The sequence below is a fragment of the Anolis sagrei genome, chromosome 12 (genome assembly GCF_037176765.1).
Source record: "Anolis sagrei isolate rAnoSag1 chromosome 12, rAnoSag1.mat, whole genome shotgun sequence".
Taxonomy (NCBI): domain Eukaryota; kingdom Metazoa; phylum Chordata; class Lepidosauria; order Squamata; family Dactyloidae; genus Anolis; species Anolis sagrei.
In genome coordinates this window covers 12,942,515-12,997,050 of record NC_090032.1, presented here as the reverse complement: position 1 = coordinate 12,997,050, position 54,536 = coordinate 12,942,515, and the positions used below count along the sequence as shown (strand labels likewise).

The window sequence follows — 54,536 nt, the reverse complement described above, 5'->3', positions numbered from 1 at the left end:
TGTTGCGCTTTCTGGAAAGCTGCGTTTACGTGCGCCGTTGTTGTCTTTTGGCGGGCAGCTAAGACGCTTAGGGCAGTTGTTACAAGAGATCTGATTGGTTGAAGCGAACCAATCGGAATGAAGGACTCATTGAACGGCTGTGGTTCAAAATGAGCCATGGCCCCCAGGCTTCTCATTGAAACAGAATAGACAATTAAGCTTTTTTTTTTTTTTAAACTATATCTAAATCGGGAAAGTATATAATATTTAAACAAGAAGACAAAAATATAGACATCTTAATACAGCTTATAAATAAATTCGCCCACATCTATGCCAGGCATCCTCAGAGGTTGTGAGGTCTGTTGGAAACTAGGCAAGTGGAGTTTATATATCTGTGGAATAATGTCCAGGGTGGGAGAAAGAATGTTGCAATTGGCCAGCTTGATTAGCATTTGAAGGCCTAGCAGTTTTCAAAGTCTGGCTTCTTACTGCCTGGGGGAATCCTTTGTTGGGAGGTGATTAGCTGGCCCTGATTGTTTCTTGTCTGGAGCTCCCCTGTCTAGCCTCGTTCATCAGGTGCCCTCTTTCTCTTGCGGCTTGTTTTTGGTCTTGCAGCTCTTCTGATGTCTCTGGGGGAGTATCCATTGGCCTATAAAGGCCAATTTACACCCAAACATCCAATTCACCATGGAAAAAGAAATGAAGGAAAACTGCCATGTCTAGATGTCCTAGTCATCTTCCAACACTAGGATTATATAATTCCGAGGCTGGATGGCTATCTGTCAAGAGGGCTTTGAATGTGCTTTTTCTTGCATGGAACAGAGTTCACTTCACTTCACTTCACTTTATTTCTTAGTCGCTCTCCACCAAGGTGCTCCGAGCGACTTACAGTCTAAAATAGCATTTACACAATATGAAAACATTCAACATAAAAACATTCAACAGTGACTATTTGGCATATTAGATCTGATTACTTAAATGCACAACCGAACAGTCAAGTCTTGAGCGCCTTTACTAAAGGTCGCAACTCCGACATTGCTCTCATGTATGGAGGCAATGAGTTCCACAGAATTGGAGCATAGGTCGAAAAAGCTCTACGCCTTCCAGGTGTCCCTCCCTAGGGCCCGGTATGTAGAGGAGATTTTCCTGGGTGGATCGAGGTGACCACTGATGGGGAAAAGGAATGAGGCGGTCCCTGAGATATAAAGGTCCTTGGCCATTTTGAGCTCTAAATGTCAGGATCAGAATCTTGTAATAGATCCGATGTTCTATTGGTAGCCAATGCAGTTGTTGCAGAATAAGTGTAATATGGGATCTCATAGATGATCCCGCTAGCAGCCTGGCCACTGCATTTTGGACCATCCGAGTTGAACTGGATGGTTTCTTCCAACACTAGGATTCTATGATTCCGAGGCTGGATGGCCATCTGTGAGGAAGGCTTCAAATGCGCTTTTTCTGCATGAAACAGGGTTGAACTGGATGGCCCTTGTGAAGTCGATAGGAACTTTAGAAGGGTCTACCCCAGGAGGAGAGACCCTGCGGCCCCACCATTGGTGAGCAAAGAGAAGCCTAATGTTAAGCAATTGATTTTCCCTAAGTTCCCAAAAAGAATCTCACCAAAGTTGAAGAAAGTGCCACTGAGGTTTATTAGTGATTCAGCTCTTTCTTTTTTTTTGTCGTGTCAGGAGCAACCGCTCCTGTTGTGAGAGAATTGGCCGTCTGCAAGGACGTTGCCCAGGGGACCCCTGGATGATTTTTTGATGTTTTATCATCCTTGTGGGAGGCTTCTCTCATGTCCCCGCATGAGGAGCTGGAGCTAATAGAGGGAGCTCATCCGCCTCTCCCCGGATTCGAACTTGTGACCTGTCGGTCTTCAGTCCTGCAGGCACAGGGGTTTAACCCACTGCACCACCGGGGGCTCCATTTTAGCGATTCAGCTGAAAAGGATGCAAAGCAGCAATCATTCGCCAAGCTAAGCATGAAGTTACACAAATAAATGCCATTTTTATAGAAAATACAGAGTTGTGTGGTTCAAATCTCCCGCTCCCCCCTCTCGCCCAGCTCGAAGGGGTTTGGCTGATGCGCAAACAGCTGGGAGGAGGCTTGGCCATCCCCCATGCGTCAGGGCCAATCACAGGGCTTCCGTGGTGCGCCAGAGCCAATCAGGAGGCTCCTGCCGCCTCTGCGCTCCAGCGAATCAGAAGAGAGGGGGTCGGGACGAAGGAATATACTGCATTCTTGAATGGATTATGGCTTTAATGTCCAGGAGGCTTAACGAGTCCAGAATCGGCCTGCCAGAAAAGCCAAACTTATTGTCTTGAGATTGGTCTGAGATAAGCATTGATTACTTAATCCGAGTTTTCATCTTGCGATCAGACATTCACCAGTCACAAAGGGGGTGACTGGTGAATGTCTTCAGTGGAAAGGTTTGAAAGAAAAACTGGTTGGGGGAAAAAGGGCTTTCCGAAGGTCATCCCCCCCCCCCCCCCCATTGTTATATGATTAAAAAGTCTGCCAAGCGAACTTCGTCTTGATGGCCCGACTCCGAAGTCAGGAAAGATAATTCTTTGTATTTTCCATGCAAGTAAGGTTCTAAGATAAGGGTCTTCACAATCACTAATTGCTGTTTCCAGAGGCAGGGCAGCTTCCTTATACATTTTCCTCAAGGATAGGGGCAAGGTCAGATTCATGAAGGGAAATATAGAAATACAGGAGAAAATATAAAAATATAGAAATCATAATACAGAGATTAAATCCAACTATCCTCCCCCAGTGTCCATAGTTCATATTATTCATAGGAAGCTCCATAAAGGGAAATATATCAATGAGGGGGAAAGAGAGTCCCTTGTTTGTGAGATGGGGGACCATCAGGAGCCCAGGTGTGTCTCAGATGGAAACGTCAAATACTTTTGTGGCATGATTTTCAGTAATAGATTGGTTACCTTCTGCTATAAACATATGAAAATAGGGCATAAAGCCTTGATTAAATGATACACACCAAACTGACTAAGGCTTAACCCTTATTATCCAGTCTGGTGTCCTTGCCCTTAGCAAAACTATAAGTTACTATCTCTAATGGGGGCGGGGTCATGTTCAACTTCACTTGGGGTCTCTTCCAACACTAGGATTCTGATTCCGAGGCCGGATGGCCATCTGTCAGGAGGGCTTTGAATGTGCTTTTTCTGCATAGGGTTGAACTGGATGGCCCTTGGGGTCTCTTCCAACACTAGGATTCTATGATTCCAAGGCTGGATGGCCATCTGTCAGGAAGGCTTTGAATGTGCTTTTCCTGCATGATACAGGGTTGAACTGGGTGGTCCTTGGGGTCTCTTCCAACACTAGTATTCTATGATTCCGAGGCTGCGTGGCCATCTGTCAGGAGGGCTTTGAATGTGTCCTACTGTCTGACAAATAGGGGTTGAACTGGATGGAAATCCAAATGTAGGATTCTATAATATAATATTCAAGTTTGTGTGTGTAAAAGTCACCATATATATAAGGTGACTTTTGGGACACCCAATACATGCTTTACTATTGTGCTTAAACAAGTGAAGCCATGTGCAGTTAACCAGTTTCCCATCGGGCGGAGCTCTTGGTCCATAGATAAACCTCACTAAGTCAGCAAACTCACTTTCCCTCTATGCTGGGTAAAATGGAAGGGAGTCACAAAACAACTCTTGGTTTTCTTTGCCATAGAAAACGATATGAAATGCATGGGTTTGCTACGAGCCCTTGAAGCCATGCGCATGTGCCTTCATGCCACACAGACCAGCTCATACAAAAGGAAAGGTCTATGGGTTGCCTGCCGGAAACTGGAATCTATGGTCCAGCCCCTTGTTTCCAGGACAGCCTGCCTTCCTTCCCTAAATGCAGCTGAGCTCCAGAGCAGCCTCCTGAAGAAGGTAAGAGCCTCCCCCTGAATGATCTTATACACAATGCACATAAACTTAAATGCCGTTTGGCCTTAAGTTTCTGCTGACACAATGTTTGCTTTTCACAAAGGAGAAAGGCAAATTTTATTTATTTATCGTGTCAGCAGCAACCAGACATTTGTATTACATTTTTAACAAAACAAACAAACAGACAAAACACAAAGTTTGCAAGCTTGGTAGTTGATTAAATGTCCTTTGACCAGTATCTGGCCACTTGGAGTACCTCTGGTGTTGCCGCAAGAAGGTCCTCCATTGTGCATGTGGCAGGGCTCAGGGTGCATTGCAGCAGGTGGTCAGTGGTTTGCTCTTCTCCAGTCTCGCATGTCATGGATTTCACTTTGTAGCCCCATTTCTTAAGGTTGGCTCTGCATCTCGTGGTGCCAGAGCGCAGTCTGTTCAGCGCCTTCCAAGTCGCCCAGTTTTCTGTGTGCCCAGGGGGGAGTCTCTCATTTGGTATCAGCCATTGGTTGAGGTTCTGGATTTGAGCCTGCCACTTTTGGACTCTCGCTTCCTGAGGTGTTCCAGCGAGTGTCTCTGTAGATCTTAAAAAACTATTTCTTGATTTAAGTCGTTGACATGCTGGCTGATACCCAAACAAGGGATGAATTGGAGATATCACTGCCTTGGATGTCAGGTGGTGAAATACCGGCTAAACAGTGTAATTTCTCCAGTGGTGTAGGGCGCAGACACCCCATGTCTCATTAAGAGCCACATCCACTGTTTTAGTGTGGTGAGATGTGTTCCACACTGGGCATGCATACTCAGCAACAGAGTAGCATAGCACAAGGGCTGATGTCTTCACTGGTTCAGGGCTGGTTGTGATCCCCAGGTTGTGCCAGTCAGCTTTCATATGATACTGTTTCTAGCACCCACTTTTTGCTTGATGTTCAGGCAGTGCTTCTTGTAGGTAAGAGCACGGTCCAGAGTGACTCCCAGGTATTTGGGTGCGCTGCAATGCTCCAGTGGGATTCCTTCCCAGGTGATGCTCAGAGCTCGGGATGCTTGTCTGTTCTTAAGGTGAAAGGCACATGTCTGTGTTTTAGATGGGTTGGGGATCAGCTGGTTTTCCCTGTAATGGGCAGTAAGAGCGCCTAGAGCTTCGGAGAGCTTCTGTTCAACCATCTCAAAGCTCCCTGCTTGAGCGGTGATGACACGATCATCAGCATAGATGAAACTCTCTGTCCCTTCTGGCATTTGTGTAGATGTTGAACATGGATGGATGGATCCATGTTCAAGAAAGGTAATTGTAAAGGTAAGACAGCATTAACATTTAATTCCCCATAGCCACTAAATTGTTCCCACTTTGGGATGGATTTAAATTACTGTATCTTAATTACCGTATATACTTGAGCATAAACCGACCCAAATATAAGCCGAGGTATCTGATTGTGCAACAAAAAACTGGGAAAACTTATTGACCTGAGTATAAGCCAAGGGTGGGAAATGCAGCAGCTACGGACGGGTAACTTTCAAAATAAAAATAGATACCAATAAAATTACACTAATTGAGGAAACAGTAGGTTAAATGTTTTTCACTGTTTACATAAAACTGTAATTTAAAATAATCCTGACCAACTTTGATTAAAAATTATTCTAACCTGTTTCAGCGAAAATGTGCTACGTATCCTTCCAATAATATAGAGTAAAATAATAAATGTAATAATAACAATAATGAAGTAATATAATACATGTAATAATAATAATAACAGAGTAAAATAATGTAAATGTAATAATAATAGAGAAAAATTAATGTAATAAAATAATAATAGAGTGAAATAATGTAAATGTAATAATACTGATAATAAAGTAAAATAATAAATGTAATAATAATAATAACAGAGTAAAATAATGTAAATGTAATAATACCAATAATAGAGTAAAATAATAAATGTAATAATAATAGAGAAAAAATAATGTAATAAAATAATAATAGAGTGAAATAATGTAAATGTAATAATACTGATAATAAAGTAAAATAATAAATGTAATAAAATAATACTAATAACAGAGTAAAATAATAAATAACTTTGACTCGAGTATAAGCCAAGGGGAGATTTTTCAACCTAAAAAAGGGGCTGAAAAACTAGGCTTATACTCGAGTATATACAGTATTTGGACCTTGCATTTTGCAATTGGGGAGCTTTCCCCAGGTTGCAATCATATACTCGAGTATATACAGTATTCTTATTTTTTTCTCATAGCAAACCATACTTTCTGTTGCATTCCCTCCTAGTGGAAAGGTTTAATACTTGCAGTGGACTTGCTCCAGGATAAGTACATCCGCACTGAGGATTGCACAGCTTTGGATCTACACTGCCATATCATGCAGTTTGAAGTATCATATGGTCAACGAAGACTCATATCATGCAGTTTTAACTATTATGTAGCCAACAAAGACTCATATGCAGTTTGACTATTATATGGTCAGTATAGACTCATAGAATGCAGTTGGAATTATTATATAGTCAACAAGACTCATATAATGTAGCTTGGTCAATGAAGACATATATAATACAGTTAGAACTATTATATGGTCCAGAAGACTCATAGAATCAGTTTGAACTGATGTACAGTCAACAAAGACTCATATCATGCGGTTAGAATTATTATATGGTGAACAAAGACTCATATAATGCAGCTTGAACTGTTATATGGTCAACAAAGACTCATATTATACAGTGTGAATTATTATATGGTCAGCGAAGACCCATAGAATGTTGTTTGAACTATTATGGTATATGCTCAGTGTAACCCATGGAATGCAGTTTGAACTGTTATATGTTCAGTGTGGACTGACAGAATGCAGCTTGAACTATAATATGGTCAGTGTAGAGTAGATCCATCGAATGCAGTTTGAAATATTATATAGTAATTGTAGAAGATCCATAGAATGCAGTTTGAGCTGTTGTATGGTCAGGGTAGACCCATATAATTATAACTTTTCATGTGGAGAGGCAGGAATGAAATAACATAATAATAATTATTATAATTATTATTGCCAATAGTATTAGAGCCGTGAGGATAACCAGGTAATACATAAAATAATAATAAGAATTGGAGTTAATATTAGAGCCATGGGGGAAGCCAGGAATCAAATAACATTATTAATATCAGTGTTAGCTTCATTATTATTATTATTGCCAATAATATTAGAGCTGTGTGGATAAGCAGGTAATACCTAAAATGATAATATTTAGAGTCAATATTAGAGCCAAGGCAGGGAGCCAGGAAGCCAATAATATAACTACTAGAATCATAGTATCAAAGAGTTGGAAGAGACCTCATGGACCATCCAGTCCAACCCCCTGCCAAGAAGCAGGAACATTCAAATCACCCCATCCAGCCTCTATTTAAAAGCTTCCAAAGAAGAAGCCTCCAAAGAAGAGAGTTCCACTGCTGAACAGCTCTCACAGTCAGGAAGTTCTTCCTCATGTTCAGATGGAATCTCCTCTCTTGAAGTTTGAAGCCATTCTTCCATTGCGTCCTAGTCTCCAGGGAAGCAGAAAACAAGCTTGCTCCCTCCTCCCTGTGGCTTCCTCTCACATATTTATACATGGCTATCATATCTCCTCTCAGCCTTCTCTTCTTCAGGTTAAACATGCCCAGCTCCTTAAACTGCTCCTCATAGGGCTTGTTCTCCAGACCCTTGATCATTTTAGTCGCTCTCCTCTGGACACATTCCAGCTTGTCAATATCTCTATTGAATTGTGGTGCCCAGAATTTAACACAATATTCCAGGTGTGGTCTAACCAAAGCGGAATAGAGGGGTTTTATTATTTATTTAATTCATTTATATACCGCTTTTCTCGGCCCTTAGGTGACTCAAAGCAGTTAACAACAGCAAAAATTCAATGCTAAACATCATAAAAACAATTAAGGGACAATTAAAACAGTAGCATAATAAGCAATTAAGCATCAATATAGCATTACTTCCCTAGATCTAGACACTATGTTTCTATTGATGCAGACCAAAATCCCATTGGCTTTTTTTGCCACCACATCACATTGTTGGCTCATGTTTAACTTGTTGTCCACGAGGACCCCAAGATCTCTTTCACACGTACTGCTCTCAAGCCAGGCATTGTCCCCCATTCTGTATCTTTGCATTTCGTTTTTCCTGCCTAAGTGGAGTATCTTGCATTTGTCACTGTTGAACTTCATTTTATTAATTTTGGCCCATCTCTCTAATCTGTCAAGATCGTTTTGAATCCTGCTCCTGTCCTCTGGACTATTGGCTATCCCTCCCAATTTGGTGTTGTCTGCAAACTTGATGATCATGCCTTCTAGCCCTTCATCTAAGTCATTGATAAAGATGTTGAACAGGACCGGGCCCAGGACGGAACCCTGCTGATGGCACTCCGCTCGTCACTTCTTTCCAGGATGAAGAGGAAGCATTGGTGAGCACCCTCTGGGTTCGTCCATTTAACCAGTTACAGATCCACCTCACCGTAATTTTGCCTAGCCCACATTGGACTAGTTTCCTTGCCAGAAGGTCATGGGGGACCTTGTCGAAGGCTTTACTGAAATCCAGGTACGCTCCATCCACTACATTCCCCGCATCTATCCAGCTTGTAACTCTATCGAAAAAAGAGATCAGATGAGTCGGGCATGACTTGTTTTTGATAAATCCATGTTGACTATTAGCGATGACTGCATTTGTTTCTAAGTGTTTGCAGACCACTTCCTTAATAATCTTTTCCAGAATCTTGCCTGGTATCGACATGAGGCTGACCGGACGGTTATTGTTTGGGTCATCCTTTTTTCCCTTCTTGAAGATTGGGACCACATTGGCCCTCCTCCAATCTGCTGGAACTTCTCCCGTTCTCCAAGAACTCTCAAAGATGATTGCCAATGGTTCTGAAATGACTTCCGCTAGTTCCTTCAGTACTCTTGGGTGTAGTTGATCTGGCCCTCGGGACTTGAACTCATTTAGAGCGGCCAGGTATTCCTGGACAACTTGTTTCCCAATTGGATGTCCTCGAATCCCTCATCCACTCCATCTTGTTGAGGTTGAAGATGACTTTCTTTTTGTGAGAAGACTGAGGCAAAGAAGGCATTAAGTAGTTTGGCCTTTTCCCTACCCCCTGTCAGCATTGCCCCATCTTCTCCTCGAAGAGGCTCTGCCAATAATGTTAGAGTTGTCAGTATAAGCAGGATATACATAAAATAAGCACAATCAAAGCAGTCTAAGAATGACTGGATGGTGTTTTTGGCATCATGCACAGTGTAATAATAATAATAATCATCATCATCATCATCGAGTTAATATTAGAGCCGTGGGGGGAGGCAGGAATGAAATAACATATTTCACACACACTGTTATAGTAGAGCCTGTAAGTAATGTTGTAAGCAGTAGTATGAGTGCCAGAAGGGGGAAAAGGGGTACTCGGGAGCAGGAGTCAGATGAGGAACAACAAGGCACCTACCGATGAAGACTCATTCGAAGGGTTCTTGGGGGATGAAGTGTCAATAAGTGAGGGAGAGGAAGGAGATGCAATGGATGGGAATAGGGGAACAAAGAGGGTTACTTGGGAGCAGGAATCGGATGAGGAGCGACAGAAGAAGAGGATCTGGGATATACTTACCGCTCCCACAGATAAAGAATCATTTGTGGGTTTCTCTGGGAGTGATGGGTCAGGGAGTGATGAAGATGGGAATGAGACATTGGACTGGACTAAGGTAAAAGAGGTACAAACTGTATGTGCGGAGCCGATGTCTAGTGATACATTTGTAGGACTGGCAATCAGGGAATACATTTGAGTCTTGGGGGGATCTAAGTATTGACAGAAGATGGAGAAGTTGGAGAGATGGGAGTAGGGATTCACTTGTGGAATCAAGAACAACTGTAAGGTATAACGATGGGGCGAAGGTCTGCTCATCTTCTGATGATGATGTGTAAGATAAAAGTAGGCTCTGGAATGGGGAATCTTTGCAGAAGGTAAGGTGTTGTTTTACGTTCGTGCAATGGGTACTTGTCGCTACCTGTTTCATGTCGGCATTGGGTCCTGGATCTACAGGTTTCCACTTCTGTTCGTGTGTGCTTCGACTCGGCTTGGATTCTCGTGAGTGCGGATTCCCCCCTTCCTTGACTTCGGACCAGTTTGACTACGACGCTGCCTACGTGGACTTTGGAACTATGCTACTTTGGATTCGGCTTTCTACGACCTCGGACTTCGTTTGACCATACTTTCCTCTTTGTGGCTCATTTGTTTGTTAACTATTTACTTGCTGTGCTATTTTGTATGACTTTCAGAGTGCTTTGTTTTAATCCGGTTCTTTTCTCCAGATAATCTGGATTATTGCTTTTGTTACCGTTTTGAACCAGGACTAGTTTTCTCTTTTGAGTTTTGGCCAGAGGCACTGAGTTGAGTGTCTCTGAGTCCTTTTCCTTTGATTAATAAACTCTATTTTGGAACCAACCCTGAGTCTGGCCCTTTAAGGCGTCTGTGTCCCGACACACACACATATATAGCATACATGTATGTGTGTGTCTATATATATGTGTGTGTGTGTGTATTCTCTTCCAACTTCCAAACAAAGTCTTATTTGGTTTATTTACTTCCCTTCCAGGCTTCCCCAGAAGCATACATGGAGGTGCAGCTACAACAGGCCCGAGCGTTCAAGGAGGAAGGCAACCGCTATTACAAAGAAGGGCGTTTCCGAGATGCTGTGAGCCGCTACCACTGGGCTTTGCTGCAGGTGAAAGGGCTGGATCCCAGTATCCCTTCTCCTTTGCAGGCCTTTGGCGCAGAGAGAGCATCCATGACTTCTGCACAGGAGATCCTCCTCTTTAGCATCCAAAGTGACTGCTATAACAATTTGGCTGGTATGTTTGTGGGGAGCATTGCCACGATTTAATTTGCGCTTGGGTTCAGACCACAAGCTTATTTCGTACATCATAATAGTCCTACAATGGCTAAGTGTATTGTCGAAGGCTTTCATGGCCGGAATCACTGGGTTGTTGTGTGTTTTCTGAGCTGTATGGCCATGTTCCAGATGCATTATCTCCTTACCGCCTTGGGGAATCCTTTGTTGGGAGGTAATTAGCTAGCCCTGATGGTTTCTTGTCTGGAATTCCCTTGTTTTTGAGTGTTGTTCTTTATTTACTGTTAGGATTTTAGAGGTTTTTTTTTTTAATATGGGTAGCCATTGAAATTCACAAGCATGTGGACAATTTCAACAGAAAGGAAAAAACCATGAAAATGAACAAAACCTGGCTTTTGATCTACCCACTCCATTTCTGAGTCTGTTCAGGGACTTCTAAGTTGTCCATTCTTGGTTTGCCCCTGGAGGCAGACCTTTGTTCAGGGCCATCCAGTTGGGATTTCCTGGTTTACCTGCCCAGAGGAATACCCTTGCTATTGCTGGAGGAATGTTAAGAGGAATTGTTCTTCTCATGAAGCTGTTCCTTGATTTGAGTCTACTGGGAGGAGGCTGGTAGCCATGCAGTGGGTGGCTTTCACAGTGTTCAATTAAAATTCATGCGCCAACTGCGACCTTACCTCGTGAAGTCTGACTTGACCATGGTGGTCCATGCCTTAGTTACCTCTAGACTGGATTACTGTAATGCACTCTATGTGGGGCTACCCTTGAAGATGGCCCGGAAATTACAACTTGTCCAACATTCGGCAGCCAGATTAATAACTGGGGCGACTTATAGGGAGTGGTCAAACCCCCCCCCCCCCCCCCGTTTAAGGAGCTCCACTGGCCGCCGTTTATTTTCTGGTCCCAATTCAAGGTGCAGGTCATCACCTACAAAGTCCTAAACGGTTTGGGACCCACCTACCTTCGTGACCGTATCTCCCGCCATGAACCATCTTGGGCCCTCCGATCCTCTGGGGAGGCCCCTGTTCTCGCCACTGCCAGTGTCACAAGCTCGCCTGGTAAGTACAAGGTAGAGAGCCTTTTCCAACTCTGGAACTCACTGCCTGGAGAAATTAGGAAAGCCCCTTCTCTAGAAGTTTTTAAGAAGAACCTTAAAACCTGGCTCTTCCACTGTGCCTTTGATGAGTAGGTATACAATTTCACATGACTATTTAGCTTAAAGTTCTGTCATTGGAGTAGACGTCTCCCCCCCCCCCCTTGTGGGAAAGCTTGACTCCAGAACCCCTGCCATAATGAGTACTACTCTGCATATTATCTGCTTCTCTCTTTTATTTTGTCTGAGTTTTTAATGAGTTTTAATTAGTATGTTTTTTAATCATTGTCTCTGTGCCTGTGTCTATTGTAATTCTTATATTGTTATGTATTCATATGTTTTATGTAATTATTATGTTGTTTATTGTTTGCGGTTTCAGTTGTGTTTTGGTTTTCTTTATTGTAATTGTTGTTCGGGCCTGGCCCCATGTAAGCCGCTCCGAGTCCCCATTGGGGAGATGGTGGCGGGGTACAAATAAAGTTTATTATTTATTATTATTATTATTTCTCCCACAGTTAGCAGCAACTTCCCATCACATATTTGGGGGGGGGGGGAGGGGGTAATGCCAGCTAGCTTATAGAGTTTATCAACAGGTGAAGGTTTGAGACATCCTGTGATTATTCTACATGTTTTGTGTGGGCAGACTTGTGCCAAACAAGGCAGGCATACTCGGCAGTTTAGTAAAACAAGGCCAGGGCTGATGTTCTTATTAATTTTGGGTCTGCAGCCCATGCGCTGCCAGTAATTTTCCACAGGATGTTATTATTTGCAGCTACTTTGTGCTTGATGTTCATACAGTGTTTCCTAAATGTTAGTGTTTGATCTAAGGTGACATCGAGATTTTTAGGGTGGGAACAGTGTTCGAGCTCTTGGCCTTCCCAGGTAACTTTCAATTTCCTGTTGGCTTCACGGTTGCGTAGGTGGAAAGCACACACTTGTGTCTTAGCAGGGTTAGGCTTTAGGTTATCTTTCTAGTTGCTGAAGAGATCCTTCAGAGCATTAGTAAGTTTTCAACTGTTTCAAAGTCCTTTGCTTGTGTTGTTGTTATCGAAGAAGAATTTAGGTGTCTTTACCAGGAGGCAGAGAGCTATCAGAATAATCTAAAGAGTTCGTTGCCCTGGTGAGACAGTAGAAGCACCCAATATTTTCCCTGATTTTTCCCAATAAAAGGTCTCACCAAGTTAAAGAAAAGCCACTGAGTTGTTTATTGTGATCCAGTTGGAAAGGATACAAAGCCGCGATATTTCGTCAGGCAAGCATCCAGAGAACAAAAAATAAAGCCTTTATATACATAAAACAGAGCTGTCTGATTGGTTGGCGCTCTACAGCTGGGAGGAGGCTTGGCCGCCCCCTGAGCGCTTAACCAATAGGTGAGCTCACGCCACTTCGGCCTCTTGGCCAATCAGGAGAGAAGGAGGCGGGATGAGAGGGAAACAATGAGAACTGGAGTAGATTATGGAAATATGTGGTGTCCATGTGGTCAGCAAGTCCTCAGGGGGCCTTCTAGCCAGCCAGCCTATTGTCTTTGATGGGTGGCAATAAACGTTGATGTCTGGCGAGGTGGTCAGGATCTGGTTTTTTCTTGAGAAAATGGAGACAATGGGGTAATCCTGGCTGTAGTTTTGGTGGATGGAAGATAACTGAGAGAACAGATCAGGACAAATTGTGGCTTTCTTAAGGCCTTTTTGGCCTGTTGAGATATGATCATCACTGCCAAGTGGGCACCATCCGCTGGGGGGACCGACTCCGAGCCCCAGGGTGGCTTCCCATTGTATAGTTCATGCAAATAAGTCTTTTGATAAGATTTTTTTCAACAGAGGATTTCCTTCTTTCCAGGGTCACAGAGAGTGGCTTCTTACATTTTTATACATTTTTTAATAAAAGGGAATAAGGCAGAAGGGTCAAGTAAGGCTCAGGTATACAGGGAGAAATATAGAAATCATAGTGTAGAAAATATACCCACTTATCCCTCCCACCAAAGTCCCGTAGAGAAATTGATAAGTGCCTCGATCATGGCTCAGTATGTGTCCATGGTTCATAATATTTATAGGAAGGTCCATAGAAGAAAATGTGTCCATAATGGGAGAGTCCTCCATGTGGGGCAAAAGAGTCCTTCAGAAGGGAAAAAAGTCCCATAGAAGTTCAAGAGAGCTCATAAGTGCAAAGGGAGGTGGTTTCTCAATAATAAATGTGTTACCTTCTGCTATAAATATATTAAAATAGGGCATAAAAACCTTGATTAAATGATACTATCTAACATGGGAAGGGTCCTTGTTGCTGCTGTTAGTGTCTTGGCAAATTGACCAAGGCTTAACCCTTATTATCCAGTCTGGTGTCCTTGTCCTTAGCAAAACTACAAGTTACTATCTTTTATTTGGGGGGGGGGGAGTCATGTTCAACTTCACCGACAGATGGCTATGCTTAAAAACCTCCAGAAATTGAGACCCCACTGGACTCCAAGTAAGCCACATATTCCACTGTCACACAGTTCTGTCAGGAATTTCTCCTTAAAGTTTAGGTGGAATCTCTAGTTGTTCCTAAGTAATTATGTGAGACGTAGGTTGCTATGAGTTTTCAGTCTGTGTGGCCATGTTCCAGAAGCATTCTCTCCTGACGTTTCACCCACATCTATGGCAGGCATCCTCAGAGGTTGTGAGGCCTGTCAGAAACTAGGCAAGTGAGACTTATATATCTGTGGAATAACGTCCAGGGTGGGGGAAACAAATCTTGGCTGGTGGGGGCAAGTGTGAATGTTGCAATTGGCCACCTTGATTAGTGTTGAATAGTCTTGCAGTTTCAAAGCCTGACTGCTTCCTGTCCGAGGGAATTCTTTGTTGGGATGTGTTAACTGGCCCTGATTGTTTCATGTCTGAAATTCCTCTTTTAAATACTGGTAGCCAGATTTTGTTCATTTTCATAGTTTCTTCCTTTCTGTTGAAATTGTCCACCTGCTTCTTGTGGATCTCAATGGTTTCTCTGTGTAGTCTGACATGGTGGTTGTTGGAATGATCCAGCATTTCCCTTTTGGGAATTCCACGCAGGAAACAATCAGGGCTCGCGAACACCTCCAAAAAATATATAAATAAGGATTCCCCCCATACAGGAAGCAGCCAGGCTTTGATGCTGAAAGGCCATTCAATGCTAATCAAGGTGGCCAATTGCAATATTCACACTTGCCTCCAACAGACAAGAGTTATTTCTCCCACCCTGGACATTATTCCACAGGTATATAAACCCACTTGCCCAGTTTCCAACAGACCTCACAACCTCTGGGGATGCCTGCCATAGATGTGGGCAAAATGTCAGGAGAGAATGCTTCTGGAACAGGCCCAGAAAACTCACAACAACCCAGTGAAAACCTTTGACAACACGTAGCGATCTTGTGCTTTTTGTGTCTCTGTAGCCTGTCTCCTTCAGATGCAACATGTCAACTACGAGCGAGTGAAAGAGTACAGCCTCAAAGTCCTGGAAAAACAGCCGGAAAATGTGAAAGGGTTGTATCGTGCCGGAGTGGCTTTCTACCATTTGCAGGATTATGACCGGGCACGGCAGTATCTCCTGGCAGCAATGAGTAAGCAGCCCAAAGGTGAGAGAGATGCTGGACTTCTCTGCAATTGTTTTGCCCATGATTGATTGACTGACTGACTGACTGATTGATTGATTGATTTTTATCCCGCTTTTCTCCCATGGGTGGGACTCAAAGTTCTCTCTGGATGTAGGTGAACTACACCTCCCCCAAAACAAGGTGATTTCCCCCAAAAATACCTCCAGTATTTTTTGCTGGTCATGGGGGCTGTGTTTGCCAAATTTGATCCAATGCCATCTTTGGTGTTAGGAGTGCTCATTGATTGCAGGTGAACTATTAATCCCAGTTCTTGCAACTCCAAAGTGCCCAGGCCAATTCCCCTCCAAACCCACCAGTATTCAAATTGGGACATAGTGGGTATTGTGCTGACACGCGCTGGTCCTATAGCAAATGTCTTTTAAACAGGGTGTGCTCTTTGTGCCCAGCAGGATGCCGGGGTGCCTCGGCTGAGAGGCCCTATGGATTTTCCTAAACAAAGTCTTTATTATTGCTTAGATCTTCAACAAACTCTTCTTAATCTGCCCACAAAGGACAGGCAGCTTGCTTCGTGAACTATTTTTTTCTTTTACAAGGAAAACCCTCCGACCCCTCCCTGGGCAATCTGTCTTTAGGCTGGCTGGCGTGGGGCCTTACTCCTGGTTCCAATTTGCTTTTTTGGGTACCCAAGTAAACCTTACTGGCCAAAACTTTAGAGATTTTCCAGCTGGAGACCTTTGGATCTGTAAAACTATTTTTTTCAGAAGCAGTTTTTCTTTAGGGCTGTCTTCCCCAGAGGCTTGTAGAGCTGTGAGGCTATAAGTTCCCCAGCCAGAGCTTTGAGAACTGTCTTCCCCAGAAGCTTTGGGACTATTTTCCCCCGAGCTTTGTAAGAAATGGAGCTTCTCTACAGGTGGGGAAAGCTCTCACGTCCTGTAACTGAGCTTCTGAACTGTAAGACTGCACTAAAAACTTTTTTTTCCCTCCCAGAACCCTGGGGAAAGGGGCGGAACTAAAGAACTTAACAATGATAGGCAGGTGGCTGGCCCTATGGCTGCAGCCTGGAAGGAACTACCCAACTGCAAAATGCATGGCCAAAACAAACACATGCATAGAAAGGAAATTTAGGCTTCTGGTACAGCTGTACCAGCACAGGTATGCATGCCATAGAGGCTTTGCATGCCCAGATTCAACATTGTTTGGGTTCATAGTGCCCTTTGGATGTACGTAGGTTAACTACAACTCCTCTAAATCCCTCCAAAGACCTCCAGTATTTTTTCTTGGTCATGGGGGTTCTGTGTTGCAGGTTAGTTCCAGGTCCATCGTTGGAGTTCAGAATGCTCTTAGTGTGCAGGTGGACTATACGTCCCAGGATCTACAACTCCTATAAATCATGGTGAATTATCCCCAAACCTCTCTAGCATGTTCAGTTGCTGATCAATTCATGTGTTTGCTGTGTGCCATACAAAAATAATAGGAAAGGTTAAGGGAGAGGAAGTGGACAGGGTCATGCAGATTCTATGCCGGGGGTCCTCAAACTAAGGCCCGAGGACCAGATACGGCCCTCCAAGGTCATTTACCCGGCCCTCGCTCAGGGTTAACCTAAATCTGAAATGACTTGAAAGCACACAACAACAACAATCCTATCTCATCAGCCAAAAGCAGCTCCATACTTCCCATACTACTAATAAATATATAGTTGTTAAAATTGCTCTTTATTTTAATTATTGTATTTTTAAGTGTTTTTGCACTACAAATAAGATATGTGCAGTGTGCATAGGAATTCATTCATGTTTTTTTCAAATTATAACCCAGCCCTCCAACAGTTTGAGGGACTGTGACCTGGCCCTCTGTTTAAAAAGTTTGAGGACCCCTGTTCTATACCATGGAGTTAGAAACACTGGGGTATGTGTGGTGGAGGAAATATTAAATCTAGGGTGAAATTGTCCCCGTATGAAAGCCTTCACTTGGGTGGTGGGCGATATGGTGTTTGTGGAGGACATAAGCAGGGCTCTTGCAATGTCACTGGATGCCTTTCGTGTCTCCCTAGTCGTGGGAGCTATAGTTGTTTGTGGAGACAGGAGCCTGTCTGTGTGAGTGGATACTCCATCTATCCATCCATCAATCTTTTCACTTTTATTATGTGTATTAGGTTTCCATAATACAAAAGTTCTTTATACTTCCTTCTTTGCTTCCATGCTGGGCTTCTTCCTCATGCAGATAAATAGCTTCACTCTCACAGAGGCTTCTCTCACAAACTAAGGCCTACCTCACACTGTGAGGCCTTCTCACAGACTGAGATCTTTCTCCCACTGAAGTTTATCTCAGACTAATGGCTAGTAGGCTTGGGCAATCCATGGTTCTAAATGGTTCTAAGTACTTACAAAACTAAAGTTCTGGTGGTGAAAATTTCAGAACACTAACAAAACTTTCAAAATTTAATTATTATTTCATTATTGGTGATTTTAATGACAGAACCAATTAGGAACTGCCATTTATTATGAAATTTTGAGAGTTTTGATAGAGTTCTGAAATTTTCACTACCAGAACTTTAGTTTTGTAAGTACTTTAGAACCATTTAGAACCATGGATTGCCCAAGCCTAATGGCTAGTATGCTATAGCCACACCTGCTTATATTGAACTGCAGCTTTTGCAGTCATTGCATCCATTTAACTCACATTTTTGTAATTAACAATATCTAGGGGTTTTTTTTAATGGGTTGTTGTAGATTTTTTTGGGCTATATGGCCATGTTCTAGAGGCATTCTCTCCTGATGTTTCGCCTGCATCTGTGGCAAGCATCCTCAGAGGTAGTGAGGTCTGTTGGAACTAGGAAAATGGGTCTATATATCTGTGGAATGACCAGGGAGCTATGTGTGAATGTTTCAATTGACCACCTTGATTAGCATTTGATGGCCTGGCAGTGCCTGGGGGAATTTTTTGTTGAGAGGTGATTAGATGTCCCTCATTGTTTTCCCTCTGTTGTTTTGCTGTTTTAATTTTACAGTTTTAAATAATATTTTTTTAAATATTTCTGACATATAGATATATGTAATCATACTCGTTTGTCTTTGTCTCTTTTCTTTCTCTTTGTGTTTTCATAATGAAAGATGCCAACGTGAAGCGTTACCTGCAGCTTACGGAATCCCAGCTGAGCAGCTACCATGAAAAGGAAAAACAAGTGTATATGGGGATGTTTGGGAAGAGGTGATGGATTCCCCTTGGGAGCATCTATAGACGCAACAGAGTGCCCAGTTTCTGATGCTTCTCTACATATGTAGTTTTTGGATTTTGAAGATATGCAGTGCCTTGAGAAATATGTGTTTAATGACCAATGTAACATTTGAAAGAGATGAACTTCTGTTATCTGTTTTGATGGAACAGATTGTGGATAAATGGCGACACCCTGAATTTGATTCTTTCCTTCTACGGCAGATGAAGGCTGTGATCTGTTTTCATGCTTCCCCACAACTTGTCGGTTCATAAAATAGCATTATGGGTTAAAATGTGCATTTGTAATTTTTGAAAAAAAGCAAGACATGAGTTGCAATTTCGTTCAGTCCCTTGGCCTTTAATTTATGGTTCGTCTTCCTCTTAATGTTTGTTTTTGAGTGACGCCTGGACATCTTCCATGTGCTCCTTCCTATAAGGCAGTGTTTCTCAACCTGGAGGTTGGTGCGGGGTGTCATGGAGGGTCTGTGTGAGAAGTCTGACCCAATTCTATCATTGGTGGGGTTCAGAATGCTCTTTGATTGTAGGTGAACTACACATCCCAGCATCTACAACTCCTAAATGTCAAGGTCTATTTTCCCGAAACTCCACCAGTGTTCACATTTGGGCATATTACGTATTCATGTCAAGTTTACTCCAGATCCATCATTGTTTGACTCCACAAAGCTCTCTGGATGTAAGTGGAACTACAACTCCCAAACTGTGGCACATTTGTCTAGGCCGAAAGAGCATTCTAAACTCTACCAATGATGGAATTGAACCAAACTTGGTACCTACAACCAACAGAAAATACTGGAAGGGTTTGGTGGGCCTTGGTGGGCCCACCAAACCCTTCCAGTATTTTCTGTTGGTTGTAGGTACCAAGTTTGGTTCAATTCCATCATTGGTAGAGTTTAGAATGCTCTTTGATTGTAAATCCCAGCAACCACAACTCCCAAATGACAAAATCAGCCCCCTCCCAACCCCACTATTTGGAATTTGTGCCAAGTCATGGCATTAGGAAGGTTAAGAAATACTGCCATACAGCAAGGTGGCTCTGCAGTACCCTGTTCTTTTTTCTGTGCCCTTGTTGTCCTAGCAACAATTACTGGACCTTTCCTGGGAATTGTTCCCATAGCAACAGAGTGTTATGATGTCGGCTGGACTTTGCATGTCTATGTGAAGTCCTTACTCCAGTTATGCACTTGGCAATGTGGTCCGCATAAGAAAGCTTGAGGTGTGCATATACTATTGCATGCATGCACTGCAATAATATTCACATACAAGCATCTATAATGGGCATGCATTTTCTTTGAGGCTCTTTCTTTCCTTCCTCTTTTCCTTCCTAATAATAATAATAATAACAACAACACAGTCAGAACCTTCAACACTGACATCAGTATGGAGTTTGGCCTAGACAAATGTGCCACAGTGGCATTAAAGGAAGGGAAAATTACTCACAACGAGGGCATAGAGATGCCAAACGGACAAACCATAAAATGCAGCTAGCCTGAAGCCTATAAATATCTGGGCATACTACAGTTGGACATCATCAAGCATGGGCATGTAGCCAGGGGGGGGGGGGGCTTGAGGGGCTTGAGGGGCTTCAGCCCCCCCCCCCCGAAATTCTCATGGTGGTTTGCGAAAAGGCCTTACTTGTGCAGTATTTAAACTGTTATGTTTATTCATATCATGATCTGATCACCATGCTCAATATATCCCATATGCATGGATTGAAACCCCCCCCAAAAAAACCCTGAACCCCCCCAACCCCCCCCCTGAAAAAATTCAGCCCCCCCCCCCCCCCCGCGAAACAAAATCCTGGCTACAGGCCTGAGCATGGGCATGTGAAAAATGTGGTCAGCAAAGAATATATCCAAAGAATCAGAAAGGTTTTGAAGAGCAAATTAAATGGTGGAAATACGATCAAGGCTATCAACACCTGGGCCATCCCCGTCATTCGATACTTCTGGGATTGTGAAATGGACACAAGCAGAGCTGGATGATCTGGACAGAAAAACAAGAAAACTGATGACTTCTGACACCCACGTAGTGATGTCGACAGACTTGACCTGCCCAGAAAATCAGGAGGCAGAGAGAGGTCTTCTGCAAGTGAAACAAATGGCAGAAGAAGAAAAACATGCCCTGACAGATGATGGGAAAGGCAGTCAAGAACCAACATTGAGGGAAGTCAATAGTAGTAAACTGCTTAAAGTGCAAAAGACAAAGAGTGAATATTGTAAAAACACAATCCAGAGCAGAAGAGAAAACTGGCAAAAGAAGGCTCTCCATGGACAGGTCCTGGGAAAAATTGAGAGCCAAATTGAAAAGAAAAAAAAACATGGCTGTGGCTCACAAATGGGACTCTGAAAAAGGAGACAAAGGAGGACCTGATTCTGGCAGCCTAAGAAGAAGCCATTAGACCAAATGACATCAAAGCCAGAATTGAAAAGTTTCCTGTCGTAGTCAACTGCGAAATCGCACTTATGGTATTCCTGCGCCCGCGCAGGCCCAGCTTTCGGAACCTTCTAGACTTAAAAAGAAACATTTTGCTCCCCAGTCCCGCCCCCCCTCCCCCCGAGTATATAAGGTCCGTGGGCGGGACCAACCGTCAATTCTCTTTTTTCCGCCGATAGAGTAGGCATCAGCATAGTGAACCTTGATCTTTTGGCTATATTTGACTCGGACTGGTTTTTTGGACATCGCTTACAATCTCTGGCTCCCCCAACTCGGACTGTTCAACGACCCTTTGGCTAAACTGGCTCGCGTTTCGGCTGAGATGGCGACCACTTCCTTTAAGAAGTGCAGTAAATGCCCCAACGTCCTGCCGGACACTGACGGGCATGATTTATGTCTCGCCTGCTTGGGAGAAGCCCATCTCTCCCAAGCCTGTGCGATTTGCGCGGCCTTCACCCCACAAACGCGAAGGAACCGCGAAACGAGACTGAAAGCGGCCCTTTACGAGAGGGCTTTGATGCCCCTTCCGTCCCCGAGACCAACAACAGGGGCGGAAATGTCCTTACCTATGGAAGCGGCTGCGAAGAAGAAGGCCAAGAAGCCTAAAGAGAAGGCTTTGGAGAGCCGCGCTGAGCCCCAGGGCCGCAGCGCCTCCAAGAAGGCGGGGAAATCCCCGTTGGAGGCCCAGCAGCGCCCTACACAGGCGCAACCTACGGCCAGTCTCCTGTTCCCGCCGGCAAGGCTGGCGCCGCCCCGCGAAGCGGGTGTGAAGAGCGCGCAACTTCGGGCTTCCCCGGCCTCGGCTGAGACTCTCGGGACGCCGTCGGCGTCGAGCTTGTCTGCCCCGCCCCCAACCATCCAAGCGGCGCCCGAGATCGAGGCCACAGAGAGAGGAGCGGGGGCGGACGCCTCTGCGGGCCCCGCCCCTGCCGAGCTGGCTCCGCCCGAAGCAGGAAGAAGGACTCCTGGAGAAGGAGGAGCTGCGGACGTGCAGCGAGGAGCGGCCCCCGATACCGATGAATGGGGCAGGCTACTCGATACCGCTAGGCCCCTGAGCTCGGCGAGCCCGAGGGAGGGCCTCCTGCCCCTCCCAAACCCATCTCCTCCATCGACCTCGCCCAGGAGGGAGGAGCGTCGACGCAGACCTCGTAGGTCTCGGTCTCCCTCCAGGCGGAGCAGATCGCCCTCCAGACGTAGTAGAGCTTCCAGCCGCCGGTACCGACGGGGATCGAGGGGTCGATCCAGACGATCCTCATCATCTTCGTCGTCTTCATCATCGTCTTCGCCCTCCCCTTCATCCAGATCAGCAAGGAGAGCGCGTCGGGCCCGCAGGTCCTCTTCTATGTCATCCCAACGACCGCAGTTTACACCGAGCCCCTATCCATACCCGGGCTTCTGGCAAATGGCCCCATCGGGGCAAATGTTATTCCAACATACACCTCCCTTTGCGCCCATACCGCGCATGGAGGCCATCCCTGGCATTCCTCAAAGAGGCTTGGGCACATCAACGACTGTGTTTGCTGCCCCACCCTTGATGCCACCACCAGCAATGACTCTAACTGCCAGGGCACGGGAAACTGTTTCGCGCCCCGAAAGAGCCCCCGGGGCAAATCAAGAACCATGTGTTGGACAAAATGTGGGGACTGAACAGGCTGTTTGTATGAACCAATCTTTGTATGTTGACCCTTCTGGTTCTGTAGATATTGCTAATGGTGTTACTACGCCCATACCAACTACCTCTGGCCAAATATTGGTACCCATAGAGGACTCTGAACACCAGGGGCCCCACACGGAGCAGAGGGCCACGGAACCGGAGGAATCGAATTCCGATTCGGAGGCCCCCGACCAGTCGGTGGCCCCCAACGCCTCCGAGCCAGGCCCCTTACCACCTGACTTCAACAAGTTTGCCTGTCTTGTAGACAGAATGATTAAGGCCCTCGACATCCCGGCCCCTAAAGCTCCGGAACATGTCGAGGACCCAATGTTCCCTAGTGAGGAGCAGAATGTGGTCACTTCAACAGCCCTACCCATGCTCCCCTACTTATTGAAACTGGCTAAGATACTGGATGTATCACCAGCTACTGTACCAGCCGTCCCCAAGAGGGTGGACAACATGTACAGAATTGACCTGGCCAAGGCAAAGTGGGTGACGAACCCACCCAAGCCAAATACGGTAGTAGCCGAAGTGGTCAAGTCGAAACGCCCAAAAGGGATCTTGTCTGCTCCCCCGGACAGGGAGGGCAAAAAAGTTGATGGTCTGGGAAAGAAGGCTCATATCACTGCAGGGCTACTAACCAGAATGTCGCACTATGCGACATATATGAGCGGGTACCAGAGCTTCCTCTGGAATAAAATACTCCCACATCTTGACAAACTGCCCCAAGAGGAACAACGTTTCCCCAAAGCCCTCCACACGGAAGGGGTGCTCTTAGCGAAAATCCAAAAGGATTTCGCCAAGCACCTGGCCGAGACAGCGGGCCATCTGTTTGCTACAGCCACCTCAATCAGGAGGCACGCCTGGCTCAGGGCGGCAAACCTATCGGAAGAGGGGAAGGCCTTAGCCGAGGACCTTCCCCTGCACGAAGAAGGCTTGTTCAATCCGGAAACGGACGGAACATTAAAGGAAAAACAGGAAGTACGCCAGGCCGCTAATAAGTTCGGATATACCTGGCAGCCCTACCAACAACGTACGAGATGGCAACCTCCTGCGGGCAATTTCCGTAAGAATTTTAATAACTCTTACTCGGGGCCATTCAGGGGAAGAAACTCATCATCATCACCTAGATACCAGGGAAATAGGAGGTCCTCCTATAACGCTAAGCCGCGCTTCCAACCCTACCAGAACAAACCCAAGCAAGGTGCCTCTAGGAAGCGCCTTTGATGACATGGGATTTACCCCTGATAGCCCCAGGGCTGACCCCTCCGCAACCTGTAATGTTGAAATCGTTGAGGGCCCTATTGCCCCAGTTGTTTATGCTCTCACCCCAAGTTCTCTACCTAACTCTCCCCCAGTTTTTGGGGATAGGCTGGTTGTGTTCTATAATAACTGGGAATGTATTACTTCTGACAGTTGGGTGTTAGCTATTGTTAGAGGTGGCTATGCCATTGAGTTTAATGAGACCCCGAGAACAGGCAGGATTACGAGTACGCCACCATCCCCAGCACTCCTGCAAGAGATAAACACGCTCTTACAAAAAGGGGCCATTTCGCCTGTTGCGCCGTCTATGTTCCCGCACTGCTTTTTCTCAAATTATTTTGTAGTTGAAAAACGCGGAGGTGGTTTTCGGGCTATTATGGATTTAAGAAACCTGAATAAATGTATCATTCCAAAGAAATTTCGAATGGTCACTTTGGCTTCTATCTTACCCCTGTTAACGAAGGATGTGTGGTTCGCCACCATCGACCTAAAAGATGCATATTTCCATTTTTCAATATCACCACACCACAGAAGGTTTTTGACATTCATGGTGGGTACGAGGGCCTTCCATTACAACGTACTCCCGTTCGGGTTGAGTACGGCCCCTAGGGTTTTCACCAAATGCATAGCAGTGGTGGTAGCTCATCTACGCACTCAGGGCATTGTAGTGTACCCCTATATAGACGACTGGCTGATTGTTTCGCAATCACGCAACCAGCTGCGTCACCATATCTCTGTTATTCTCTGTCTTTTACAGTCTTTAGGGTTGATCGTCAACATGGAGAAGTCGTCCCTAACGCCGTCCCGTCAGATCCAATTTATTGGAGCCCTGCTGGACTCTCGTACGCAGAGGGCATACCTACCTGGCGACCGGGCTTCCAACCTACGAGAGCTCATCAGGTTGTTTCTGGGGTCCCCCTCAGTAACGGCCAGGCAAGTCCAAATCCTGTTGGGCCACATGGCCTCTACTACATCAGTAATCCCATTCTCCAGGCTCCGGATGCGCCCTCTACAAGCATGGTTTGGTTCGGTTTTCGACCCCCTCAGGGACAACCAGAACACCAGATTGTCCCCTCCCGAATATGTCCGGAACTCCCTGGATTGGTGGACGCAACCCAGATGGGTCTGTATGGGACTTCCCTTTCAACCCCCTTCTCCTACATTAACCATCACAACGGACTCCTCCCTCTCGGGTTGGGGTGCCCATGCACAGGGGGTTGTTGCCCAGGGAAGATGGTCCCCAGACGAAAGCTCACTACACATAAACGTGTTAGAGCTCAGAGCAGTAGAAAAGGCACTAAAATCCTTCGAGGACATGGTAAGAGGCACGGTGGTACAAATTCTGACGGACAACACGACCGTCATGTACTACCTAAACAAGCAGGGCGGCACACACTCACCCCAACTCCTACAACTCACGATCAAGATCTGGGAATGGTGCATCCAGAGGGGAGTTTTCCTTCGGGCCTCGCACGTCCCGGGGGAACAGAACTCCCTAGCGGACGCTCTGAGCAGGAGCCCAATGGGACATCACGAGTGGTCGCTGGACCCGGAGGAGTTGGAAAAGATCTTCCAGGCGTGGGGTTACCCAAACATAGACTTGTTTGCATCCGAGGAGAACAAGAAATGCAAAATATTCTGTGCGTGGACGCAACCGTCCCTGCAGGGGGACTGTCTAGGGGACGCGTTCCTCAGGAATTGGGGGGGTCCCCTTGTCTACGCCTTCCCACCCTTTCCCCTGCTGTTGAGGGTAATAGCGAAGTTACAAGCGGACAACGCACACTGCATTCTAGTAACCCCATGGTGGCCACGTCAACCGTGGTTCGCACCGCTCCTACAACTATCAGGCAGAATATTTCAGAGGTTCAGGGACAAGCCGAACCTCCTAACATCCCAGCAGGGACGGGTTCTCTACCCGGACGTTCAAACTTTGAGGTTGACTGCGTGGCTGATTCATCCATCAGGGTAAATCAAGATGTACCCTTTTCGGACTCTGTGTTAGCCATTATTGATGCGGCTCACAGACCATCGACTAAGCGTTCATATACTTACAAGTGGGCACGTTTTAGCAGATTTGCAACAGCAAATGGAGTTTTACCAGAATCCGCGCCCATTTCGGTGATTCTGGATTTTTTACTGTCCCTCTCGGAAGCAGGCATGTCTAATTCCTCGGTCAAATGTTATCTGGCAGCCATCTCTTGGGCCAGAAGGAAGGTGGGACTTCCGTCCTGTTTTGTTGACCTGTCTGTCAAGGCCTTTCTGAAGGGTTTAGCAAATGTCAAACCACCAACGGCTCCGATCACTCCCTCCTGGAGTCTGGAGCTGGTTCTCTCGTCTTTGACGAGGGCCCCGTTTGAACCATTGGCGTCAACGGATCTAGCCTCACTCACTTGGAAAGTGGCTTTCCTAGTGGCCATTACTTCGGCCAGGAGGGCGAGTGAGTTGTGTGCTCTTAGAGTGGATGAGCCCTATTTGAAGTTTCATAAAGACAAGGTGGTCTTACGGACGGACCTGGCGTTCTTGCCCAAGGTATCCACGCGCTTTCATAACTCACAGGAAATCATTCTTCCGGCATTCTTTCAGAATCCGGAAACATCACTAGAGAAGAATTTACACTTGTTAGATGTCAGAAGGGCTTTGGCCTTCTACCTACAGAGAACTAAGGAATTTAGGAAATCTCCTAGGTTGTTCCTTAAATATAGAAAGGATGCAAAGGGTTTACCGGTCACGTCGCAGCGGTTCTCCGCTTGGATTGTGTCTACCATTCGCACCTGCTATCGTTTAGCGGGCAAAGAGTTGCCGCAGCAGGTGCATGCTCACTCAACAAGGGCAATGGCTACGTCCATGGCCTTTCTGAGAGGGGTCCCCTTGGAGGAGGTGTGTCGAGCAGCCACGTGGGCTTCTCCAAGCACCTTTGTGTCTCATTATAAGCTTGATGTGAGATCCAGGAGGGACGCGTGCTTTGGCAGGAATGTACTTTTTTCTGCTGTGGCATGACTCCCTCCATCCTGAATGTAGCTTGCTAGTCTACCATAAGTGCGATTTCGCAGTTGACTACGACAGGAAATTATGGGTTGCTTACCTGTAACCGTAGTTTCCTGAGTAGTCACCTGCGAAATAGCACATTCCCTCCCTTCCTCCCCTCGAGTGTCATGCCGCTTTCCTTCTGGCTGCTGTGCGGCGGAAGAGAATTGACGGTTGATCCCGCCCACGGACCTTATATACTCGGGGGGAGGGGGGGCGGGACTGGGGAGCAAAATGTTTCTTTTTAAGTCTAGAAGGTTCCGAAAGCTGGGCCTGCGCGGGCGCAGGAATACCATAAGTGCTATTTCGCAGGTGACTACTCAGGAAACTACGGTTACAGGTAAGCAACCCATAATTTTCCCAGGAACTATCCATGAAGAGCCTTCTTTTGCCAGTTTTCTCTTCTGCTCTGGATTGTGTTTTTACAATATTCACTCTTTGTCTTTTGCATACCGCAGGGACGCGGCCACTGCCATTTTTGAGCTCCCCCCACCATATGCAGCAACCACAGATTTTCCAATCCGGATTGGAAGTTTCAGTACCCACTCTATAAGATGACTCCTATATATAAGACGACCCCTGACTTTTGAGAAGATTTTCTTGGGTTAAAAAGTAGTCTTATACACCAGAATATACGATATTCCGGGACCTCCGAATTCAGACAGACAGAGCACAACACTCCTAACCTCATGATCATGCTAAAAAAAACAAAGTATGGACTGTCGATGTTGCCATCCCAGGTGACATCAGGATTGAAGAGAAACAACTGGAAAAGCTGACACGATATGAGCATTTAAAGATCGAACTGCAAGCCAGTAAAGGTGGTCCCAGTGGTGATCGGCCCACTGGGTGCAGTGCCTCAAGACCTTGGCCTCTAAAACACAATCGGCACTGACAAAATTATCATCTGCCAGCTGCAGCAAGCCACGTTACTGGGATCTGCATGCATTATTTGCCGATACATCACACAGTACTAGACACTTGGGAAGTGTCCGACGTGTGATCCAATATAACAGCCAGCAGAGTGTCTGCTGTTGATTCATCTTGTGGTGTTTCTAATAGTAGTAGTAGTAGTAGTAATAATAATAATAATAATAATAATAATATAAGTTCAAGTTGTAGTTAATGGGGAAAGATGATAATAATAATAATAATGATATATAAGTTCAAGTTGTAGTTAATGGGAAAAGATAATAATAATAATAATAATAATAATAATAATAATAATAATAATGTTCTTTGCTCTTAGTCTGTTTAAGAGAGAAAAAGAGGTACAAGGGGCGTTTATGAAAGATTTTCCCTGACCCCCTTCCTGTGGACTGAGAACAGTGAAACTTGGTCCAGTTCTGAGTCCTTCTCCCCATTGGTGCCACCCAGGGACACACACTTCTCCCATCTTTTGAAGCAACCGTCAACACCTTGCTTGTAGAAGTCGACAGGTTGCTCCACAAGCCATGTTGTGACTTCAGAAATCAGACTCTCATCATCTGAGAAATGCTTGCCCTTCCAAAATAACTTCCTTATTGGAAAGAGGTGGAAGTCCGATGGTGCGAGGTCAGGTGAAGAAGGCGGATGCGGGAGAATTTCAAAGCCCTACGAGCATGCTTCTTCCATTTGGGCAACAGATGAGTTGTGAATTGGTCCATTGTCTTGCAGAAGGCAAGCATGCTACATTGTCTCCTAGTTTGGATGGCCTCCCACCATTTCCGCAGCAGTGAAGCATCGTATGCCCCAGGGATCATAGTCCCCTTTGCTAGGAAATCCATCAATCCGACTCCATGCTGATCCCAAAATACTGTGAGCAGGACCTTGCCTGCCGAGAGTTGGGCACGTGCCTTCTTTGGAGGCAGTGAGTCAGGATGCTTCCATTGCATTGACTGGACTTGAGTCTCAGGATCCTAGTGATGGACCCAGCTTTCATCCTGTGTGGACAGTCTGTTAAAAAAGTCCTTCTGGTTTTCCTGGCACATCATTGTAAAGAGAACCTGAGAGCATTTGACTCATTCCTGCTTCTGGAAAGGTGTGAGCAGCCGGGGCACCCAGCGAGCGGATACCTTATACAGGGGAAGATGGTCTTGGGGGAATTTTTCCACGTACCCCATACTCTTCTTGACATCTTGGGATAGGTGGCAAATGGTTACGTGGCGATGTTCCAAAATGGCAACCTCCACTTGCTGGATATTCTATTCATCAATAGCAGAGTGGGGTCACTCTGGAATTGGAGCTGTTTGCACCGAATTCCGACCACATTGGAAGTGCAGATGCCAGTTCTTGACTCGATCATATGATGGGAAATCTTCACCATGGACCTGTTTCATCTCACTGAACGTCTCCTTTGGTATGCGGCCAAATTTGAGGACTGCTCTGTCTTACACTGGGTCCATTCTCAAACCTCACACCATTTCAGCCCCTGTAAGATCAAGACCGTTCTCAGTTCTGATTTGTCAATTGGCACGTAACCTATAAAGACTGATATCATTACACATGGGCAGTTTTAGTGTCCTGTGATAAATCGAAGTGGGTCAGGGGGAATCTTTAATGAATGCCCCTCATATATGAATAATAATAACTATAATAACATTAATTGCTTTGAGCAGGGCCATAGCCAGAAAAAAAATTCGGGGAGGGTTGAAAATTTCAGATGGGGGGGGGTTGAAAATTTCAGGTGGGGGGGGGGGGGTTGAAGCCTGCCTCCTAGCTCATGCTGAAGCAAAGAGCGCAGAGCAGGGGGCAGAGACCCTTCAATAGCCTGCAGCTCCGCCCGTCAACCACCTCCACCAAGTCTGGCCTCCTTAATGAGAGCATTCAACACTCCCCCCCCCCCCAAACTTGGTTGCTTCGCTACATCGGCTATTGCTGCAAGTAATGACAGTGTGAATAAATTGTCAATATTTGCTTGAGATAATGCTTGCAGTTCTGGAGGGACTCTTAATTTTTTGCATCTCATAGACTTAGCATGGGGATTTGGTTAACCAGTTAAAATTCATGAGTAAACCAGATTTTTTTAACCTGAAAATTTTTGAGGGGGGATTGAACCCCTATCCCCCCCCCCCCCGGGGATACAGGCCTGGCTTTGAGCCCCCGGTGGCACAGTGGGTTAAAGCCCTGTGCCAGCAGGACTGAAGATCGACAGGCCGCAGGTTCGAATCCAGGGAGAGGCGGATGAGCTCCCTCTGCCAGCTCAGCTCCCCAAGCGGGGACATGAGAGAAGCCTCCCACAAGGATGATAAAAACATCAAATCATCTGGGCGTCCCCTGGGCAACGTCCTTGCAGATGGCCAATTCTCTCACACCAGAAGCGACTTGCAGTTTCTCAAGTCGCTCCTGACACACACAAAAAAATTAATTGCTTTGAATCCCTTTACAAGATAAAAAGCGATGATAATAATAATAATAATAATACAGTTCCCTGCTTTGAGTCTGTTTACGAGAGAAAAGCAGCACCGTATATAAAATAATAACAACAATACAGCATGCGAGCCTTATTCTCTCTGAAGCAAAGAATCACAGAAAAGTCAACATGGATGTATCAAAAACAATTCATACCACTCATCCAATCTCTTTTTTCGATAAGAGTTACAGGATGGGTAGATGCGGGAATGCTATGGATGGAGCGTATCTGGATGTCAGGAAGGCCTTCCTTCGACAACGTCCCTCATGACCTTCTAGAAAGGAAACTAGTCAAATGTGGGCTAGGCAAAACTACAGTTAGGTGGATCTATAATTAGTTAAGCGAACGAACCCAGAGGGTGATTCTCCCCAATAATAATAATAATAATAATAATAATAATAATAATAATAATAGTAATAATACTTTATTTATACCCCACCACCATGTCCCCGAAGGGACTCAGGGCGGTTAACAGGAGGCCAAGCCCAAACGAAATTACAATAGAACAAGAAACATATAAGCAAGACAATAGCATCAAATAAAATATTTAGTAATAACATAGTAAAATAAAAATTAAAATATCATAATAAAAACAAATGATAAAATTGTAATAGAATTAGACAAAGAGAGCAAGGCCCATGACTAAAAGTGAATAGAAATGGATAAAAACCCATAGGTGAGGTAGGTAGAAGTGCTATGATTTATGAGAGGGGTCATAAATGCTTCCTCCTCAGTCTGGAAAGAAGTGATGAGTGGAGTGCCTTCAGTAGTAGGGCTCTGTCCTGGGCCTGGCTCTGTTCAAGATCTGTGACTTAGAGGAAGGGTGAAAAGGCATGATCATCAAATTTGCAGACGGGACCAAATTGGGAGAGCCAATGCTTCAGAAGACAGGAGCAGAATTCAAAATGATCTCAACAGATTAGAGCAGGGGTCTTCAAACTAAGACCTGGGGGCCAGATACGGCCGTCCAAGGTTATTTACCCGGCCCTCGCTCAGGGTCAACCTAAGTCTGAAATGACTCGAAAGCACACAACAACAACAACCCTATCTCATCAGCCAAAAGCAGGCCCACACTTCATATTGAAATATTAATAAGTTTATATGTGTTTAAATTGTTTTTCATTTTAATTATTGTATTGTTTTAAAGTGTTTTTTGCACTACAAATAAAATATGCGCAGTGTGCATAGGAATTCATTCATTTTTTAAATCAAATTATAATCTGGCCCTCCGGAGCCCCCGGTGGCACAGTGGGTTAAACTCCTGTGCCGGTAGGACTGAAGACGTCCTCGCAGATGGCCAATTCTCTCACACCAGAAGCGACTTGCAGTTTCTCAGATTGCTCCTGACACGACAAAAAAATAATAATCTGGCCCTCCAACAGGTTGAGTGACTGTGACCTGGCCCTCTGTTTAAAAAGTTTGAGGACCCCTGGACTAGAGAGATAATTGGCCAAAACTAACAAAATGAAATTAAATGCAAGACAAATGCAAGATACTCCACTTAGGTAGAAAAAAATAAAATGTAAAGAGACAGAATGGGAGATGATGCCTGGCTTGACAGCAGGACACGCGAAAAAGATCTTGGGAGTCCTCATGGGGAGGAAGGAGAACATGAGCCAGGAATGTTTGTGCAGCAGCTAAAAAAGGCAATGGGATTTTGGTCTGCACCAATAGGAGTCTAGTGCCTAGATCCAGGGAAGTCATACTCCCCATGCTCTATTCTGCCTTGGTCACACTGGCAGAATTGGAATCACACTATGTCCAATTCTCGGCACTGCAACTGAAGGGAGATGTTGACTCTAAACTGGAATGTTTCCAGAGGAGGGCGACTCAAAGGATCCAGGGTCTGGAGAACAAGCCCCATGAGGAGCAGCTGAAAGAGCTGGGCATGTTTAACCTTCAAGAAGAGAAGGTTGAAAGGAGACAGGATGAGGACCATGGATCAATAAGTGAGGGAGGAGGGAGCAGGCTTGTTTTCTGCTGCCCTGGAGACTAGGATGCAATGGAACAATGGCTTCAAATTTCAGGAAAGGAGATTCCATCTGAACATAAGGAAGATAAGGGGTGATTTGAATGCAATAATCCTGCTTCTTGGCAGGGGGTTGGATAGGATGGCCCATGAGGTCTCTTCCAACTCTTTGATTCTATGATTCTAAGAACTTCCTGGCTGTGAGAGCTGTTCACCAGTGGAACCCTCTCTCTGCCCCGGAGCGTGGTGGAGGCTCCTTCTTTGGAGGCTTTGAAACAGAGGCTGGATGGCCATCTGTTGGAAGGTGCTTTCAATGCGATTTTCTTGCTTCTTGGCAGAATGGGGATGAACTGGATGGCCCACAAGATCTCTTCCTACTCTATGATTATAGGATTTAGAATTGTTCAAAGGAAGATTTGCAAACATATATGCAGGCATCAATGGGAGCAATGCAGCTCTACACAGAAGCAATATCTGCGCCTAGGTTCAATAGGAATGCCAGCTTCAAATTACTGAACAGAAACATCAACTGCTTGAAAAAGCATGTTCTGGACTAAAGGCAACAAGCTCTGACTTGTAGATTCACTCCACACTATTTTTCCCAGTTTAATTACTGTGATTAAGTCTATGGTGCTTGGTACCATCTCATAAACAGCAATTCAGTCTCACCTCTTCAAGTCACTGACATCAAAATGCATGGAACAATACACCCTTGAGTTCAGAGAAAAGCAAGCCATAATAAATGCACCTTCTTGCCACAAGGTGGGCTTTGCTTATTCTAAAATCAATCTCCCTGTTGTGCCACCTCTACAAAGTTCTGGAGAGACTTATTTTGCATAGAATTATGGGAAAAATAGACCCATGTCTGATTCCACAGCAAGCTGGCTTCAGGAAAGGCAAAAGCTGCACATCGCAAGTGCTGAACCTGACTCAGTACATAGAAGATAGCTTTGAAAGGCAGCAGATCACAGGCGCTGTCTTCATAGACCTGTCAGCGGCTTATGAGACTGTCAACCACTGCCTCCTCCTGAGAAAAATGTATAGTATCAGAAAGGACGACCGTCTCACCCGCCTCATAGGAAACCTGCTACAAAACAGGAGCTTTTGTTGAGTTCCAGGGTCAGAGAGGCAGATGGCGGAAACAGAAGAGCGACCTGCCTCAGGGGAGCGTGCTTGCTCCATCCATGTTCAACATTTTCACAAACGACCAGCCACTGCCAGAAGGGACAGAGAGCTTCATCTATGCTGATGATCGTGCCATTACCGCTCAAGCAGGGAGCTTTGAGATGGTTGAACAGAAGCTTTCCGAAACATTAGGTGCTCTTATTGCCTATTACAGGGGAAAGCAGCTAATCCCTAATCCATCTAAACACAGACATGTGCCTTTCACCTTAAGAACAGACAAGCATCCTGAGCTCTGAGCATCACCTGGGAAGGAATCCCACTGGAGCATTGCAGTGCACCCAAGATCTGGGAGTCACTCTGGACCGTGCTCTGACCTACAAGAAGCACTGCCTGAATATCAAGCAAAAAGTGGTGCTAGAAACAATATCATACAAAATCTGACTGGCACAACCTGGGGATCACAACCAGACACAGTGAAGACATCTGCCCTTGTGCTATGCTACTCTGCTGCTGAGTATGCATGCCCAGTGTGGAACGCATCTCACCACGCTAAAACAGTACTTGTGGCTCTTAATGAGACATGCCGCATTATCACGGGGTGTCTGTGTCCTACACCACTGGAGAAATTACACTGTTTAGCCGGTATTGCACCACTTGACATCCGCCGGGAAGTAGCAGCCAATAGTGAAAGGACCAAGGCAGTGACATCCCCAGCTCATCCCGTTTGGGTATCAGCCAGCACGTCAATGACTGAAATCAAGAAATAGTTTTCTAAGATCTACAGAGACACTCGCTGGAACACCTCAGGAAGCGAGAGTCCAAAAGTGGCAGGCTCAAACCCAGAACCTCAAACAATGGCTGATACCAAATGAAAGACTTCCTCCTGGGCACACAGAAAACTGGGCGACTTGGAAGGCGCTGAACAGACTGCACTCTGGCACCACGAGATGCAGAGCCAACCTTCAGAAATGGGGCTACAAAGTTGAATCCATGACATGCGAGTGTGGAGAAGAGCAAACCACAGACCACCTGCTGCAATGCAGCCTGAGCCCTGCAACATGCACAATGGAGGACCTTCTTGTGGCAACACCAGAGGCACTCCAAGTGGCCAGATACTGGTCAAAAGACATTTAATCAACTACCAAGCTTGCAAACTTTGTGTTTTGTCTGTCTGTTTGCTTGTTTTGTTAAAAATGTAATACAAATGTCTGGTTGTTCCTGGCATGATAAATAAAATAAACCTCCTCGGAAGCGACCTGAACCACCTCAACTGGGCTCTACAGTACAATGGAAACTCCACCACAGACATCAGAAGAGCTGCAAGACCAAGAAGAAGCCACGAAAGTCAAGACAAAGATCCACCCAAAGAAAAAGTGTTCTTGCCATACATTAAGGGAACCATTTACCACATAGGGAAGCTGATGAAGAAACGTAACATACATACAATCTACAAACCTGCTAAGAAAATCCAACAAATGCTCCATTCTGCAAAGGACAAGAGGGATCCTCACACCTCTGCAGGACTCTATCGTATACCATGCAGCTGTGGACAAGTCTGCCTCCAAACGCAGCATTGCCCAAACACATATCAAGGAACATGAAAGGCACTGCAGACTAACTCAACCTGAGAAGCCAGCCATAGAACAGCACTTAATGAACCAACATGGACACAGCATATTATTTTAGAACACAGAAATGCTGGACCATTCCAACAACCACCATGTCAGGCTACATGGTGAAGCCACTGAAATCCACAAGCGTGTGAACAATTTCAAAAGAAAGGAGGATGCCATGAAAATGAATAAAATCTGGCTACTAGTATTAAAAAACTCTAAAATCAGGACAGTAAATAAAGAGCAACACTAAAAAAGCTGGGGAATTCCAGACAAGTATCAATCAGGGCCAGCTAACACCTCCCAACAAAGGTTTCCCCCAGGCAACAATGAGCTAGGTTTTGAAGCTGAAAGGCCATTCATTGCTAATCAAGCTGGCCAGTGGCAACATTCACACTTGCCTCCAACAGTCAAGTTCTTTCTCCCACCCTGGACATTATTCCACAGCGAGATAAACCCCACTTGCCTAGTGTCCAACAGACCTCACCACCTCTGAAGATGATTGCTAAAGATGTGGGTGAAACGTCAGGAGAGAATGCTGGTGGAACATGGCCATACAGCCCAAGAAACTCACAGCAACCCTTCATTTCACCTTGATACAAAAACCAAAATATGGATATTGGTTTTGAAAGAGTCAGTAAGCCATGTGTTCAATGGTTGACAAGGAAGTATTGCATATATCTACATTTATTGTACTACAGAAGTGTTGGGTTTCATCCCTGGACTTTACAAGTCCCCAGTCCTCAATGAGTAGCTAGACTGGATAGGATTAGAGTGAGGGATTCCTCCCCCCCCCCCACATTTCTGTACATGCTTATCCCAGAGGGGGCTTTGTCTTCTTGCTTGCCACTATCTTCTCACCCTTTGAAGATGTAGCAATGGAATCTCACCTCATCCCTCACAGACATTCCATTGCTACATCTTCCAATTTAAACGTATTTTTGTTGCCCTAGGTTTTGGCCATGTGGTGATTCCCCATTGCCCTCTTTCTGCTTTTGTCTCCCCTCCACTGAGGACACATTTTGCCATTCTCCAGGAAAAATGTAGCTGCATGGATACTTTTGATATCTCATCCTTTTACTTTCCTTAGAAGATAAGCTTAGTAAGACAGCTCCAAGACCCTTTTCTATCTGGAAATGACTTCTTTTTACTTCAGTAAATATTTTGAACCTAAACTTGTGACTCTGCAATCCTGTGCCATCCTGTTGAATGGAAGCTAATCCTGACCAAGTTTCTGCTGGTTATGAAGTGTGCTTCTAGCACTCTGCTACATTTTTGGTGGAATCACCCCAAGTGAGGGTTATTTTTGAGCTTAACAGCTGCGATTCCCAACACAAAGGAAGGATGAAATGCCAGAAGAGATCTTTATTAGAATACAAATTTATTCCATGGTCTCACTGTTCCTTCAATTGACTTCTGCTGCAAGATGGTAAGAACTGAGAATTTGCCCCCACAAATAAAGTATCCCAAGAGCATCAGAGCTTCACTATTTTGGTTTAAGACTAACAGGAATCCCAAGACTTCAGTTCACATGACCAAACAGAATGGTTTACCTTATATTTGTGTCCTCTCCTTGCCATGCGTGTGTGGCAGGGAAATGTGGAGGGGAGGGGAAACAACTGACAATCCTATAACAGTATGAAACTCCCCCCCCCCCCCCCATTTATCTCACAATAGATCTTCCACACTTTTCCAATCATCTTGTGTTTAGGGGATCACTTGGTGACCCTGGAACCCCTAAGAGAACGCGACATTGCCTTCTTGAACTCCTTAAAGGAGCGGCTGCGGTGGAGCTTGACTCTGCGGACCGGCAAGTCAGTGGAGTCTAAGCTGACCGCGGCGTGGGACCACTCGTCCCCAAGCTGGAGAATCCAGTCCCCATTCAGGTTGATGGCACTTGTGGCTTCGACCTTGGCCAGGTTAGAGCCGCTGCTGGTGCTGCTGTTAAGCGACCGCTCAAAGTCCTCCAAGAAGCAAAACGAGTTGGGCGAGTCGGAGGATAAGGCAAGGCGGTGGGCCAGTATCTGAGTGGGGCGTCTTAGCTGAGGTCGATACGGAGTCCTACTGGAGATCTCCATGACAGAGGTCCATTTGGGCTTGATGGGTTTGCCTTTGCTAGATGGAAGGCCGCCATGACGTATGACGTTGACGTTCATTTCTGAGCTGGCGCAGGACATGCTCCCTACGTGAGGGGAAGGCCGGCGGCGAAGGCTCAGGCGGTTCAGCAACTCCCGTGGACTCAACCAACTCCTCTCAGCCGTCTTCTCCTGCCTCTCAGGTCTTTTCACCAACTCCCGGGAAATGTGTTTGCCTCTGTATAGCTTTTCTTGGGGCAAGGAGGCCACCTTTCTGAATGGAGTCTCAATCTTTGGGATGCCATCTGCCCAGTCCAGAAGTCCTCTCTCTGAACCAACTGGGTAAGGGATGAATTTGGGTTCTGGGTACCATGAGAGAGGATCGGGAAGAGACAGTACTGACGGTTCGTTTGCCTTCACCAGATTAGTAATGTGGGATTGAGTGGAGCCAGAGAAATCCAAGATATGAGAATTCTGTAAACCCTCAGAGTCCTCCGGAGAGCGTAAATGGGAATGGGTAGAAATGTGTCGCCGGATCTTCCACCCAGGGACCGGGGCAAGGAGTTGGACGGTGCCAAGCACAGAACTGCAGACTGACGACATAGACAGGCTCTTCTGATAACCTGCTAGAGATCCACTGTCTGTTCTGCTGGCTATGGAGCGGCACTTATAGCGCAGCACCAGTTTGGCGATATACTGATCCAGCTGCACCTTCCGCTGTTCCTGGGAGCAGAGACCTACTCTCTTTGGGGAGTCAGCCTGGATAGCTTCCAAGGGCCCCTCATCGAAATCTTCCTGGGATGAACTCTGGGAAAGGCTGCTGGTAAAGAGTGGGCTCTGCAGGGCCACCGCATGCAACGGACTCGGATAGTGGTAGACTTCACTGGTGTTGCAAGATACGAGGTCTGCCTTGTACTGCAGCAACTGGAGGCATGGGTTCTTTGGCAACGAGAGGGACAAGTCTCCCAGGCCCAAGATGAACTCAATGTCTCCTGCAACAGGGAAGGAAACACATTGATAGGGAACTCAGAGCTTGGATATGTTCCAACTTTTTACTGTTGAATCAGTATTCCAAAATAACTTCTGAAGATACAGATGACACTGTTGTCAGAAATATTAAAAATTAGCTAGTTATTTTTGATTACAAAAATGTAAGTCAAGCACTGAAAGGGTTAAATGAATGCAATGACTTAGCAAAAGCTGCAGTTCTATATAAGCAGGTGTGCCTGTAGCTTAGTAGCTGTTAGTCTGAGGTAAACCTCAGTGGGAGAAAGACCTCAGTCTGTGAGAAAGCGTCACAGTGTGGGGTAGGTTTTTGTCTGTCAGAGAAGCCTCTGTGTGAGGTAAGCCTCACAGTGTGAGGTAGGACTTAGTCTATGAGAAGGCCGAGTGTGAGATGGCCTGGTGTTAGAAGCTTCGGTGACAGAAACCCCACGTTAAAGGCCTCATGTGTAAAGTTCTAGTATAAAGGCTGCTGTATGTAAAAAGCTACTGTGTGAAGCTTTAGTATAAGTTCACTGTGAGAAAAAGCTCTGTGAGAGTGAAGCTGTTTATCTGCATGAGAAAGAAGCCCAGCATAGAAGCGAAGAAGGAAGAATAAAGAACTTTATTTGTGTCATGGAAACCTCGTTCTTGTAAATAGTGCCACCATATTATTTTGCTATAAAGAAAAGCTCTTATGGAAGAGATAACATTGTCTGTGTGGTTTTGTTCTTTTTATCATTTTGGGCTACTGGTGCGGAGTCATGCTGCTGCTGCTGCTAAGCCACTCTGCTGTACATTGATGAGGAGGGTCTTTTGTTAATAATCCGACTTGCCAACAGAAACTGTTCCTAACTGGCCCAGACATAGGTTTTTAAATTCTTGTGTGTTATTGCCTATTTATGAGTTACATTAACTGTATTGTTTATTTTTGTTTATTGCTTGTTGTTTTATTATTGCTTGCTGTTTTTGATGTGTTGCTTGGCTTGGCCCCATGTAAGCCGCTCCGAGTCCCTTGGGGAGATGGTGGCAGGGTATAAATAAAGTATTATTATTATTATTATTATTATTATTATTATTATTACAACAACAACAACAACTTTGGGGGACTAAACAAGGTCTTACAAAGGGCTGTTTTCCCATTACAACTCTTGTATTTGGCAATGGGAGCTAACAACAACAACAGTTAGTTTGGGGGACTCTCCTTTTCTCTTTCACTCTCCTCCAATGGTGCTGGGGAAGCTGCGAGAGGGCAAGAGCAACGGCGCTGGTCTCCTTCCTTCCCTCTCTTTCTCTCTCTCCCTGTTCTCCAACGGCAGCACGCACCCCGCCACCCTCGCCACGGACCTTATTTCAGGACTCACAGCCCACCTATAGGATCCAAAGGCAATGTACAACTGCCCAGAACACTTGTTGTTACGTTTATTTATACCCTGATTTTTTCACCACGAGGAGACTCAAAGTGGCTTTAGAGGAAAAAGGAGAGGATACGATAATAAATATTCGTAATGTCCTGTGGGATGTAGAGATTTCACCAGTGTATGTTACATATCATACATTTCTGAGGGCTAGAAACTTACAAGTTCAAACTGGAAGAAGATTCTCAACAAGATTTATTTGGCACTTGACTATGGCCTTACATGACCTTTTAACGTGGCCATGACAAAGGCTCAGCCGTGCGAAGGAGGGGTGACCTATTCTCACCTGTTGATACAGGTCTCCTGTTCACAGCGTCGGGAAGGTTTGCTGCCAAGGTGAGGTGCTGAATTCGGAGGTCTAGGAGGCGGACAGCAGCTTCATCCGTTGAGTGCGGACGGACAAAACTGCTCTCTCTTAATCCTGGTAGGTGAGGGAAGGAGCCAGTGCCGTAGGGCAACCCCGAAGGCCCATCGCTGTGCATAGAAGCACAGGAATCCGACAGGGAGCCCATTTCACTGGTGTCATAGAACCCTGCAATGAGAAAATAAAGCCAGGAGGTTTAGACATCCTGCTGCGGATATACCTTTAGTTAATTTTTGCCTTAACCAATATTAATCCACTCAAACTGCTTATGGTGAGATTCAGGACAGATCAAATAAAAGATTTCTTCACTTAATGAAAGGTTGAACTCACACCTATAAGATAGTGGCCAAGTTGGGGATCTTCGGGGGGGGGGGGGGGGATTAAATAAATGTGTGGGACATAAATGGCCATAAATGGTTACTACTAGTAGTACGGCTACTAATAATCATAATAATAATTTTATTCTTACCCACTTACCCTCGTGGCTCAAGACAGGGCACAACATAGTTAAAAACACATTATCATAATGTTGGAAATAACAACCTTCTTCAAGCCTCCACTAATTGTTTGCTATGTATATACCGTATATACTCGAGTATAAGCCAACCCGAATATAAGCCAAGGCACCTCATTTTACAACAGAAAACTGGGAAAATGGATTGACTCAAGTATAAGCTGAGGGTGGGAAATGCAGCAGCTACTGGTAAATTCCAAAATAAAAATAGATACCAATAAAATTGCATTAATTGAGGCATTGGTAGGTTAAATGTTTTTGAATAAATAAGATAAGACTGTCCTCTGATTAAAGCCTTATTCTAACCTTCTTCAGTGTAAATGTGTTTACATATCCTTCCAATAATAATAGATTAAAATAATAAATGTAATAATAATAGAGTACAATGATTAATGTAATAATAATAATAATAATAATAATAATAATAATAGAGTAAAATAATAAAAAACCTTGACTCGAGTATAAGCCGAGGGAGACTTTTTCAGCCTAAAAAAAGGACTGAAAAATTAGGCTTATACTCGAGTACATACAGTAATTCAAATTGTTTACTGTATTGTATATGTGTATGCAGTTTTCCTTTACTCTTTGTTGTGGGAGGGGCTGCAGACCATGCAATCTGATCTGGGCTTGTTCAGGACTCAGACTCCATTTTAGAAACAGTTTGCTTTAAACTTCAATGCAGGCGATGTATGCTTTCAGACGCCAGCAGGAACTGTTTGTTTAGAGACTTCAGTAGGAACAAATGTATGCTTCTGACCAGTAGGAACTTTATGCTTTAGAGCAGTGGTTTTTCAACCAGGGACCACTCTCCAACATTAGTACCAAAAGGGTTGCAAATCAGTTTTTGGTCAACTTTAGAGTTGGTTTGGTAATTTGGGGTGCATATTTAGAAACCACATCAGCTCTACTTTCTGATACAGAATATACATCATCCAGTAGCCATCTGCTTGCCCACAGAAAATCATATTGAATAATCTAGAGAGGACGTGGTCTATCAAAGGGGTTGGGGCTGATCAGTGACAGGAAAGGAGTGGCAGGTGGTGCAAAAGGAGTGGAAATAAAATAAAATAAAATTTAAAAAACAAAGAGGAAGGAGGCTCAAAGACCAGATTTTCGTCCTTGCGGTTCGCAGGTTAAGAACCACTGCTTTAGAGTCTACATTGGACTTTCAGACTAGACAGAGACTCTATTAGACTCTCAGAACAGTGAGATACTTTAGATTATGCACTATTGATTATAAGAATGATGCCCTGTGTTACCTACAGTCTGTAACTGAATTGATCAGCAAAGTCCTTGCATGCTGAATACATGAAGTTTGTGAGTAAACCAACTATATTACTTTTAAAGACGTCTGCTTATTTTTGTCTCTTGAGAGAATGATTTAAAGGCAAATATTAAGAGAGAATAGATGTATTGTCAACGACTTCGACAATACATGGTTTTAGGTAACTAAAAAGAACACAGATTAAAATTAATACAGGATGTGGGTTTAAAATTTATAGTTAAAACAGCTATTTACTGTATATACTCGAGTACAAGCCTAGTTTTTCAGCCCCCTTTTTAGGCTAAAAAAGTTCTCCTAGGCTTATACTCGAGTCAAGGTTATTTATTATTTTACTCTGTTATTAGTATTATTTTTATTACATTTATTATTTTACTCTATTATTATTATTACCTTTACATTATTTTACTGTACCATTATTTTATTACGTTTATTATTTTTCTCTATGTATATTACATTTACTCTATTACTGTTATTAAATTTCCATTGTTTACTCTATTATTATTATTATTATTACATTTATTATTTTACTCTATTATTATTGGAAGGATACATAAGCACATTGACATTGAAGAAGATTAGAATAATGGTTTCATCAGAGTTGGATAGTCTTATCTTAAATTACAGTTTTATGTAAATACACAAAAACGTTTAACCTACTGATGGTTTTCAGTAGCAGCTGCATTTTTCACCCTTGGCTTATACTCAAGTCAATACATTTTCCAAGTTTCTTGTCGTAAAATTAGGTGCCTTGGCTTATATTCGGGTTGGCTTATACTCGAGTATATACGGTATATCACAGTATGCCTTTGTTTATCAGTTACTTTAGTCTGGCTTTCTGGTGAACAAAAAGCTGGACTAAAGAGGAATTCCGTATAATAATAACAACAACAACAACAATAATTCAGTATGATCCATCATTTTGTATATTTATCCCTAAATGCCAAATGCTGGAGATACATAATGCGCAGAGCGAAATGCTATAACTGTTTTATGAGTTCCCCTTTTAAAGACTCATAATACTTACACCAGTGTTCTGATATACTGGAGTATATGATTATATCCACATTCCATTTATTTCACACTGTATGGTGCTGTACCCTAATCAGATAACAGCTATTTAATGCTGTATGCTTCATACATGGAAAAGGGATGATGGGCGAAGTTTGTTGATGTTTTATAGAAAATAGTGCCTCAGGTTTATCAAGGGGAGATCCTGCTATACAGAATGAATTACAGTTGGAATTTTCTCCACTAAATCTGGTTCAGACATACCTGAGCTTGGCCTAGAATCCCCCTCTACTATTTCCTGGGCATTGTCTCCGGTTTTCTTGCGGGTCAAGAGCTGTTCCCCAATTATTTTCATCCCAAGGCACACTTTGTCCACAGCATGACTACGTATAGCCCCGAGATTCGTCTCCGAGTTTTCTGATGTCCCAAACGCATCTTCGGATTTGCTCCAGTCCATTTTGGCAGCGACACTCTGCAATATGGTCTTGTTTTCTTCCTATTTGAAGGAAATACAGGCAGGAATGGAATGAGACAGAAATTGAGTTGGCCAAGTGTGGTGAAGTGTGAGTTTTAATCTACAGTTATGTATAATAATAGATAGGTGTTTAAAAGGGTAATTATCTAAACTAGCATAACTGGGGGGGGGGGGGGGGAATGGTAGCCAGCTCAACTCACATTCAGCTGGGTTACCAGAGAACTATTCCTTTCACTAAACAGGTTTTAAACTTATTCTCTTTCAAAATGTGTTTCTTTCTTTAATAGATTACTTTAATAGATTACTCTTAAGAGTAAGAGTTGTTTTATGAAATGTATTAAATGTAACCTCTGAAGAAATGTGCCTCTAAGAGCTAAGAAACATTGAAACCATCAAGCTTCTTCTATACTTCAATAAACTTGTTGCGGTTTCTTTTAAAGCCAAGTCTCTGTTACAAATACTTTCAAGTTAAGCCACGCTACACATTCAAGAAAGACCAAATCAACATTACAAGCTATTAGTTGTGTTATCAATTTAGTAAGTCCTTACAAAGTAGTGGCTCCTTTACAAACCGTTACAAACTGGTGCCTTCTTTACAAATTGGTGGCCTCGTTACACCAGGTATTTTACAGAATCCTCTAGTTGGAAGGGAACCCCAAGGGTCATCCAGTCCAACTCCATTCTGCCAAGCAGGACACAATAGCTTATAGTTGGTTGCCAGAAAGTGTCTGGTCTGGCTTGCAGTCCGAACAGGCCATCCTTAGCACATACATGCCCCAGAGTTCACAGATATACATGCCCCAGAGTTCATAGCCAATACATGCCTCATAGTATAGTCATACATCCCCCATAGTTTATAGTTATATTTACCTCATAGAAATTATAGTTGTTTTTTACCTCAGAGTTCATATTTTACTATTCTAACTTTATATCATAATCAAACTACACTTTTATACCTTGATTATTCAGTAAACTCAATTGTTTGAACTTAATCTTGTTTGTAGAGTATTATTTTGGGGAAATTACAGTACTTATAGGGCATACCGATGGTCACTGGGAAAATAGCCAGACACATTTAGTTTTCTCATTAGATCTTCCTTTATGTTGAAATTGTCCACTGAAATTGTGGATTTAAATGGCTTCTCTGTGTAGTCTGACATGGTGGTTGTCAAGAGTGGTCCAGCATATCATCCTTGTGTGGTATTTGTATGTGTTTTTGACCATGTATGTAAAATTTGTTGTGTATGCATATATAAGGAAAATCTCAATTAAAAAAAAAGAGTGGTCCAGCATTTCTGTGTCCAGGTTGGTTCATCAGGTGCTCTGCTATGGTCGACTTCTCTGGTTTACACCTCCCAACAAAGGATTCCCCAGACAGGAAGCAGCCAGGCTTTGAAGCTGCAAGGCCATTCAATGCTAAGGATTCCCCCAGGCAGGAAGCAGCCATGCTTGTGGATTTCAATTGCTTCTCTGTGTAGTCTGACATGGTGGTTGACACTTCTGTGTTCTCCAATAACATGCTGTGACCAGGTTGGTTCATCAAGGAAAACATGGAAATGAACAAATTCTGACTACCAGTCCTAAAAGAAAAGCCTCTAAAATCAGGACAGTAAATAAAGAACAACACTCAGAAAACAGGGGGATTCCTGACAAGAAACTATCAGGGCCAGTTAACACCTCCCAACAAAGAATTTCCCCAGGCAGTAAGCAGCCAGGCTTTGAAGCTGCAATGTCATTCAATGCTAATCAAGCCAGCCAATTGCAATATTCAGACTTGCCTCAAACAGACAAGAGTTCTTTCTCCCACCCTGGACATTCCACAGGTATGTAAACCTCAGCTCCTCAGCTGAGCATGCCTGCCATAGATGTGGGTGAAACATCAGATGAGAATGCTTCTGGAACATGGCCAGACAGACCGGAAAACTCACAGCCATGAAAGCCTTCGACAAAGCAATAATTTTCATCTTTATTTTGGTAGTGACCAGGAATTCCTAAACCTACATTCAGAGGCATCCTAGTTCTTAATTTGTATTTGCCTGCTTGAGCCACTATTTTACATCCAGCACCAAATGGTGATGGTTTTCAATTCAGAAACACAGTGGGTTCCACTTAAGAAGAGGGTAATTGCAACAATCACTTAAATGGATCAAGGCTGGAATCTGCTATCAGGGAAGAACCATGCAATTATATTCCATATGTCCAATGAGGATTGGTAGGTTTAGAAACGTGTTTCGTAGAAGAACATAGGGAAACTGTGTTATGCTCTACCAGACACCTTATCCAGGATTATCCAGGTTTTCGGGTTTTAATAAACCCTTTTCCATTACAAATAGGATTAATGTACCACATTATGAGAAACTGCAGAATCTGCAGCTAGAGAGTCACTGAGAAAAGAAATTAACCAGGTGCCAAGATCTGCCTTATTTTGGACTTTCTGGTGAGTTTTTTAACGCACTGTTTTTGGCTTGATGCGTGCTGCAGCTCATATTAAGGGTGTGGGTTATGGAGTTTTGAAATTATAATCGTTATGCTGATGAACAACTGCATTGCATCCTGTCAGATCCCTAAAATCTGGAGGAAAACAAGAGTCATAGCCATTTTGAAACCAGGTAATGATTCAAAAAGCTATAGACCAATCTCCTTATTGTGCCATCTTTACAAAGTTCAGGAGATACTTATTTTGCATAGAATTATGGAAAAAATAGACCCATTTTTGATCCCACAGCAAGGAAAAAGGTGCACATCAACCAGACTCTCCACATAAAAGATGGCTTGGAAAGGCAGCAGATTACACAAGCTGTCTTCATAGACCTGTGAGCAGCTTATGATATGCCTACTCCTGAGAAAAATGTATAATATCACAAAGGAGTACGACCTTACCCACTTCATAGGAAATCTGCTACAAAACAGGAGGTTTTTTGTTGATACTAGCTGTACCTGCCATGCATTGCTGTGGCCAACCTTCCCTCCCTCTTTCTCTCCTTATTTCTTTCTCTCCTTCCTGGCCTCTTTTTTACCCCACCAGTAAACAAATTTGGGCATATTGGGTATTTGTGCCAAATTTGGTCCATTGAATGAAAACACATCCTGCATATCAGATGTTTACATGACGATTCATAACAGTAGCAAAATTATAGTTATGAAGTAGCAGTGAAAATAATGTTATGGTTGGGGGTCACCACAACATAAGGAACTGTATTAAGAGGTTGCAGCATTAAGAAGGTTGAGAAACACTGCCCTAAAGAAAGTTAGGTTGGGCTCGAAGGCAAAGTGCCAAGCAGGAAATCAATCTCACAAACAGCAGGTGCTTTGTTTTGGTCTGCCTCTGTACCTGAATGTAGGGGACAGGTTGGCCAACACCCATCACTCGCAAGTCCGAAAAGGAAGCTAGAAATGCAACGCCTTATACTTATATTTCAAATATTTTGCCCTTAGTAAAAGGGGCTCTGCTACAAACACAATGGCAAGTTGCCCTTTCCTCCAAAGTCATGTGCATCTCCCTAGCCCCGGGCCTCCGCCTCTCTCCAGGTTGTCTTCTGCATTAATTGCCCATCTGCCACGTCAACATTTGCAATCCTCTTCCACTACACTCTGGACAGCTGCCTAATCTTCCTGGTTGCTGCCACACTCAGTAGTTCTATATTTGTGTATTTTAAATTGTATTGAAATGATTTTAATGTGCGCCACTTTGAGTCTCCTTGCAGAGAGAAAAAGTGGGATATTGTAATAATAATAATCATCATCATCATCATCATCACTTTACCGCCTTCAATTTCACCCATCTTCACTTCCAATCCAAGGGTGAATCTACACTGTAGAATTAATGCACTCTGATACCACTTCAACTGTTGCAACTCAATGCAAGGGGATCCTGGATTCGATGAGTCACGAGCACTCTGCAAAGGCGCTGGAGACCAGGCTCCAAATCTTAAATCGGTCATTATTATTATTTGCCTAGTTTCCAACAGACCTCACAACCTCTGAGGATGCCTTCCATAGATGTGGAAGAAACGTCAGGAGAGAATGCTTCTGGAACATCACCAGACAGCCCGCAACACGGCAACCCAGTGATTCCATCCATGAAAGCCTTCGACAACACATATTATTATTATTATTATTTATTTGAAACATTTATATTCTGCCCTTCTCACCCTGAAAGGGACTCAGGGCAGAGCACAGCATATACATGGCAAGTATTCCATAAAATGATTATAAATATTCACAACACTAAAAACAATTACATCTCCTTTAAAATCAGGTTATTTAAAACCATCTCAGAACACCATGCTGGCTCCAGTCAGTGCAGTGGGTTTCCTGTTATTGCCCTACTGCACTGTCCCAAAGGCTTGGTCGCACAGCTAGGTCTTCACAATCCTTCTGAAGGACAGGAGGGAAGGGGGCTGATCTAATATTGCCAGGAACCGAGTTCCATAGCCATGGGGCAATCACTGCAAAGGCCCTGTCTCTCGTCCCTGCCAAACATGCCTGTGATGGTGGTGGGACCAAAAGAAGGCCTCACCAGAAGATCTTAGTCTTCATGGTGATTCATAAAGAGAGATGCGTTCGGTAAACTGGGCTGGGGCCGTTTAGGGCTTTATAGGCCAAAGCCAGCACTTTGAATTGTACCCAGGAGCAAATAGGCAGCCAGTGAAGCTGATGTAGCATGGGAGTTGTGTGCTCCCTGTATGCCACTCCAGTTATTACCCTGGCTGCCTCTCGTTGGACTATTTGAAGCTTTCAAACATTCTTCAAAGGCAACCCCACATACAGCGCGTGGCAGTAGTTTATCTTGGATGCGATGAGAGTGTGGACCACCATGACCAAGTCTGACTTCCCAAGGTACAGGCCCCCTCACTAGAAATGTTCAAAAAGAACCTTAAAACCTGGCTCTTCCTCTGCACCTTTGGTGAGTAGGTGCACACCATGACATTTTGCACCTCTCAACGTTCTTTTTACTACTGGAGCTCACACCCTCCAAATGGGAAGTTTGCCCCACAACTCTGTGTGTTTTATGAGTTCCCTGTAAATGTCCTGCTCCTATTTTATCTCATTACAGTTTTTTAAACATGTAGCTCATTGTGATTGTGCTTATTGTAATCTTATATTGCTATGTTTTCATTTATTTTATGTAATTATGTTATTATTGTTCATTATTTGCGTTTTCGGTTTTATTTTATGTAATTGTTGTTTGGGCTTGGCCTCATGTAAGTTGCACCGAGTCCTCATCGGGGAGATGGTGGCGGGGTACAAATAAAGTTTATTATTATTATTATTATTATTAATAATAATAATAATAATAATAATTGTTTTATCCTGTATATGTGGCTCACCCATTGTTATCATAATCGTGATTGCGTTTAGAATGTTATTTTACGACTGCACTTTTTAAAATGTAATTTTGATGTTGTTGTTGTTTTGTTTATGCTTTGATTTTATTGCTGTAATATGTTGTCCGGGCTTGGCCCCATGTAAGCCGCTCCAAGTCCCCACCGGGGAGATGGTGGCGGGGTATAAATAAAGTTTATTATTATTATTATTATTATTATTATTATTATTATTACTACAGGTGCAACTGGCACACAAGTTTTAATTGTGTGAAAGCCTCCCGGCCACCGTTGCAACCTGGGATTCCAGTGGGTGAGGGATTAGAGGACATCCAACCCCAAATTGGGAAACAAGTCGTCCAGGAATACCTGGCCACTCTAAATGAGTTCAAGTCCCCAGGGCCAGATCAACTACACCCAAGAGTATTGAAGGAACTAGCAGAAGTCATCTCGGAACCATTGGCAATCATCTTTGAGAGTTCTTGGAGAACGGGAGAAGTTACCGCAGATTGGAGGAGGGCCAATGTGGTCCCAATCTTCAAGAAGGGAAAAAAGGACGACCCAAACAATAACCGTCCGGTCAGCCTCACATCGATACCAGGCAAGATTCTGGAAAAGATTGTTAAGGAAGTGGTCTGCAAACACTTAGAAACAAATGCGGTCATTGCTAATAGTCAACACGGATTTATCAAAAACAAGTCATGCCAGACTCATCTGATCTCTTTTTTCGATAGAGTTACAAGCTGGGTAGATGCGGGGAATGCCGTGGATGTAGCGTACCTGGATTTCAGGAAGGCCTTCGACAAGGTCCCCCATGACCTTCTGGCAAGGAAACTAGTCCAATGTGGGCTAGGCAAAACTATGGTGAGGTGGATCCGTAATTGGTTAAATAGACGAACCCAGAGGGTGATTCTCCCCAATGCTTCCTCTTCATCCTGGAAAGAAGTGACAAGTGGAGTGCCACAAGCAGGGTTCCGTCCTGGGCCCGGTCCTGATCAGGATCTTTATTAATGACTTAGATGAAGGGTAGAAGGCATGATCATCAAGTTTGCAGACGACACCAAATTGGGAGGGAGAGCCAATACTCCAGAGGACAGGAGCAGGATTCAAAACGATTTTGACAGATTAGAGAGATGGGCCAAAACTAACAAAATGAAGTTCAAGAGGGACAAATCCAAGAGACTCCATTTTGGCAGAAAAAAGGAAATGCAAAGATACAGAATGGGGGACAAGGCCTTACTCGAGAGCAGTACGTGTGAAAAAGATCTTGGAGTCCTCGTGGATAGCAAGTTAAACATGAGCCAACAATGTGATGTGGTGGCAAAAAAAGCCAATGGGATTTTGGCCTGCATCAATAGGAGTCTAGTGTCTAGGTCAGTGGTTCTCAACCTGGGGGTCGGGACCCCTGGAGGGGTCATGAGGGAGTATCAGAGGGGTCACTAAAGACCACCAGAAAACACAGTATTTTCTGTTGGTCATGGGGGGTCTATGTGGGAAGTTTGGCCCAATTATGTCATTGGTGGGGTTCAGAATGCTCTTTGATTGTAGGTGAGTTATAAATCCCAGCATCTACAAAATATCAAAATCTATTTCCCCCAAACTCCACCAGTGTTCCCATTTGGGCATATTGAGTATTCGTGCCAAGTTTAATCCACATCCATAATTGTTTGAGTGTACAGCGCTCTCTGAATATAGACAAACTACAACTCCAAAACTCAAGGTCAATGCCCACCAAACCCTTCCAGTATTTTCTGTTGGTCATGGGAGTTCTGTGTGCCAAGTTTGGCCCAATTCCATCGCTGGTGGAGTTCAGAATGCTCTTTGATCGCAGGTGAACTATAAGTCCCAGCAACTACAACTCCCAAATAACAACATCAATTTCCCCCCAACCCCACCAATATTCCAATATGAGCATTTGGGTAATGGTGCCAAATTTGGTCCAGTGAATGAGAATTCATCCTGCACATCATATATTTACATTATGATTCATAACAGGAGCAAAATGACAGTTATGAGGTAGGAAGGAAAATAATTTTATGCTTGGGGGTAACCACACCATGCGGAATTGTGTTAAGGGGTCACAGCATGAGGATGGTTGAGAACCACTGGTCTAGGTCCAGGGAAGTCATGCTCCCCATGCTCTATTTCGCCTTGGTTCGACCACACCTGGAATATTGTGTCCAATTCTGGGCACCACATTTGAAGAGAGAGATTGACAAGCTGGAATGTGTCCGGAGGAGGGTGACTAAAATTATCAAGGGTCAGGAGAACAAGCCCTATGAGGAGTGGCTTAAGGAGCTGGGCATGTTTAGCCTGAAGAAGAGAAGGCTGTTTTCTGTTGGTCATGGGAGTCATGTGTGCCACATATGGTTCAATTCCATCATTGGTGGAGTTCGGAATGCTCTTGGATTATAGGTTAACTATAAATCCCAGCAACTACAACTCCCAAATGACAAACTCGTGGGTTTTTTTTTTTTAGTGATGGTCACTCCTTGGGTTAGTAGGTGTCTTGTGGCCAAAATTGGCAGCAATTGGTCCAGTGGTTTTTGAGTTATGTTAATCCCACAAATGAACATTACATTTTTATTTGCCGTATATACTCGAGTATAAGCCGACCGGAATATGAACCGAGGCACCTAATTTTACTACCAAGAAATGGGAAAACTTATTGACTCAAGTATAAGTCAAGAGTGGGAAATGTAGCAGCTACTGGTAATACAAAACAAATATAGATCCCAATAAAATTACATTGAGGAAAAAGTAGGTTAAATGTTTTTCAATGTTTACATAAAACTGTAATTTAAAATAAGACTGACCGACTTTGATTAAACCATTACTTTCTACGTGGGGTTGCCCCTGAAGACTGCCCGGAAGCTGCAGCAAGTACAACGCGCGGCAGCCAGACTACTAGCGGGTGCTGGGTACAGGGAGCACACCACTCCGCTGTTACACCAGCTCCACTGGCTGCCAATTAGCTTCCGAGCACAATTCAAAGTGCTGGTGTTGACCTATAAAGCCCTAAACGACTCCAGCCCGGTTTACCTCTCCGAACGTATTCTCCCCTATGAACCATCAAGATTACTAAGATCGTCTGGAGGGGCCCTGCTCTCGGTCCCGCCAGCCTCACAAGCGCGGCTGGTGGGGACGAGGGACAGGGCCTTCTCGGTGGTGGCCCCGCGACTCTGGAACTCTCTCCAGCCAGAGGTCAGAAACTCCCCAACAATCCCGACATTCAGGAAACAGGTGAAGTCGTGGTTATGGAGACAGGCTTTTGAAGAATGAGACAATGATCTGGATGGAAGACGGTGTATATTCGATTTTAGTATGATGACTGACCACTGTAGTTTTAAATATATGTGCTTTTTTAATGTTTTATTTTAACGTGTATTTTGATATTTTACCGATTGTATGTGTTTTTATGGTGGAAACCGGGCTGAGTCCCTCTTATGAGGTGAGAAGCTCGGTATATAAAACTTTGAAGTAAATAAATAAATAATACTCTAACCTTTTTCAGTGTCAATGTGCTTGCATATCCTTCCAATAATAATAAAGTAAAATAATAATTGTAATAATAATAGAATAAAATAAATGTATTAAAATAATAATAGAGTAAAATAATGCAAATGTAATAATGCCAATAAATGGAGTAAAATAATAAATATAATAAAAATAATAGTAATAACAGAGTAAAATAATAAATATCTTTGACTCGAGTATAAGCCGAGGGCAGCTTTTTCAGCCTAAAAAAGGATATAGATACAGTATATAGATTACTGTTGTTATTTTAACAAATAATAACTTTAATATATTATTATAATTTATTATTTTCTATTCTTTGCTAGTTCTGCTTTATAGTCTCCATGCTCACATAATGTAATTGACCTGCATCCCATGAGTCTACACTGGCCATATAACCCGGTTTCAAACTGCACTGTATGCCTAGATGGCTCTGGCAGCGCGAAAGCGAGGTATCCCTGCGAATACTCCCACGAGGCTTGCGTGTGGCCTAGGTCTCCCTCCTGTCCTGGGCTCATCCCACCACGGGCAGCCCCTCCTCCGCGGGGTCCTCGCACCTGTTGCGGCGGCTCTCGCTCTCCCTCCAGGGCGCCCTCCACGGCGGATCTCTGCCTCTCCCGGAGCAGATCCAGCTCCAGGATCCCGGCCAGGCTGGCCTGCAGCCGCTCCCCGATCCGGAGCCGCTCGTTGCCGGACCAGAGCGAAGCCATGGCCACACGGAAGGGAAGGCAAGGGAAGGGACGCCGCCTCGCACCTGCAAGCTCAGACGCGGATGGCGAGCCAGACAAAGGGACAGGGTTTGAAAGAGTCACGTGGAGGCGCCTTGCCCCGCCCCTCCGGCTCCTGATTGGCTCCCGGGAGGAGGAGGAGGAGGAGGAGGAGAGAAACCCAGCAAACAGGGGGGAAGTTTGGGAACTTGGGTTGCTGTAAGTTTTCCGGGCAGTCTGGCCATGTTCCTGAAGCATTCTCTCCTGACGTTTCGCCCACATCTAGGGCAAGCATCCTCTGAAGTTGTGAGGACTATTGGAAACTAGGAAAATGGGGTTTATATATACAGTATGTAGAGTGATGTCCAGGGTGTGAGGCAAGTGTGAATGTTGTCATTGCCCAGCTTGATTAGCATTGAATGGCCTTGCAGCTTCAAAGCCTGGCTGCTTCCTGCCTGGGGGAAATTCTTAGCATTGAATGGCCTTGCAGCTTCAAAGCCTGGCTGCTTCCTGCCTGGGGGAAATACTTAGCATTGAATGGCCTTGCACCTTCAAAGCCTGGCTGCTTCCTGCCAGGGGGGAATTCTTAGCATTGAATGGCTTTGCAGCTTCAAAGCCTGGCTGCTTCCTGCCAGGGGGGAATTCTTAGCATTGAATGGCTTTGCAGCTTCAAAGCCTGGCTGCTTCCTGCCTGGGGAAATTCTTAGCATTGAATGGCCTTGCAGCTTCAAAGCCTGGCTGCTTCCTGCCTGGGGAAATTCTTAGCATTGAATGGCTTTGCAGCTTCAAAGCCTGGCTGCTTCCTGCCTGGGTGGAATTCATAGCATTGAATGGCCTTACAGCGTCAAAGCCTGGCTGCTTCCTGCCAGGGGAAATTCTTAGCACTGAATGTCCTTGCAGATTCAAAGCCTGTCTGCTTCCTGCCTGGGGAAATTATTAGCATTGAATGGCCTTGCAGCTTCAAAGCCTGGCTGCTTCCTGCCTGGGGGAATTCTTAGCATTGAATGGCCTTGCAGCTTCAAAGCCTGGCTGCTTCCTGCCGGGGGGGAATTCTTAGCATTGAATGGCTTTGCAGCTTCAAAGCCTGGCTGCTTCCTGCCTGGGGAAATTCTTAGCATTGAATGGCCTGGCAGCTTCAAAGCCCGGCTGCTTCCTGCCTGGGGAAATTCTTAGCATTGAATGGCCTTGCAGCTTCAAAGCCTGGCTGCTTCCTGCCTGGGTGGAATTCTTAGCATTGAATGGCCTTGCAGCTTCAAAGCCTGGCTGCTTCCTGCCTGGGGAAATTCTTAGCATTGAATGGCCTTGCAGCTTCAAAGCCTGGCTGCTTCCTGCCTGGGGAAATTCTTAGCATTGAATGGCTTTGCAGCTTCAAAGCCTGGCTGCTTCCTGCCTGGGTGGAATTCATAGCATTGAATGGCCTTACAGCGTCAAAGCCTGGCTGCTTCCTGCCAGGGGAAATTCTTAGCACTGAATGTCCTTGCAGATTGAAAGCCTGTCTGCTTCCTGCCTGGGGAAATTATTAGCATTGAATGGCCTTGCAGCTTCAAAGCCTGACTGCTTCCTGCCGGGGGGGAATTCTTAGCATTGAATGGCTTTGCAGCTTCAAAGCCTGGCTGCTTCCTGCCTGGGGAAATTCTTAGCATTGAATGGCCTTGCAGCTTCAAAGCCTGGCTGCTTCCTGCCTGGGGAAATTCTAAGCATTGAATGGCCTTGCAGCTTCAAACCCTGGCTGCTTCCTGCCTGGGGAAATTCTTAGCATTGAATGGCCTGGC

General features: G+C 44.5%; 3 protein-coding genes across 3 annotated transcripts; 2 read left to right on the top strand and 1 right to left on the bottom strand.

Annotated features, from left to right (window-relative positions):
* The first annotated feature begins 3,590 nt into the window (after nt 1–3,590).
* Nucleotides 3,591–18,897, top strand: TTC9C (tetratricopeptide repeat domain 9C). The gene is made up of 4 exons (XM_060758268.2): nt 3,591–3,881; nt 10,482–10,737; nt 15,233–15,415; nt 18,502–18,897. The coding sequence occupies exons 1-4, from the start codon at nt 3,684–3,686 to the stop codon at nt 18,600–18,602; spliced, it is 738 nt and encodes a 245-aa protein (XP_060614251.2). The 5' UTR covers nt 3,591–3,683; the 3' UTR covers nt 18,603–18,897.
* Nucleotides 18,898–20,460: 1,563 nt separating this feature from the next.
* On the top strand, nt 20,461–23,999 carry LOC137097721 (serine/arginine repetitive matrix protein 1-like). Its single transcript, XM_067472443.1, has one exon. It carries the CDS (start codon nt 21,381–21,383, stop codon nt 23,937–23,939), a length of 2,559 nt encoding a protein of 852 aa, XP_067328544.1. The 5' UTR covers nt 20,461–21,380; the 3' UTR covers nt 23,940–23,999.
* Nucleotides 24,000–36,447: 12,448 nt separating this feature from the next.
* Nucleotides 36,448–52,857, bottom strand: LOC132764318 (uncharacterized). The gene is made up of 4 exons (XM_060758267.2): nt 52,615–52,857; nt 43,007–43,238; nt 39,858–40,103; nt 36,448–38,164 (listed from the first exon to the last, which is right to left on the bottom strand). Exons 1-4 carry the CDS (start codon nt 52,765–52,767, stop codon nt 36,813–36,815), a joined length of 1,983 nt encoding a protein of 660 aa, XP_060614250.2. The 5' UTR covers nt 52,768–52,857; the 3' UTR covers nt 36,448–36,812.
* Nucleotides 52,858–54,536: the final 1,679 nt, after the last annotated feature.

Excerpts from the sequence above, each read along its gene's own strand:
- TTC9C (XM_060758268.2), top strand. The coding sequence starts at position 3,684 with ATGAAATGCATGGGTTTGCTACGAGCCCTTGAAGCCATGCGCATGTGC. Across the intron at positions 3,882-10,481 it reads AGAGCAGCCTCCTGAAGAAG|GCTTCCCCAGAAGCATACAT; the intron begins GTAAGAGCCTCC and ends CTTCCCTTCCAG. Across the intron at positions 10,738-15,232 it reads CTGCTATAACAATTTGGCTG|CCTGTCTCCTTCAGATGCAA; the intron begins GTATGTTTGTGG and ends GTGTCTCTGTAG.
- LOC137097721 (XM_067472443.1), top strand. The coding sequence starts at position 21,381 with ATGGCGACCACTTCCTTTAAGAAGTGCAGTAAATGCCCCAACGTCCTG.
- LOC132764318 (XM_060758267.2), bottom strand. The coding sequence starts at position 52,767 with ATGGCTTCGCTCTGGTCCGGCAACGAGCGGCTCCGGATCGGGGAGCGG. Across the intron at positions 40,104-43,006 it reads GGATTCTAGGCCAAGCTCAG|GGTTCTATGACACCAGTGAA; the intron begins GTATGTCTGAAC and ends TTCTCATTGCAG. Across the intron at positions 38,165-39,857 it reads CAGGAGACCTGTATCAACAG|GAGACATTGAGTTCATCTTG; the intron begins GTGAGAATAGGT and ends TCCCTGTTGCAG.